Genomic DNA, 72,089 nt, shown 5'->3' on the forward strand with positions numbered 1-72,089 from the left:
ATACGCTCATTTATGCGTGTTATAGTAATTATCCCCCATTAAATTGTTGATCAATAGCTATTTATTCTGAAGTCATTCATTCCAGAAATATAATCAAATCTCAGCCTAGAAATATAGTGCGAATTCATTTTCGGTTATGTCAGTTATGAGCAAAAAAAAAGTCACGCCATATCCACGAAATGAATGACGTTCGAGGAGCTTGCTCGGAGATGATCGGGTAACTCGTGCATCCTCCGTACAAATTCTTCTATCGTCACAGCCGTTCCAACGTTTCGAGAAGTCTGTCCCAGTGCAGTTCCGCGACAGAAAGCGTCAAGAACGCGTGGGACTTACCCAACGGACGAATCATAGCGAAGAGTTCTTTTCGATGGTCTTGCCAGTATTGAACGTGTTGGGTATGCCCCGCATGAACGCCAGGTCTCAGTTGAGTACGTTGTCGAGTAACTCGCGTCCACCTGTCTCGAACTGCTACCGCGTGAACGCACTGGTGGCGGCGTTGGTTTTGAACGTCATGGTCTTCTCGGAAACGTTGTGCCTCATTACTTTCATCGCCATGTAGACCACGTGCTGCGGTCTCACTCCACGGCGATCGGTCCGGCGGATCTCGCTGCTCGCCTTGGTGAATGGTGTTCGTCAATGCCTGGTGGTTTGACGAGGTACGTCCAAGTACATTTGTCGGAAGGACAGTTCTTCGGCGTACTCATCAAAGAGCAGCGAGATTGGCATTTGACAATCACCGGGTGCCAGATGGAGACTGTGAGTGCCTGTAATTACCCCCACGGTTGGTTGGTTGGTTGGTTGGTTGATCCTTGGCAACCTGGCGCAACACACCGCGGAGGATCAGCCATGAAACTGGCGGCACCTTATTTTAGAGATAAAATTGCTTTACATTTCGAATATGTTTAGGAAAAGAATATGGAAAGAAAAAGTCAATCTAATAGTCAAGGCTAACAATTTTTTGAAGCCAATATGAATGAAAAATAAAGTGAAATTAAAAACCAAACAATGAATTCGCTTTGTCTCCCGTAGAAAATCGCATACGGCTACCAGACCTTCCTGTGGCTGTGGCCCAATTCGATTGCACCAAAGGAAAGAACCACCGGAAGGGATAAATTTAAGCCCATCCTTCGGAGGGGTTCCTCTAACAGGCTTTTACCCTGACTTTTGAACGATCTGCGTGTTATAAGGAAATGGTGTAGAGATTTGCTGTCGTTGCAGTGGAGGCACAAATGTGACTGTGACAGACCAGACCCACACAGTTGTTCTTCGTCGGCGCCGAGAGCACGCGCCGAGTGTGCATCGGCATGTGCCTATAGCGGAAGCGGCGAGATCTAGAGTATAGGCTTCCCAAGCAACGCTTAGCGGCGCTGCTGCTCTTGACAGGCAGCCATCTCTGGCAGAAAAAGAGAAACTGGGGTGTAAGCAGTGAGCGTTTTTCATTCTCTCCACCGCGTTGCCGCTCGCTTCTGTGCACGTGCAGAGCTCTCGCGGTGCACTTGCGGCGTCTCACAATGTATCGCGTGCAGTGCGGCTTCAAAAGGATCTTCAAGCTTGACTGGTACTTTCGAAAAGTGAACTTGATAAAAGGAGAAAGGCTCGTCAATCACCTTAACGGTGAAGAGCAGACGATCGACGACAACGACGCCCGACTCAAAGCGAAATGCATTTCCCAAGTCGCGATTACACCGTGTAGGACGTATACCTCGAGGTAAGTCTCATTCTGTCATGTTAACGACGAATAATGGTCCACATGCACTCCGAAATGAAGCCGTACACGCTATCGATGTTCTGCGGTGTGGACTACGAATCATATGATTCTTGTTTTGATATGGCATGCTTAATAGTAGCAGCCGTGTACTGTCGTGAACAAACGTTTGCGGCGTGCCAAAAAAAAGAAATTACACGGCCATGGGCCTGTTTCCTGAGAAGGTTAGAGTCAAGTCCTCCGTGCCGCTGGAGAATCACCCGCTGATTAAGACGCGAGGCAGCTAGCTGAGCTCTGACCACTGTGAATCAATATGAACTGCTCGCCTCGTTTTTTCGGCTATCGTGTCATGCTTGCAGTCTCTTTTTATGATATCGACTTGACAGGCGTATAAAACCTGTTGCGCGAACGCGGCTACAAAATCGCACAGTCAGAAGGTGACAGAAGTTTACTTCAAGGTTGCAATTGCAAAGCATGTATTAAGTGCGAGTTGTATTTAGCGGCTTAAATATATATCACACTAATAAAGTGACACAAACAAAGCAAACCTGCAGAACGATGTCAAAGCATACTGAAAATGCACGGACGTCCGTTCCGGCGTGATAAAGCAGCCTTCCCGACGCGTGAATTGCAGGCGCCGAACTTCTGACAATGTGCCGAGTTCAGTTGAATTCAACCAACCGCGCAACGCTAACGGTATAGCGCGAGTGTGAACGTTCAACAACGACGGGTAGGTCTCACGAACACGGGGAATCAAAACACAAAGTTGTTTCACGTACGACCGCAACTGGACTTTCACAATGCGAGAAGACAGCGTGTAATCATTACTGTAGTCGCTGCGTGCATGCGCCGCGTTACTTACCTATTCAGGTAGTCGAAACGAACGAAAGCGATGAACTCAGACAACCAAAATGGAAGGCGAGACAGCGCTGTCAGCTATCCACGCTTGCCGCCTTTATTTCTCGTGCGACGCGACCGGGAAACAATACAGTTTCACACGTAAATCGCGTGCCTTGGTGTTGTCTGCACTGTTGTGGTAGCCCACGACACAGCAATACTTCCGACCTCACGTCCACTTCAGTGGGGTCGCTTCTGCCATCGCGGAAATGCGCAGCTTCGCACAGCAAGCCTCTCGGTTCAACGTGCCGAGCTGATGGCCCCCCATTTACCCGCACCGGCAGAAGGACGCGTGCGCACGTGCGCTACCGCTACCGTGAAATTGGCTGAGTCGGCCGCGCTAAGGCTCAGAGCTTTCCGACAGAGCCGCAGCGCGGCTGGCGCGGCGCTGTCGTCGCGCCGCAAACTTGATCTTGGGTTCCCTATACCGCTCGATGGACAAGGCGCGAGCATAAGAAGCTTGGCGAGCAAGCTCCTAAAATTATACTTTACACATGGCTCGTGGGAAACAGCGCGTCGAACGACTCGTCGAACGTGGTAGTGCCCTCAGCAAAGTATTGATACGCAACGGTACACTGCAAAATGAAGTTACATGAAGACAAGTTTATTATGCAGGAAGTTCCCAGCTCAATGTATCTCGCACTTTATTGGCCACTAGCCGACACAACTAACGAAAAAATTGGGCACATGCCACGTACCACGGGAATCGATGTAATGCGAATCATGCGGCGGGAAAGTGACTGTTGCGTAATTTTCTACATTGATCAAGACGTTACGAAACGACGCTAAAGATAGGCGCGAATGGTATAAACACACAGATATGTTCAAGAGTCGCGCATGTGTTGTATCACCAGTTGTTTACAGTTACGGAACGATGCCAACAGCAACATAGGTATAACCAACACCAGACGCGGTAAGCCGTTATGTGGTGCTTGTATGTACTTGTCCGTTGTGAAGACCAACGCACGCACGTTTCTCAAACCGGTGTGCGTGTGTGGAAGGGGTTCTTCACAGTTCTCACTTAGATGGCAGCGAGCGCAATGTCTTTCTTATTGTGATTTGTGTGCACAACGCAGACCTCGCTGATTCCGCGGCTTGTCTGTGTGTGTTCGGTGTCTGGCGGCCGGCGAAGTGGGATTCGGCTAACGTTGAAGTTGCGCATCGCCGTGTTATTATATGTACGCACACCTCCGCAGCTGCAATGAAGCCACGTTTTGTGAACGATGTAGTGGGCTCATCGCTCAGGATTCAGAAACTGCCAACACGCCCATTTCTGTGAGCAGAGCGTCTTTTTCGAGCTCGTGCACGTACGCATGCACAGACGTCAACCTGACATGGTGCATGTATCGTGGGAGTACATATGTAATGTTCATTGCTTTGTAATAAAGTTACATAGCTTGCACCGTAACCACAACTGACGTTGAACCGACACTAGGCCTGCATTAGGTGTTTTTGCAAAGTAGCCTCTAGACCTGGCGTGGCTCTGAGGTAGAATACTTGACTACCACTCAGAATGCTTATGTGTGATTCTGCTGAGATTCTAATTTTTATTCTTTGCATTCGTTGGACCAACGCAGCCGATGTCGGTTTTTCTTAATGCTCCCCAATTTCAGTTACCAGTGCCTGTTCTAAGCGTTCCTGGGTAGACATAAACTCGTAATCAGCTGTGGCTCATAACAGTATACTACGGCCCGTGGTGAACGGTTATGTGCCACACGTGTCTGAAGGAGAGGGTTTGACGACGTACTCGACGCGATTTTCAGGTTAATCACGTCACGACCAGACGGTCCCATTCGTCAAATCTTCTCTCCTCCCACGCCAATTTTGGTCTACACCAAGTTAAGGAGACGACTAGGAGAGCGCCCAGACGTAGGCGGCTAGACAGACAGACAGACAGACAGACAGACAGATAGATAGATAGATAGATAGATAGATAGATAGATAGATAGATAGATAGATAGATAGATAGATAGATAGATAGATAGATAGATAGATAGATAGATAGATAGATAGATAGATAGATAGATAGATAGATAGATAGATAGAAACGGCCAAAGTGCCTGAGGTTCGCTAAGAAATGCTTCGCTTTAACAAGTGGTGTACACGATTCTGTATATAGCATGTCAAAAGGATAACTCGTGCGGTGTGGCGACGTTTTATAGTCTTCTTATTACCGCATTATTTTGGTATACCTGATAGCAGACAGTTCTTATAAGTAAGGTAGATCCAGACGACATATTTGCCTTGCATTCGGAGATGTTACAATAAACGATGTGATGAACGAAAAGGAATACTTTGATATATGCTATTTATTAGGTGGACACACGTGATGTAAGCTAGTCAGGTAGATAGAAGCTGTAGATTACAACAGAGCGTGCACGGTGGCTCTTCACTTTAGCATACGTGAGTCTGTCACGCATTACGTGGCTGCATTGGCGATGGGGTGTTCGATGTTGTTCAAGTGACGGCGTGCAGCTCTCCCAAATTAATGCCGTTAATTGTATCCGTTCTATCCTGAACACAGATCGCCGAAGCCAACGTGAGGCTATACATCGTTAGTGAATACTGCCACGCCCGCTTCTTGTTTTATCTTGATGTATTCGGGTTTGACCAGCAAGGACGGTTATGAACGTTCGACGCTGACCGCACCGCAGTATTCGAGAAGCTTCAGTAGTAGATCGCTTTGTTAAGATTGCGCGCTGGACGCGAATAGTCAATATCGTTCCAGAGCTTGCATGACCACCAGCGATAAAACTGGAATGTTCGATGCGTGATGTATAAAAAACGGCGCGTCCCAGCCATGAGGAGTTTCTCGACGGCAGACGCTTTGTTCGCCGCTATCAGGATACAGTGTGTATTGCTGTAGTTCGAGTTTTCACTTCCCGGCCACAAGTTCGGCCAAATAAACAGTTTCATCTTGAAGACGCGGACTGCTGTCTTCGTCGACGTCACTACCACGTGGCATCTGGTGGAGGTGCTGCTCCTTCATGTTCCGACGCCCCCGTCAAGCCGTGAACCCAGCGAACCTCGCGAAGAAAACACCGACACCATCAGCGACAGTCGAGCCAGCGGCAGACTGAGAGGACTACCCCTCAATACCGACCCCTACCGGACAAACCAAGAGCCACGGCGACGAAGACAACAAGCACAATGACTGCCACAGTGTCCCCTGCAGCGATAGTGATGCAGCGATATGCGTGCCCAGGGTTCCCCATTAGGGGGGGCTAAGGGTCGTCGCAGCGCCCCCCCACCCTCCTAAGTCAATGTATGGGGCAGATTTTGCGCCCCCCCTCTTAGGTGACTAGAAGGGTCAATGTACGGGGCAGATTTTGCGCCCCCCTCTTAGGTGATTAGGGGGGGGCGGCCGCCCCCCCTGCCCCTCCTGTGCGCAGGCCTATGGATGCAGCAACCCAGGGAGTCGCCGCCATTCCGTGGTTCACCATTTGAAGACCCCGAGACCTGGCTCGAGCAGTTTGAAAGGGTCTCGACATTTACCAACTGGAACTCGGACGACAACCGGCGCCACGCGCACTTTTACCTGCAAGATGCAGCAACGACCTGGTACGGGAGTCAGGAGTCCGCACTCCGTACCTGGGAGCTCTTTCGCGGCAATTTGTTGGCGACGTTCACGAGAGTCGTCCGAAAAGAAAGGACAGCGGCCTTGTTGGAGACACGGGCGCCACACCCGAACGAAAACGTGGCCATCCTCACAGAATAAATGAACCGACTGTTCCGCCACGCTGACCCCGATATGCTCGAGGAGAAGAAAGTCCGCTTCCTCATGCGAGGAGTGAAAATGAACTCTTCGCTGGGCTGATACGTAACCCAACCAATACCGTCCAGGAATTCCTGACAGAGGCAGCAGCGATCGAGAAGATGCTGGAAATCCGTACGAGGCAGTAGAACCGCCAAATTCCTACGACGACCTACAGGAGGTTCAGGCGCTGCAATATGATGACCAGCGTGACACCATCAGACCCATCGTGCGGGAGGTTCTGCGTAAATTGTTGCCCTCCTCCCAGCCTCAAGTGGACCCGATGGCCCACGTCGTACGCCAGGAAATCCAGCAATTTCTGGGAGCACCTGAACCAGCACAGCCTGGGCCACAAGCTATTAGCTACGCAGCCGCAGCCCGCCGTGATGAGCCCCCTCACCGCCGACGTCAAGACGCCGCACCGCCGCAATGCTGCCGCCAGACACCACCGCCGCCACCACCAACGTCATACCGCCAGCCACCCGGTCAGCGATACACGCCAAGGAAGACCGACGTTTGGCGCGCCCCCGACCACCGCCCACTCTGCTACCATTGCGGAGAAGCTGGCTACGCCTACCAGTACCAACAGATGGGATTGCGTGGGTTCGCCATTGACGCGCCGCGTGAACGACCACGCGACATCGCCGACTACCTCACAGGAGCGCACTGGACCCCCCGGCAACCTTCCCGTTCGCCGTCGCCAGGCCTCACCGTCTCTCCCCAACGCCGCCCATACACTGGCCCAACTCGGGGCCGGTCACCTAGCCTGCATCCAGAAAACTAAGGGCAGCAACCGATGGAGGTGCGGTTGCTCTACGACGAAATACCAAAGATCCTCCGCCACCGACAACGACGCCACGACGAAACCTTGAGGACACGACGTGAACTAGAGAGCCCTGACAACGAAACCTCGCGACGGAGGTAGACTTGACCACGCAACGGGAAAGCAGCGGAACCAACCGACGTAGCCGGGACCCGACGCCACGACCTAACTCTAACGCGAGACGACGAACTTAGCGACCTCGACGTTCTCAACGACGGCCACAGCGTCACAGCTCTCGTCGACACCGCAGGTGACTATTCTGTCATCAGTGGACCGTTCGCCACGAAGCTGAGGACAGTTGAGGACAGTAGTCGGCAGCAGCGGCGGCACAGCGAACGTACGACTGATTGCAACTGTGCTTTTTCGCAGATATGAAGAAACCCGGTGCCTGGTTGAAATATTTCAAAGCTTTTCAAGCTGTGCAGAAACTACGTTGGATCGCTGATTGCTCATCGACTTGTGTTTCTGCGGGGCGCTGCAAACCATTCTGAGAAACGGATATAACCTGGACACTTCGTGCATCCTCGTAATCGGCAGCAGCGGCGGCACAGCGAACGTACGACTGATTGCAACTGTGCTTTTTCGCAGGTTGGTAGTTCACTTCAGAGCGTTTCTCTTAAATTTGTGCCACTGCTGTTGCTGCTGCTGCTGCCACCATTGCAATTGTTGCCTTTGTTGTCGCGACGCGTTTCGTCAGACTGTGCAGTAATGTCTCTGAAAGATGTTTGTCTCTCTTGTAAAAACGGTTTTGACTCACCAGATCTGGCAGTTCAATGCGCGGAATGTTCTGCTTCTTACCATTTCGGAGCCTGCTCGAGCCTCACAGAAAAACAATACAGAAGTAAAAGCATTGCAGCTAGACAGAAGTGGGCGTGTCCTACGTGTAAGACTGCAAAACTAAACGAAGCGGCTCCGACGAATACGGCTGCGGTGAATGAAATGGCTGAGATCAAACTACTTTTGTGTAACATAAACCAGAAACTTGATGGCTTGCTGCCATTGAAGGAGACTGTATCAAACATCGAAAGGGCGGTTCAGATGATGTCGGAAAAGTATGATGAGCTTCTAGAGCGATTGGAAAAGCAGGAAACGCAGACTAAGGGCATTAAAAAGCGAATCGACGCCATTGAAACGCAATGTAAAAAAAATTCAGATGAGAAGAACGTGCTGCAAACGGAACTGAGTGACCTTGAGTGGCGAAACAGAAAGCTAAATTTGGAATTTCACGGAATCCAGGTAACTGAAAGTGAGAACCTACTGCAGAAGGTGAACAACTTGGCTGACGTGATGAGCCTGCCAAAACTCTCAGAACTAGAAGTTGCTGCTATCCATCGCTTGCAAGCGAGACCAGGAAAAATACCAGGCATAATCCTGAGGTACACCAGACAAGCAGTTAGGGACCAGTGGCTGGAAAACCGGCACAAATTGAGAGACAGTTGCTTAATGTCGCGAAAGAATGGGCAAAAGACAATGGCTTTCAGTATGCGTGGCACAGGAACGGAAAGGTCCTCGTGCGCAGGGTCAATGGCGAGCGCGCTATCCTTCTTCGAAACGCGAACGACTTTCCCGCATAATGTTGTTCTGGTCAACTGCGAACAGTTGCAAATCTTCTCGTGATGGATGAAACAAATAATCCTGTATTTCTTTCGCAAGAACTAAATGTTATCGGCTGCACTGAACACAAAAATCTTTGAAATGTTTGCATTTAAATGTTCGTTCTCTTAAAAATATACTAGACGACCTTCAAATTTTCACCCACGCATTTTCATTCTTGTTCGACGCCATACTACTTACTGAAACGTGGCGCAAAGATAAGGATGAGGCGCTCCTTTTCACTTGTTATCAGTCTTTTTGTTTAAATCGCCCAACGCGTTGTGGGGGCGGTGTCATGTTGCTGTTGAAGGAAGGCACGCAATGTGAACTGCTTCCTGAATTTTGTGTTACATGTGATGATTTTGCAATGCTTACAGTTCGATCCGGTAAATATCTTTTTTCCGTGTGTTATAGGCCACCAGACAGAAAGTTTGACGGCTTCTTTTGTTTCTATGAGAAGCTTTTACGTTTTTCTTCAGACAATGCGTATTTTTTTGGTATCGGGAGGGGACTTTAACATTGATATGTTATGCAACTCTGCACCACAACAAACTATAAATGCAATTATTGTATCAAATGGCTTTAAAAATGCTATTAGTTCACCGACCAGGATTAGAGAAAGCAGTGCAACTTTACTAGATATGTTCATTACAAATGTCAACGATAATAACATCTTTGCAGGCGTTTTGTCTGAGGATAGCAGCGATCATCTTCCTATCATCCTCTTTATTAAAAAAAGCACCTTGCGAGAACGTAAAATACAGACGGTAACTATCCAAGATATCTCTGAATCTAGCCTAGAAGCTTTTAGAAATGAATTGCTTAGTAGTAGCCTTACTGAGATCCCTTCGATAAAAAACGTAGAGCAAGCCTACATTACATTCTTAGACAAAATCTTAGATATTTACAAACGCTGTTTCCCCGAAAAACAAGTTCGTTTGAATAAGAAAACCCGTAAGCCATGGATGACCAGGGACTTGCTTAACAAAATTAAACATAAAAATGAACTTTATCACAAGTTTCTTGTAAATAGAAATTCTGATATTTTAAAAGAGTATAAGGTCTACAGAAATCGGTTAAATAAGGAAATTAGCAAGCGCAGATCGCACTACATACATACTGAAATAGAAGCCAGCGCAGATAAGACTCGCGCCTTATGGACAAAGCTGAACTTATTTCTGAACCGGGGTACAACACGGGCAAGTGTAGGGAATCTGACTATCAACGGGCGCAACGTATCAGGAGCTAAAATCGCAAATATATTCAATGACTACTTAGTCAATAATACACATATTGATGTGTCTAGTGATTTTATTCAATTTCTACCTGATCAGAACTCATCCTCGATATTTTGTGAGCCTGTAGTGGACGAAGATGTTTATTCCGTTTTTTCGCAACTTAGAAACACTTCATCTCGTGATGTTGATGGTATGCAGATTAGACCCATTAAATATGCCCTAGATATCCTTGTCCCTTTTATCACTTACATATTCAATCTATGTTTGTCAAGTGCAGTGTTTCCCGAAAGAATGCAGATAGCAAAAGTTAGTGTTTTGTTTAAAAAAGGCGACAAAAATGATATTCGAAACTACAGACCCATATCTATTCTGCCAGTATTTTCGAAAGGGTTAGAAAAACTTATGTATCGTCAACTGTACCAATTCTTAGAAAAACACAACGTGATCAGAGCATGGTACTAGGTCGCACGTAGATGCATTGCTTAAGGAAGTTAAAGAGCTTAGAGACGAGGTACGCCGCCTCAAAACCGTCAAGGCAAACCCCAAGCCTTGCGAAATAAGAGGTGAGCAACCAGTCGCCAGAGGTAGTCGAACAGGTACCCCGCGTAGGTCTTACTAAAGCAAAGCGTAAGGCGCCTCTACCTGAAGAGGAGAGCGACTCGGAAGCATTTGAGGGAGATGCTCAGCAAAGAAAGATGTTGGAGAAACTACTCAAGATAAGTAGAGAAAATCAGGAAAGTGTAAAGCTTTTGTTGTAAAGAGTGACGGTACTCGAGGAAAAGGCGGCGATTAGGGCCAAAGCCAAGGTCCGAGCGCAGAGCAAGACAACGAATCACTCCGAGGATGCTCCGTGTGCGGAGCAAGGCATGGTAATGTAGCATCATGGAGGGCGATCACAAAGAGCTGGTAATCTGGCAGTGGAAGTGCGCTAGTTTTCAAAGGCGCAAGGCTCCACTGCGGCAATTGTTCGAGATTCAGGCGGAAAAGCCGCAGTTATTGTCATTACAGGAGACACTATGTGATGTCCCTACCCTCCCTGGCTTTAAAACTGTGTCGGTCAGGAACGAGGGAGGACGAGGACTAGCCACGATGATCAGCAAAATTTAGCCTATATTGAACACCAAATCCAATCCGGACGGGGTAAGATGGAGGCCCTTTTCGTGGAGGTTATACCGCACGGACGGCTCAAGCTGAGCGTCTTTGTACTTAATGTGTATAGCCCGCCGTCGGACCATAGACAGACGTTTAACTGCCTGCTTAGGAAGGCGACGTCGATAGCCAAGCGCTATCGGCTGATAGTTGCCGGGGCCTTTAACGCCCCTCATAATGCCTGGGGCTATGCAAGACAGACGGTAAACGGAGAGAATCTGGTGAGGATCCTGGATGATCTCGCGTTTAGGGTAATCACGGACCCAGGGTTCCCCACTAGGCTGGGCACGTTGGTTGCTCGAGACACAACGCATGACATGGCATATGTGAGGAACGTAGGTAACGTGACGTGGGGCAATAAACAGGAGAACCTGGGCAGTGACCACTTCATAGCAGCGGTAACTTTACAGGTCGACGCCAAACCAACAAGGGTATTTCGAGTCACGGACTGGGACCAGTTTAGGACAATTATGAAGGAGTGCACGGACACATATTCCTCGTTCAGCTAGGTTATCGCCTCGCTCAAAGAGGATGTAGAGAGGGCTACTAAGGTAGTACAAACGGAAGCGGAAGTCCCAAGGATGGACCCGCACCTAGCGCACCCGTTGGAGGCCAAATCCTCGATTCTGAAGAGGTGGAAAACACAACGGCTAAACCGCAGGCTAAGAAAAAAGGTTGCGGAGCTTAATAGAGAGATAGAGAGATATTGCGTGGAGCTCAGTAGGCTACAGTAGGACGAGGTATGCGCGGCAGTAGACGGGTCCATGCGCACAGGAGGGAAGTGGAACCTCTTAAAGCACCTCCTGGGTGACGCGCAGACTAAGGAGAATCAAAGGCAAACACTCACTAAAATCATCCACAGGCACAAGCAGGAGGGAGGTACTGAACAAGCTTTTTTGTATGCGGTCGTGGATAAATACCTCCCCATAGGGCCGACGCAGGATCGAGTGCTCAACGGTAGAGGATCTGGACGCGCCCTTCACGGAATCGGAGATAAGGGTGGTGCTGCACAATTTAAACAGCAGATCGGCTCCGGGGACGGATAAGGTTTCTAACAGACTATTACGGAACTTGGATGATAAGGTAGTGGAACTACTAATTGAGGAGGTCAACAGATTATGGGACGAAGGAGATGTGCCCGACAAATGGAAAGCGGCCTCGGTGATACTGATTCCAAAACCTGGAAAACCCCTTGGTTTGGACAACATGAGACCGATATCGCTAACTTCGTGCATAGGCAAGGTTGCAGAACACGCAATTTTGAACAGCGTTTCCGGGTATGCAGAGCGTATGGGCCTCTTTCCACATAATATGATGGGTTTCCGGCCCGGGCTATCTACGCAAGATGTTATGCTAATGCTGAAGAAGCAAATCTTTGATAGCGGCGCTCGGGACGTGAGGGGGATTCTAGCCCTGGATCTCACTAAGGCGTTTGACACAGTGTTCCATCGATACATACTGCAGGCCACGGCGGGCATGGGCCTGGGAGTCAAATTCCAGGCCAGAACTGCTACTATGCAAGCGGAGAACTGCTACTATGCAAGCGGAGCAGATTCGGTCGAGCGAATACAAATTGGGACCTCGGGGTACCCCCCAGGGTTCAGTTATCTCACAGCTGCTCTTCAACAAAGTCATGAAGGGTCTTTCAGAGAGGCTGGGTGGCCTCCGGGGCATATGCCACGCACTTTACGCGGATGACATCACGATTTAATGCCCAGGGGGTTCTCTAGCGGAAATCGAGGAAGCTTTACAAGCGGCCTTGGACGAGACGGAGGCCTACCTCGCGGACACGGGTCTCAAGCTGTCTCTGAGTAAGTCGGAGCTGTTACTTTACAGACCGGCAAGGCTAGGAGTTAGAGCTGTAACACCTTTAAACCAGCTCCCCGTGGCAATATATGCGAGTGGACAGAAAATTTCTAGAGTCGACTCAGTCAAAATCCTAGGCCTGCTCATAGACGCGAGGGGCTGTAATGCCAAAACAATTACCCACGTTACAGCCAAGACAGAAAATATGCTAAGGTTAATCGCTAGGGTGTCCAACCGAAAGAAGGGGTTAAGTGACGACAACCTCCTTAGGATGTACCACGCGTTTCTCATGAGCCGTATTAACTATGTGGCGTCAGCTCTGATATGGACTAAAACAGAGAAAAGGAAGCTAAATACGCTCATGCGCTAGAGCATCAAGAAAGTCCTAGGCTTGCCTATTTTCACGAGCTCCGGCAGGCAAGATCAACTCGGGATGCACAATAACATCGAAGAGATAATAGAGGTGCAGGTCACTGCCCAGGTGGTTAGGCTATCGTCGACAAAGGCTGGCAGGAGAATCCTTGCCGAAGTTGCCATGGCTTCTAGGATCATGGAGGAACGGCGGACAGCACTGAGTCGGGAAACGAGGGCGACCTACATGGTGGGGCCCTTCCCGCGAAACGTACATCCGCAGTATAACGAGGGTAGACGTAAAGCCCGTGCACGAGCCATCTTGAGGAGAGTTAAAGATGACATGGACTCCACCGTCTTTGTCGATGCAGCGCAGTACGGGAACAGGATAATGTTCGCGTTGTCGGTTATAGACGGGTGGGGGGAGGTTCGCTCCTCCGCCTCGGTAAGGGCGGCCACCCCGGGTATGGCGGAGCAAACTGCGGCAGCGCTGGCCTTGTCTGACCCAGAGCGTTCCTACATTTACACTGACTCGAGGGAGGCAATCAGAGCTTTCGAATCGGGCAACCTCGCTCGAGAGGCGGCCTCCATTCTAGAGAAGAGGGCTTGTCCCGGCTCTCATTTTATCACTTGGTTCCCTGCACACATGGGGAAGAACGTTCTCGAGGGCTTCCCAAACCTCAACCAGCTGGCCCACGATCCTGCGCGAGAACTCACGCGCCGCGACGGTCTGGAGGCTCCGGAGGGGCAGGAAGGGTCTCAGCAGCATTTAATGAGGTCACTAAGCATTACCAACTTGGCAGGAGACTCTATCCTTCTCCTCACCCGAAGCTCAACAGAGCTCAGTCAGCTATTCTGAGAATGTTGCAGACGGGGTCTTTCCCGTCGCACGGCATTCTCAGTAAGATGTACTCGGACATGACCCTGGTCACCCCGACTGCAGTGAAACATTTTGCTCCCTGGATCACATGCTCTGGCGATGTCCGGCGTTGCCTAAAACCCTTCGCTCCAGCGAAGCCGAACGGAAGGAGGCCATCAGAAGCACGGCACTCCGAAAGCAAGCCCAGGCTATCTAGAGGGCCCAGGAAAGGGCGGAGCGTCATGGCGTTCTGTCCTCTACGTGGGCGCGGCCAGCGGTTCCAACGGCCTCCCGTTAGGGGATCCTCTTAGTAACTCCTCAAGATCCAATAAAGTTCGTTGTCTGTCTGTCTGTCTGTCTGTCTGTCTGTCTGTCTGTCTGTCTGTCTGTCTGTCAGTCCGAGAAACATTCTTCGAATTTCAAGAAAAATAAACTCCGAAAACTCGGAGCCCTACATAAAAGCACGCCAGTGCTTGAATCTAGAAATAACCCTTTAGAAGCGTCATGTGTGGCGAGGAAACAGACGTAACATTGCGTGGCAGTAGAGTAGAATCACACCAGGGGTCAAACAATGCGAATAGCGTAAGTAGCGGATTGTTTGAAGCTGCACACCTATTACAAACGGCTCAGCCGTAATTCATCATCAGCCAAAGGATCAAAAACGTGTGCAAGCAGCTACGTAGGTGCGCGCATTGCTTGACATTCGCACAGTGGGTGCTTCGCAACTGTAATTGCAGTAGGCGCCCAAGGGGAGTTCACAACGGTCAACTCCTTCGAGGAGTAACAGGCACAAGTGCACAGAAAAGTGGGTACACTCGCACGGCCCAATGATTTCACACTCGCAGCAGCGGTGGCGGTCCTCGGCGGCGGAGAGGTGAGCAATAGAGCTTCCACGCCCTGCGGATTGGGCGTCGTTACAGACGTAGACGTTTAATGTAGCCCAAACTTGGACAACGCTAGCAATGCCAATACAGGTATGATGTGACAATTTGTACAACGACAACGTATGAACAGTCTTGAAGTGCATGAGCGTTCTGACCGACGAATGAAACGAAAGGCACTGCACATCGAGCATAGGCAAGCACGCTGACACATGTATAAACTCGCATTCATTTCCAAGATGAGTAGGTAAATCCTGCGAGTGTGCAGCAAGATGCGAACATGAATGACTACCTGAGTCCGAGAGCCCGCGAGTAGCCTACTAGGCGATTGAGCCTTTATGTGATTATGAGTGTGGTTGTGAGACGTGGGTATATGAACAAGATCGAGTACTGTTGTCACCCAGCTGTCTTTCTCCGGAACTCATGACCTCTTAAGTTCCCGGATGCCATGCATGTGAATACACTCTGATGGGTGCGCGTTTTGGGGGTTCTCGTGTGAGGACAACCATAAGCACGCAGCGATGTCGTTCTCCTGATTGCATAGAACGGCCTATCATCGGTCATTATCATGTTAGCGCGCACATCGAGAAACACGTCCACTTTAAAACGTTTTCGATCATTGCGCTGCACTAGCACGCAACAGTATAACTTAATAATAACTGCTGGGGTGTTACGTCCCAAAACCACAACATGATTATGAGGGACGCCGTAGTGGAGGCCTCTGGAAATTTCGACCGTCCGGTGCTCTTTAACGTGTACCTAAATCTATGTACACAAAACCGAAATAGCCCAACGTAAACCGTACGTTACTGCTGTAGCTCTCTAATGCTGGTTTTGAGTTTTAGCGGGGCGTACGGGCTTTATGCTTGGACCCTCAGCAACAAAAACATCGCTCAGCCATTTAAACAATGATTACGCCGCAACTGCACATGCACAACCAAGACATACGTTGTACAGGGCACGCGCCAACAAAAGCCCCCCGCCGTGTTTTCGACTTCCACCGTAGGTTACGTGAGGGTGAAGCCAGAAACATTTTTACGGGAGGAGTTCAACCGTGCTTTAGGTATGTTGGTACGTGCGTTTGTATATGTGCGTGTATATATACACAAATGCAAAATTGAAAAAAAAAGACTGCGGGAGAGAGGTTCAAACCCGCCTGACGCTGCTACGACAGAGCGGTTCAAGAAAGACACTGGCGGCAGGGCGCCCCGCAAGCCCAGCGCTACTAACGCGACGACATTTCCGCCGTCGCCCCCATATAAGAATGGAACCGCCCGAGCGCGACGCGCGCATCGAGCTTTCAAGACCACGGCCTGTCTGGATCACGCGTCTCGCCGCGAAAGGTGTACGTCTGCGTCGCCTGACGAGCCTTACCGTCGCCCCCTGCGCTCGCGGCAAGTGCGGCTGGATTCAGTTCAATTTTCACACAAACTGCGGCGCTCTCGTGCAAGCATTTCTGAGGCAAGGCAGGTACGTACGTCGACATCTTCATTTTTCGTTGCATGCTGTCGCAGTAGCCCGGATATATACTATTAAATATGTCACGGAAAGGCGAAATGCGCGGAAGTTTTCCGTTACCGTAAAACTGTTCTATGTCTCTCGATTAACGCAACGGGTTCGTTATTTCCCCGTGACCTTCCTGCGAATTGAATACGGTATTTTCTTCTAGAAACGGTGCTTATTTTCTGTTATTTGAGGGCGCTTCTTTTCTAATATGGTTACTGAGAGTAATTATAGCCAGGCGGAAAGTGTAAAACACTCCCAAGGACGCATACGTCGAATTCGAAAACCGCCATGGATCTTTCCAGAAGAAAGGACGTGCCCACTCTGGCAGAGGCGTGGCCGGCAAGGAGCACTGGTCTGGTCGCCAGAGTCTGGGCTGTTAGCTTTGGCTAGAATGTACAATATCTACGTTCACGCAAGCGATTTGACGCACTGCGTAGCGGCTTTTATCCACCTGTCTGAATCTTTTCGTCATAGCACGTAGCAGGGGGAATGCTTTGCGTTTGGGAAGTCTCGCCTCGGTCATCTGACGCTGTTCGCAATGCCACCTCGAAACCGTTTATGCTCTTTTCTCTCGTTATTCGTGCTCGTAGAATTCTTTGCTTTTCTCCCATTTACTGGCGTTTCTTATACCTTAAACGCCTGCCCCGTTATTCTAGCCTTTTTAAGCGAAGTTCGTTATAACTACTTTGGTGGCGGCGTCGTACGCGAAAATATCAAAGCCCCTTTCTAAAAGAAAGATAGTTGAACGGCAGTCCTACTTCCTTGCAGACTCAGACAAAGCCAATGTGCAAAGCCAATGACCACGCACCGAACCCAAGAACTGTTGAGCGAGGCAATGCGATGCTTATGTGATGTGATTGCTTGTTTAGGATAGTATTTTGTGAACGTTGTAGTTTAATGACGACACATTTCGTTAAGTTACATAGGCTTTACTTTTAGATCACGTACACGCCTTGGGATTGCTGTGGTAATGGTCAGTGGCTCTGCCATCGTCACGTGACACAGCATGCTTGCAAACGCGAGATCAATGCAACAGCAATGATGCGTCGTGGGCCTGTGCAGCGTCAGTTTCAACGAGCATGATCTAGCTGCGGGCACGATAGCACTCGTGATTACTTTCGCGTGCGGCACCCTCCTCTACCGAGCGCTGCGCCCACGCTCTAGCCATTGTGACGGCCGGGAATGCATTGGGTGACGCGCGTAATGCATTGCACTTATACCGGGTGCCAAGCTATCTTTAGCCAAGGGTTAAAAAATATACAATATTAGAAGCAGGCGAGTGAAATCAGTTGAAAATTGCTGACCTTGCGCAGCTCGGACAATTTTTGTTGTTTTTATTTACTTATGTGTTAATTAGGATTATTTAACTAAATTACTAAATATTGAGTTTAGGCAACAAATGCGACTTGCAAAGTTCGAGATCGTCTTCAGAAACCCCCATTGCATTATTTGCGAGAAAGTCTCAAGTATACCATTTTTTCCAAGGTGCAAAAGAAGCCCGCGAAATACAAAAAAAAAAACATGGCTGATCCCTCCGTCATAGGAATCGGTATAACACGAAAGTGAAACGTGTCTTCACAGAAGTAGTGCTTATTGTGTAGTGATATATGAGACCTTGTTCAATGTCTATTCGTGTTTGGCAGCTATAGAACCGTTTGACGGGGATGCGCCCATGTTGACAGCATGTCTCTATCGCGGCGACTAACGCCCATGATTATGATTAAACCGTTGTGGTAGCTGACGGTGTGAACATATATTTGGACACAGCGAATCGTGAATCCCGCGTAAGGATGATATCAACAAGCTCATAATCAACACTGGTGCCCGGTATGCACTTCTTCAAAGCCTCGTCAATTAAGGAGAGAAACGGCACGGTGTGCGCTTTCTAGTAATGTGTAGCCGACGCCTGTGCTCATGCATACACTAACACACACTGCGCTTCAGCAACGCGGGAGATAGAGGTTCGTAGCCTGAGCCGCAAACGCGTGCGTCCCGCTGGTTTCTGTCTCGCAGGCGCTGCTCTCGCTCCACCAAGGCACGACATTCGCCCGTCGAAATCGCGTCCTTTCTGCAACGTGTATTGCAGCAGTTTTGTTAGTCGGTGCTGTCACCATTGAAGCAGTCGGCGGCGGAGAAATCCCGTTGGTGCACGTGGAAGCTGCACTACTCCGATGAGCCGACGCACGCTAACACGAAGCGAAAGGCAAAGAAAGACCATAACCAACGTAACTTCGTCAAGGGTGCCCCAGCGACGCCAGCGCGGCCAGTCTACCTCTCTGGTATCGAGACGCTGTAACCATGACCTCTGATATCGCGTGCAATCTCGGAGTAAGCGCTAGTAAGTGTCGATCGTGAAGCATTATTTCTTTTCACATCTCCAAGACGGCGGCACCGCCCCGCTGCGCCCGCCGCGAAAGAGAATGTGTGAAGGATATCAGGCGCGTTCGCACCGTGTCTCGCATCTCCCGAATTAGCTTAGTCGGTAGGGCGCCGGGCGCTTGCCGTCGCGGCCGCAAGGTCGTGGGTTCGATTCCCAGCTGGGTATCTTTTAAGTGCGAATGCATTTCTTAGTCTGGCTACGTGAGGCATCCGGCGTTGTCCGCGCGCCTCTCCGCTCCCACTCCCTCTCGCATAGCAACAGCTGCGGGCCCGCGCGCTTATCCTCGCCCCTAGCAACCGGAGCAAGTGGTGCGGGCGGAGTAGTGGAGAGTGAGTGGAGAGGAGGAACGCGCTCTGGCGTGTGAGGCCGCTCGCATCGCGGGAGCTCGGCGAGACCCGCGTGTGTGGAGAGAGGGTAGGTGCAGTGCTTCGCCACTCCTTCTCTCGCCGTTCGCTCTCTCTCCTCCCTGCGCCACCGCCTCAATGCAGTGCGTTTGAAACGCGTTTGTGCTGCCTTGGCACAGCCTGAAAACAGCGCGTTCTAAACGCGTTTGTGCTGCATTGAAGGCGGTGGCAACATCCCTGAGGTGATTACGAACGCACATAGGAAGCGTTCGTTGAAAGAGGCGCCCAAAAGGGAGACACTTGAGCGCGTCGATTTGTCCAGCTTTACGCCATTAAAATTACTACGCCGTGTACTCTCGCCTAGCATCACAACGGGGGAGTGGCGTGAACTCCTCACAAGTTCCAGCCTCGACGCTCAGCTCACGGCCGTCCGGCGGGCCCGCGGGGTGGCGGATAGGCTGAACCTGTCTGCCCCAACGTGGGACTAAGCCGGGTGCGCGACTTCGTCGCGCCCTGCTGGACCTAATAAAAGTTGTTTTCATTCATTCATTCATTCGGCGCAAGAAATGCCTTCGCATTTCCTCACGGTTCCGTTCGGGGAGGTGGGGGCACTTTTTTCTTGTTTTTTTTTTCTTTCTCACGCGTTGGCGTCCATTTATCAACGTCATATTCGTGACGGATGTACTTGGTGGACCGCGCCATAAAACACTTTCGTGTTAAAAAAATCACGTGACTAGCGCGTTCGCGCGCAACTAACATGCTGCTCTCAGCCGTGGTTTGAGCGAACGAATTCAGCTGCGGCCGCGACTCGCCGGCTTCGTTGCAGTGGCACGTAAGCCGTTAAGTTAACGGTGGTTTTTTCGCCCCCACCAGCCAGTTGGCACGCGTGAAGGTGCAAGTTGTAGCGAGCGCGGGTTAAGAAGCCACCGCCGACTTATCGGCCTAGCGCTGCGACGGAGCCGGCGAGTCCCGGCCGCAGCTGATTTCATTCGCTCGAACCTGTGGTGTCTGTGCTGCGCAAATTATCTGTTCTGCGCAATGTGGCTGTCACCAATTTGCAACTGATTTGACTCGCCTGCGTCAAATATTGTATTTTTTAACCCTCGCCTAAAGATAGCTGGAACACCCGGTATATGCACCGCTCGTCTAGGTAGCGTGGCGTTGCACTTCTCATTGTTCTTATCGGTACAACAGCGCACGTATTCTGTAGTCTTCTACGATACGTATGTCGAGTGGCAATAATTGTTCTATTCTTTGCACAGATAGTGCCAATGTGTAAGTTGGCTTTCCTGCAGTACGTAGTCGGTGCTCACGGACGAATCAGTGAGACACAGAAAGCTTGGCTTTAAAGGCCGGCGGCGGCGAGCGTAGAGAACATGTGGGCCTCGAAGGGCACACCGTTCACATTTGTATTTGTATGCGCCGTTTCCCAATGATTGATGCTCTCTCGATCAGGGGCTTGTCGGCGAGCAGCCGCCTTCGACATGGCAGTGGGATATTTTTATCCAGGCGACTATTCATTTCACGTCGCCACATCTAATACTTGCCTGGATTAGAATGCATGACCGTCGTTGTTGCCTGTAGCAACTACCCGGCATGAACGGAGCAAACATACTCGTATGGGAGTCATTCTTGGTGATATGGTGGCTAGCGATTGCATGCCGCAACTTGGACCGTGTTAGCGAAAGCGCGTGTACCCATCATTCGAGTGCTTCTGTGCCTGCCTAAATATCTCTTGTTGCTTGCTGTAGTCGTTTTCTGTAGTATCTAGAGTATGAATGCGCAAGGATGGAGCAGCAGACCTGAGGGGAATTCCATGCAACACGTCGCCGAATCTTCTGGGGTGCAGCTAATTATCGGGCAGCCTAACGAGGGAAGATTCTGCTCGATTTTTGCTTACGTGGCTCATATTTGTTTATCACAAACAAGATAAAAAACGTACCAAGATACACTTGCTTTAATCTTTTTCTTTAGTTTAGAGGGATGCTGCAGTTTGAAACAAAAACTGTAGATTGTTTTGGGACGATGAGGCTGTTCCGATAAACAGTTTATTTCACATGTTTTTGAAGAGCTGCCTGTCTTGCTGGAGGATTCTGAGATCGCGGCGGCTGCACGCCAGCGCGCGGAGCTGCGCATCGACGTCCGTGACGTCAAGCGTCCCCGCAGCGGAAGAAGGAGTTTGTTTGCTTTCCTGTCCTGCTACTTCCCTTTCTCCACGTCTCCTTTACATCCCACTTTTTACAAAGTCACTGAGGGATGCCCCACCCGGGAGCATTGTTGGCTGCGGGTGCCGTTCGTACTGGTTTAGAAACCGTAGTGGGCGCGGAGCGGGTTGAGAGTGTGGGAATCGAGCGCGCCCACCCCTTTGGCGCCTCGTTCCCCAGCTAGCACGTGTGTAGGGCTCGCGCGGCTAGAGCGCTGGGGACCGCCGTTAATCGGCGGTATGGCGACCGCGGCGGCAGCGCCAGCCGTGCGTCAGCTTCCCGGCGCGCGGGCACGCGTCCGGGCATGCCTCGACATGCTCACGCCACCAAGCTAGCTTACGTCACTGTGCAACGCCGTTCCTCATTGGCCGCCAGTGACAACCCCCTTCCCCCTTGAGCTCGCTTCTGTCTGGCGCGGGCTTGCCCGCGTCAGATGCTCTCAGGCTAGCACGAGAGGTTGACGCGCTGCTCTAGCAGGCGGCTTCTCGTTCGTGTGCTCGACCGCTGCCCTTTTGTGTGGTAGTCCTAGCGCCGCTGGCAAGCGTACTCGTTCGGTCTTGCGGAGTTCCCCTTACGGCCTGCAAGCCTGTGAGTGTCGTACTGTGCTGCATCTTGGGTTAATAAACCCGTTGTTGTTGTTACCCTGCCTCGTGCGTGGTTTCTGCGCCGTGCCGGAGAATCGACGAACCCGGCCGTAGCGTCTTTGTTCGCTGCGGCAGTGGAGAACGTCGCGTCCCTACACGGTCGCGCTCGTAGGTAAGCCTAGTGCAAACCTATCTCCACAAGAGACGCGGGCGACGGCTGCCATGGCTGGCACGCCCATTTCCGCTGAGGTTACACATCACCCCCTCTTGTTCGCCGCGCGGCCGACAGACGCTGCAATTTTGGAAAAACGCACTAAATTCATTATTTTCCTCCAGTTTACGGTTGAAAACAAGGTTGTGTTAACCAGTTTCAGTACACAAACTTTCAATTGGGCTGGAAATCTCGACAGCAAACGTTTTGTTCAGTATCCCTTCAAGACATCGCTTACTGACGTCGAACTATGATAGGTGATTTATGTGCTATTTTGTTACAGGCATCCAGCCATGCCCAAAGCCAAAAGACAGACGTCTCAACGACCTTCCAGCCCTGTCCAAAGCGCTCAAAGAACAATCTGCGGGAATCGGAGGCAAGATTCCGCCGCATCGACCGGAGACAAAGGGTTAGTAATCTGTGTGCGTCACATGTTTCTGAATTGTTATCAGAATTTCCTACGGCTCTTTGTTCAATCCAGGTCATTTCGCATTTATAAAAATTGTTGCTTTCTATGGCGCGTTTTTTCTTCGTGGTTTACTAAACTTCATATTAGCATCAACAATTGCAGTTTAATAATGTACAACATAATACTTATTGCAGAAGTTGCGAGGTTATTATGTGGTCCCTTGTTTTTTGTTACGAGGGTAATAACTTATTGAGCTAACCTGCACTGACAGTTGCAGATGCGTCTAGAAATGTACAGGATCTGAGAACCGTGTCTGAACCGGAGCTTTAGTCGGAACTAAAGCAGAACCAACATTCTTAGAACGTTGCGGAACCCGAACTTATCCTCAGCGGAAAAAAGATAATAGTGGTCACTAGTTCAGCTTAGAAATTATTCAAGGATATAGAGCAAGCAGGCAAGCGCGACAACATATAGCGTAGGGTTGCGCGAAAGAACAAGGACGAAGGTAAGTGGACAGGACGGGATTTGCGCCCGTCCTGTCCACTTACCTTCGTCCTTGTTCTTTCGCGCAACCCTACGCTATGTGTTCACCTGTGCACCAACTAGCCCAAATGAGAGCTTTACTGCGACAACATATACCACCATTCTTCCTCGGCTTCTCCCACTAGGAGATTGGTACGGCTAACGAGTACAGCAGTCTTCGTGAATGCCAATTCACTGTAGACATAAGGGCTCAAAGTTTATTTATTTATTTATTTAAAGTACCTGCAGCGCCCGAAGGCATTATTGCAGGGGGGAATACACAGGGTAACATATGCTTACATAAACGGATAACTATGAAAACAAGATCAACAACAAAAAAGGAAAAAAAAAGAGAAGAAAACTATGAGCGTAACAGTATATCTCTGAACGAAGTTTCAGTGCGACAGTCAACAATTTCCTGTGGAAGCTGATTCCACTGGGAGATTGTGTGCGGAAAAAACGAGTATTGGTATACGTTTGTTCTGCAAAAACTTTCTCTTATTTTTAGAGGGTGATCACTTCTGTGAGACAAGAAATGGGGTGGTAAAATGTAAGATTCTTTATCTATTTTGACCAAGCCATGAAAGATTTTGAAAAGCATTTCTAATCTAATGTTTTTTCTACGTGTACTTATAGTTCCCACCCCAACCTATCCTTTATTGTAGTAACACTAAACGTGAAGTCATAGTTAGAACTGACAAAACGGATATGCAGGCCTAGACGCTTACGCTTCTGTACTAAGCCATACCACTAGCTCTGCGCAGTCGAAACATTGCTGAAGGAGCTTCGCATGATTTCCAGGCTCGCATTATGGCCTATCTAATATCTCTCTACTATCTAAGTCATCTCACTACAGCGAACTGACAGTACTGCATGTCAAGGTCTGTTTAGGTAATGGTGGCCTATTAGCGACAGCACAAAGACAGCGTAATTGTTAATAACAATAATAAAATTACTGAAAGTCTTGTTCCTCTTACGACTTCCGGTTAAGCAATTCCGGTGTTCCGATTATTCAGAAAAAGTCTTCTTAAAGTATAACTGCTATGAAATCGATGGTTTTGGTTCAAGTTATAGTTAAATTGGATACATTGGATGTCGGATAATAAGGTTTAAATTAGTCAGGATAATTAAGGAATATTATTAGAATGAGTTCATTGAAAGAGCACACGCGTTTATTGTTAGCAGCTGGCAGAGCAAATCTAAACCACGAAAAATGAGAGAAGGTGTCCATGATGATGAGGATGAAGATGGTGAAGAAACGAAACCTTGAATGTCCAAAAGCTATTCACAATCTTTTGTCGAGTTCTGCCTCGCGCAAAAACTTGTTCAGAGATTTGAAAATATTGCGCTGATGATGACCTGTATGTCCCAAAAGAACTTTTTCCGATACTTATTGCTTGACAGAATTCTACAAAAAGGTGGCCATCGATTTTCTTTGTATGCTATATCGCGGAAAGACGCACAAGAGGTGTTGAATATTCTCTGGAGTGCCGCAAGCCTCGCACTTTCGGACTGTTTGCACTGCCGATGCGGTGCAGAAAGCGAAGAGTGAACGCCACAGCTAGGCGTAATCTGTGCGCTACGTTCGAACTGCACCTTGTCATGGTTGACTGTATTTCAACTTGCCTGTCTGGGTCTAGTTCGTGAAGACGGCGGTGACGATGACTTGGTAAAGAGGAATATGGTAATCAGCATCACTAAAGAGAGTATACACAACCGCGTTAGTGTCGGGCCGCCGTGAAAATGGAATGGACAATATTGTGGCGTAAACGTGGGCCATCTTTGCCTCCGCATCGGCTTGCTCGTTTCCATGTAGGCCGCAGTGCCCTGGAATCCACTGATATATCATACGATGGCCTGTTTTCAGGGCTACATCGTGTGATTCGGCCACTTCTTGAGCAAGCAGATAATATGGCCCTCGTTTAAGCGCGGAATCTATTACTTGAAGCGCTGGTTTACAGTCACAGAATATAGTTCTGCTGTGAGGCGGCTGCGTCGATATTAGTTGCCTAATTTGACACAGCTAACGCTCTCCTGCGCGGATGGCGCTTCTGGAATGTGAAAGGCTTTTGGTGTAGCACGAAACGAAACATGGACACGAGAAGGGACACAGGAACACCACACAGCGCTGTGTGGTGTTCCAATGTCCCTTCTCGTGTCCGTGTTTCCTTTCGCGCTGCACCAAAAGCTTTTCTTGCGATAGCAATTAGGCTGGATTTTGCCGTCGCCGTCGCCGCCGTCATGCACCGTATATGTATAAGTATGTATCTATATATATATATATATATGTATATATATATATATATATATATATATATATATATATATATATAAAAGCCCCAAAGAAAAATAATTCAGAAAATGCTTCCGAAGCGCGGAATCGAACCAGGGACCTCTTGCTCCGCAGCGAGTGGCGCTATCCACTACGCCACGAAACGCCGATCCTCCACGTAGCTAACGGCGAGCGTTACATACACACCCTTTACCGCTGGACGGACTCAGAGACGGCAGGCGACAATAAGCGTTTCGTGATTACCAGCGAGATGGCGCTAGGAGCCCGACGGGCACATTTAAAAGTCGTCGGCGAGCTCGCTCGCTTCTTCTTATATTTGCGCATGGGAGAACCTTGACCTTCCGCTGTCTGCTCGCGCGGTTTTCTCGTGGTGAGGGGAAGAGGAATGCTTCAAGCTTTCACCGTGATGTCCGCGCTCATGTTACGGCGCGTACGAATGTCAATCGAGCTCAAGGGACGCCGCTAAACGAACAAACAGAACATGAGCGCGAACTATCAAGTGTCACAGCTCGACACTTGAAGCACGCTAGTTTCCTTCGCTGCTTCGGCCGCCTTTGCAACAGGAGCGCCGTTCAAACTGAGATTATCCATTGGCGAGCCTCACTTCGTATAGCATTATTTCTTGCTATCGCATTCATTGCTTCGCCCTTGCGGCGAAACTGTGGCTTTTTTCATTTGAGTAACCAACAAGCCCATGTTGCAACCCTGGAATGTGAGTCTTTGCGTTAATTCTGGGGGTGGTCAGTCTGGCAACAGAGCATATCTCGCAAGACCTCGCTTTTACCCACTCTCAAAGGAAATGGCCTCATTCACTGCATTTATCGAGCCAGCTAATGCAGGTGGGAATAGCTGTATGCTTTGGGTGCTGGCATTGTTTTCATAAATTAGAGAATAATGAGCTCTTACCTTTCCTAAGATGTCTCTACGAATGCGTCCAGTAATTAATTAGCTAAGATGTCTCTACAAATGCGTCCAGTAATTATTTAGGTCAAGGAAAAGATAGGGGACAATAGTTGTTGGCCTTAACTGTAGCGTAGTGATGATAACGTAAATGGAAACGAATTTAAGTGAAAAAATAACCCTTTATCGTCGGTGATATCTGAACCCGCAACCTTAGAATTACTTATCCGATGATTTACTGATTGAGCAGCTGGCGCTTCCCCGTCACTTCAATTCATTTCTGCTTATACGGTGATTACTACACTACCGCATAAACAAAATTTAATGTCCCTTATACTTTCCTTGGTCTAATTATCTGTTGGGTTAATTTGCTAGTGTCTAACAAAGCGAAGAACCCCTCGAAAGAAATACCCCTGATTTTGTTCTAAGATGCCCGTAATGCTCTTTGTGTATCAATCAGGACTCATGGCAATAGACCGCAGACCGTTCGGTATAAAGAAAGTACTGGGCCCGTGGCCAACCAGAGCCTTACGGGCGCTTTAAAAGCGTTAAAACGCTTTCTTGAAGACTGTGGCATTACTCACTATTATTAAGACATCTATGTTCCTATAACTTTAAAAACACCTATTATGTGTATCTCCTAGTAATGACGTGTTCACCGCTATTGTTGCCCAAATGCAGGGATTCAGTTTCATGATGACGAAATATATTATCAGGGACTTTACTAATTGCATTTCGGATATCTTCTTTTACGTAAAGATGTTATTTGACATGCGTCTATTTTTCACCGGCCATGGTGCTCTAGCGGTTATGGTGCTCTACTGTTGACCCGAAGGTCGCGGGATCGAACCCCGGACGCGGCAGCCACATTTCGATGGGGGTGCAATGCTAGCTGCGTGTGTGCTTAGATTTAGACGTACGTTAATAACACCAGAATATCATAATTTCCGGAGCCCTCTACGACAGCGTCACTCATAATTTTACCGTGGTTTTGGGACGTAAAAGCCCAGCTATTATTCTATTATAGACATATGTGCGTTTTATTTCTTCCATATCGTAACGTTTGTGTGTTTATTTGTTGTCTTGCATGCTCGATCCGTTCAAGAGCTAACAAAGGAGCCGGCGCTTTATTTGTGTGCCAGCTTCTTCACATCATGTATTAAAAAAATTTCAATCGCAGGTCCCCTGACGAAGTGAGTGTATCCCAACCAGGAAAAGGCGGCAAGACTAAAGCCACGAGGTCCTTGCAGTGCGGAGTATGTGACAAAGTTTTCAACCGCAAGGCGCAACTGCGAACACACTTGTTCGCTCACGTAGGCGAAAAACAGTACGCCTGCGACGTGTGCGACAGGAAATTCACACAGAAGCGTGACCTCGTGATCCACAGTCGCGGGCACACGGGCGAGAAGCCCTTCGAGTGTTCGTTATGCCCGGCTACGTTCGCCAGCAGCCAGTATCGGAAAAAGCACATGTTGACTCACACCGGCGACCGACTGCACGAGTGCAGCGTCTGCGGACGGAGATTGGCCACGGAAACTATCCTCGCGCGCCACGCCCTGACTCATTCGGGCAAGAAGGCGTTCGCCTGCCACGTGTGCGGCCGAAAATTTTCCCGGACAGACGCACTGAGGGTGCATGCCCGCACGCACACCGGGGAGAAGCTGTACACCTGCCACCTGTGCCCCGCTTCGTTCGCGCACTTAGTCACGCTGAAAAACCACGTCGCAAGCCACACCGGTGAGCGACCTCACAGGTGCGACGTATGCGGGAAGACGTTTACTGCAAGATACACCCTTTCCCGGCACAAGAATATTCACTCAAGTGTAAAGAAATTTAGCTGTCAGTTCTGTAGCCGCGGATATAGTTCTAAACAAGCACTTACAAAGCACACGCCCAAGCATACTGGCGAGAAGCCGTACCTCTGCCACCTGTGTCCAGCTACATTCGCGCATAGCGGCACGCTGAAAGCGCACGTTCTCAACCACACCGGCGAGCGACCTCATAGGTGCGACATATGCGGCAAGACATTTGCACTAAGGGCGTATCTCTCGCGCCATGAGCGTACTCACTCATCGAGCAGCTGAGCTTCACCGTCACATCTGTAGCGGTTTTAATTACTAGGAAAGCAGAGCTCAATTCTCATATCCACATCTACGAAAACCTCAACGGCTGCACCTCGAACTGCAGGATATCTTCGGAGCATTGTATGCTTAGGAAGGGCATGCTGCTACCACTTTTAAACACCACACAGAGCAAGTAGGCAGCAAAACGTATTCTTTAGAGCTCATATTGCCCCACCCACGCAGCAGGCAGACGCTGTAGGAGCCGCGGCTACCGTATCACAGTTTACATTAGAGGACACATGTGGACAATGCCAAGTAGGCAAGACCCTTGGCCTGAGTATGTTTTTTTTTTCATTTGTGCGTATCTGCGCGATTTTTCTTGTAGAGGTGTGCCTAGGGGCTACCAGATGCCATGAAATATGTACCATGAAAGTATCCAAGGAATGTGACATCTATTGTTGGTGCTTTTGAAAGCATGTTGTTTTTACGTTGTCTCAGACAATACAATAAATATAGCCTTTATTTACAGTGTACTCTTTCGTACGTGGTGCCCAAGTTTTTCTGGCACGTATGTGCACGTGGACCGAAGTGTTCTATATCAAAGAGAAAATAACTATAAATACAGAACTTTTGGTCTAGTGCAGAGTCGAGATCTGTTGGTCTACAAAGAAAATCCCAGTTCATCTGGCCCAATGTGATTCAGTGCCTTCTTTACGGCGGTTGAATCTTCACTATGACGTACCACTCGCTTCTAGCGTGAATGTGCCAACTTAAACTTCAGCAGGTGTTTCTGACAGTCAACCCATCATGCCTTTTATTGTATCTACAACATTGCACAAAACTTCCCGCACTCAGTTCATAGTCACCGAATGTGAACGTTAGATGTTTTTCAATTATTCACTCGGAACCTTTATGATTAGAAGCGTATGTATTCAGAGAAGAAATGTGTACATACAGCAGCCACCATGAATTCATAATCTGCAGATTTCTAGCCTTCAAGGATGCACTACTTGAGCGTTTTCCCTGAGGCTCCGTCCTTGGCATTTTCTAGCCCAACTTCGAGAGCAAATCCTGAAGAGAGGGGGACAGAGGATGTGTAGAGCTAAGTGGGTGAGAGGAAAGCCTAGTTCAGCCTGGTAGACAAAGGGCCCCGAAGTGGAGAGGGTGAAGCTGGGTGGAGAGGAGGAGAGCGATGGTGAAGACATGGCGGGAGCCGAGCAGCTGGCGTGAAGAATAGGAGAGAGCAGGAGCGCGATTGGCTGTGCCGGTGAAAGGAGTCGACCGATCGAGTGCGCGCTCGAGCAAAGCTGGTACTGGTCTAGTACTGGTGAGAGAGGAGGAAGAGCTCGCCGACCGTTGGCGAAAGAGTAGGGAACTCTGACTCCCTTCTCCCATTACATTTGATGTAACAAGAGCGCTAGCGTTGTGATGTCGCGACGGTGCAGTGAACGCCATCATTGGTTTAAAAGGATGCGTATTGATATATTAGCAAATCTTTGAATATCCGCTTACAACTTTCTGATCCTCTTTTGCGAATTGTTTTGTTTATCATTTTCAAAGTATTGTCTTACTGATTTACACAACTGCCATTTCTCTTGCAATTGACATGTAAAACAGCTAGTAGGACCAAAAACACTGACAGCACCGGCCGATCGAGAGAGCTGAAAAGTTTTGATATTTTGCTAGTTTGTTGACGTACTAGTAGAGAATATCCAGCGCTGACAAACGAAATTTGCATTCAGGGTAAGGGCCATGAGCAATCGATTACTTCACAGCAATAGAATAATTCAGACTGCTCAGGTGCAGTTTTTATTTCAGGTGCCTCCTGAAATTTTGCACGAGAAAACTACATTGAAGCAAAGGATGACATAAACAAAGTGAAATGAAAAATGCTTGGTGAAACGTGGTTGCAAACGACACTTTTAGAGCCCCAGCTTATGGAAACACGCTGCCTTACAACCATGCGCATCAGCATCATTAGAAAGGATTCAAGTAGTCTACCGTAGTCCGGATACCGCGGCACGCATAACAATACTCTTGCTTTCGCACTTGCTCTGTGCTGCGTTAAGTGCGGTCTGAGAAGCATCTCTCCGGACTGAAATTTGCATTCGTACTCTCAAGAACATACGAACGACTTCTGGCAATATGATATGGCAAGAAGGGAAAAATGTTTGCACGCAAACACTCTGAAGTTTCATCGCTTTAACTGCGGATAAACTCACTTGGTTGAATCGCAGCGCCTCTTTGTTTGCACGGAAAAAATCACAGCACATCTACGTGGTGAATGATGATGAGTGGGGCAAAGCGAACTCGCGCTGCAGCACGGCGATGGCATTGGCGCGAGCGTGGTCGTTCTTGATGGAAGATATTGTGAGTAGATTGTTTGAGAACCACAATCTGTTGCACACACCGCAACTATGGCCGAAACTGTTATCAAGGAAGTCTTGCTGGAAGCGCGCGTCGGCGCCTTCGGGCAGAGCCCGCCTGATGCGTTTTGCAGCCACTTCACGTGCTCCCACAGCCTCGGGCTCTGCCTGCCGATACGCGCGCTTTCTCGCCGCTTCACGGTCCTTCACATTTTGAAGATCCGATTCGTGCCGCAGCCGTGCAGCTTCGGCCTCGCGGGCTCGAACGGCGGGGTCATCTCTCCGCAGCCCTGCAGCTTGTCGAACAGCTTCGGCCTTGCGGGCTCGAACGGAGGGGCGTTCTCGCCGCAGCCGTGCAGCTTGTCGAGCAGCTGCGGCTTCGCGGGCTCGAACGGCGGAATCTGCTTCGCGGCGTCGACGTGCAGCTTCGGCCTCGCGGGCTCTCACCTCAGGATTCTGTCTGCGAGCGCGCGCTGCCGCCGCCTTCCGTGCCCTCCGTTCCGCAGCCTTGTCTTCCATCTGGCGACTCCGAGCTAAAGAGAAAGCGTGCCAAGAGGGAGCCTCATGGCGCGTTACTTCTGAAATGCTGTCTTCGGGTGTCGCTGAAAACACGAGACGTAGTAAAGAAGAAAGAAAGCCACACATGCGAACACGCACGAGAGTGTCATTCGTCAACGTCGTATTCTTCTACTGCATACCAGAACGCGCGCAGTAAAGAAAGAATGCCACACAGGCGAACAAGCACGAGTCTCACTCGTCAACGTCGTCTTCTTCTACTGCATACCAAAACGCGCGCTCCTCACGAGCTAGAGGTGGCTACTACAACGCTACAAACAAACGGAGCATGGACAGACCCACGGCATAAGGAGCTTCGCCCCTAAAAGTTCTCTGAAACTTTTGTGACTTCGATCACACCTGCAGAAGGGCTGGTGAGCGACAGGTGCGACGTAGAAAAGTTCTTCCTCTGAATTAGCCTGCAGTTAGATGGACTAGCGGCTAGAGAAGCCTTGCAGTGTTCGCAGTTGAGTCTCTTTGTTACTTTCGGTACAACGTACCCTGCTAGGTAGACAAGAGACTCTTCTCCTTCCGTATCTAGAATGTCAGAAGGAGCAGTAACACTGCCCCCTCCACTCTGTTCATTTCCGACACTCAAGCCTACGAGCAAGAAGACTTCGTCGTCTGAGTAAGTACTATGAGTACTTGGCTTTAGAAATTGCGCTAATGTCTCGCTCGTAAGGATGCACTTGAATTCATAGAGGCGTGTAATTTGGTTTTTCGCACGCAATGTTGAAGACAAGTTCTCAAGTACATCTTGACTAAACCTACTTATTGAAACATACTGGAACTCGTATTTATTGAGTAGCATCTCTTGCACCTCGAGAGCAGAGAGTGTCGACACAATTATGCCTGTTTGAACAGGCTTCCATATCGGCTTTGTCTGCGCACCAACAGAAATTTTAGAAAACAACTCCACTGTCTCATTCAGAAATGATACACTGTCTTCATAGGCTCCTTCAACTGCGCTGCTAAACGCGAGATTGGTAGTCCTTGTTGTAAGTAAGCGAAACCAGCGAAACATCGCTGCGACAAACTAAGCCGTCGAAAGCGCATTCTTCGATATGAGGCCCTTCTCTACCAAAAAGTGCCAACCAGCTGATGTGTCGTTGTGAAAAAAAAACTATAGGCCATGCTGAATTTCATTTTCTCATAGTGACTATAATCTAAACATGCCAAATTTAGGTGAGGGGCCAGTTTCAGCTCAGATTTAGCATCACGTTGGACAAGAATCTTTACAAATTCAAGATTTACAATATTTGTCGGTAAGTCATTTTTCTTGACTACATCATCCGGAAGATAAATTAGCTAACCTTTAGTAAAGTGATTCCTCAAACTCTTGAGCAAATGCGGCACATCAGCAAAAAACCACAGTGTCCGTTCAGACCCACAGGGGGTGAACACAACTTGTGTGTGGCCTGCTGTGCCTTCCCACGTGAATACTGAAAAGCTTCCAGAGTGCCAGGTTGCGACCCCCCATGTCTGAAGTCACTGCATGAATTTTCAACCCAAGTGACTCGCAGGCCGTTATGGCGTGAATGATCTCTTACTTCATAGCTTGAGCACTGAATGAATTGCCCGTTAAATGATACGCAATAGTTTGCCTCCATATCGTTGACAGTCCACCCACTATGAACACTAAGCCGTGAGTAGCTAAGCTATCTTCCGGCAGAGAACCATCAGCTAGAGGCAGTGTAGGAGGGCCGAGAACACACCGGCATGAATGATCGTAAACAAGCCCTGGTGTATGTTGAATTTCGTCCACCATTAATGTGTCGTGGCTTTAATGAGGCTTCATGAGGTTAACCTAGGGAAAAAACGTAATCAATCCTGAGAATAGCTACAAAATCTGCCATAAACACATCTATATATACATACATAAGTAGTACTAACATCATTTTTGGGAAACGGAGGAAAGAGCACAACGCCGTAGACGCTAGGACAAGAGCACGAACGGAAACGCTGATATCCTCCTTGTGTCTACTCTATGTGGACTTTGTGTTGATTCATCAAACTTACGGACGATTAACGAGCCTAGCAGCTAACGTTGGTAACGGTTAGTGCTAATCACCAAATCAGAAATATTTATGCATTATGCGTACTCTGAAATGAATGAAAGTAACGTAGCATAATGACAAGGAGTAGCTTTAGGGTGCAGAAGCTCATATTGTCATTGACGGAAGGATTATCGCTATTACCTATTCATAGCACCTTACTCATTCCTGCAATGTTTCTTTAGGTATCAAAAACCTTCTTTAGCGCACCTTTTCCCTTAGAGGTTCGAGTATGTCTTCAAGAAGCCCAGGTCGAAACTTTAGGCTCTATAGATGGCGCTGGAGTGTACGCTTGGCCGGAAACGGAAAACCACTATCTCGCAGTAAAGAGTACCCTTGAGAACCGCAGGACAGACGAAGCTTGCATGCTTTTATCAGTGTGTTGGCCTCCCAGCGCATTGAAAACCGCTCTAGGGACCTCATTTGGTCGTCACCGAAGATATGTTTAATTTTCGACTGCAGCTGTTCCTTTTCTTGCTCACTTTTAAGGTAGCTCTTCTTGTTAACAGCTAGCTTTCTCTTCGATTCTTGTTGAAGGCGCTGCAGCTCGGATATGCGCTCTAACAGGGCGTGATATATATATATATATATATATATATATATATATATAAACGCGCAGCAACACACCCGCACGTGCAAGATCCGACGCCGGAGCCCCTGAAGTCGCCATACTGCTTACAGCTGGTTGCGTGGCTGTTGGCCGACCTGCACGAAAGTATCCATCAACGTCAACAAAGATATCTTAGAAAACGTAATATTTACCTCCAGGATAGGGTGGCTGCTCCGCTGAGTCTTAAACCTTAGGCTCTTATATGGTGGGGACTGCAAAGGGGAAGGCACGCACTGCCTAAATGACGAGCTCGTGATCCGCTGTATCTGTACCACTGCAAGCATTTTAAGTGGCTAGCTACCAATGGGTGGACCACCTTGAACATTAACGCCATGCTTGCGCAGGAGTGCAAGGTCCCTTACGAGCAAGTTCAGGAGACACGAAAGAATGTGTTGAAAGCATAATGCTGCCCGCATCGAAATGTGTGGTTTTCATAATACCTGCGTGAAAAGTATGACATCAAGCAGTGCAAAGACATGCGGCGCTCCGATGCTATCCTCACCACCAGAGGTGCACTGATGGACACTAGTATCATTAATGCAGGTGTCTTCTTCGATTGCCACTGAAATGCAACATCCAAGGGGTCCTGAAATCTGATGCACCGAGCACTGCGCATGCATGTGGTGTGCGAAAGTTCAACTTACGTTCAATGATGCACTGCTCACCACTGGTATTATGACTTGAGGTGCCTTCTATGGGCACTGAAATACAAAACCCACACTCGTGAAAGCCTGCAGCACTTGTTTAGGTATGTGCGGAAAAGCTATGGCTCAAAAGAGCACTAGAGGGTGGCTTGGCAGGCACGGAGCGCGGCTAAGTGTACTGTAAGAAAAAAAAAGTCACAGTTTCGCCGCATGGGCGAAGCAATGAATGCGATAGCAAGGAACTAATGCTATACGAAGTGAGGCTCGCCAATGGATACTCTCAGTTTGAACAGCGCTTCTGTTGCAAAGGCGGCCGAAGCAGCGAAGGAAACTAGCGTGCTTCAAGTGTCGAGCTGTGACACTTGATAGTTCGCGCTCATCTTCTGTTTGTTCGTTTGGCGGCGTCCCTGAGCTCGAGTGACATTCGTACGCGCCGTAACATGAGCGCGGACATCACGGTGAAAGCGTGAAACATTCCTCTACCCCTCGCCACGAGAAAACCGCGCGAGCAGACAGCGGAACGGCAAGCTTCTCCCATGCGCAAATATAAGAAGAAGCGAGCGAGCTCGCCGACGACTTTTAAATGCGCCCGTCGGGCTCCTAGCGCCACCTCGCTGGTAATGAAGAAACGCTTATTATCGCCTGCTGTCTCCGAGTCCGTCCTGCGCTAAATGGTGTGTATATAACGCTCGCCGTTAGCTACGTGGAGGATCTGCGTTTCGTGGCGTAGTGGATAGCGCCGCTCGCTGCGGAGCAACAGGTCCTTGGTTCGATTCCGCGCTTCGGAAGCATTTTTTCTGAGTTATTTTTCTTTGGGGCCTTTATATATATATACATACGTATACATATACGGTGCATGACGGCGGCGACGGCGACGGCGACGGCAAAATCCAGCCGAGACTGTCCATATAATTGCTATCGCAATAAAAAACATGATGCATGGGCAACGTGGAAAAACGTCATCCTTCAAAATCGCAGTGGGTAATTACTACACAGCCGGCTCTTTATTCATGATCTGTACCGAGAGTAAATGTTTTAAATAGTGTTTTGTGTTCATTCTACTAAAAATTCAAGACATGTCACTCACCACTTATGTTTGGGAGTAGCATCTTTTTGACAAGAGGCTTTTTACGATTAGGTGCTCTCCTGTGAGAAAAAAATGGTCCGAACCGCATTAGGCTTCAATTCAGTCTTCCCGTAATGTTTGAGTATCAGTGGCTCGAAATTATCTGTAGCAAAATGCAGCTGCGATAACAAACAATATCATTGGGCGCACATGTGGCCAGCCATATAATTTAAGCGAAAAATTGACCAGATAATCGCCCATGTTTCCCGCAATATCTACCAATAGCTGTGAGGATAATAATATTCCACGATTTTTCGAGGCAGAGGGAGGTCGTTTTCATATCTGTTTTTCTAGAATGTTACACTGTGGGGGTGCATCACCCCTGTAGGGTCGCTTGCGCCGCTTGGCGCGTCTCGCGCGGGTTCGCCGCCGACGAGAGGATGACGCTATGTTCGCGCGATGGAGGTGACGTAGGCTTGGCGCTGGTGGCGCCGCGCATCGGTGAGGTTAGATGGGTGCACAGGGACCCGGGACGACACCACCGAGAGACCCCACAACACCTTCGTCGGTATTCGTCGGTAATCATCCATCCCTACCATTCCGATTTATCCTCAAGTTTAACTGGGTCAGCCTCCGTCACACTCACTGTTTTGTCGAGACATTTACTACTTTCCTAATTGTGCTTAGTTCTTTTTAGCCATTCTCAATTTCGCCTGGGTGGTATTTTCAGTAATTTTCTCTTTGGAGGAAGGTATCATTCATTCTGGCTGGCTAAGTCATTGCTAATTACTACGAATTTTACTTATTGATTCCTAATCACAGTCGACTTCTATCGCTCATCTTCAGTCACAGTAATTATTACATGGCCAATTTACATACAGTTATTTTTAATATTAAATATTCTCCTACTCGAGTTACACTAAACTCCTAATAATATTGTTATCCTCTACCATGCAACTTATATATTTGCCACACCTCCACGCTTGACACAAACTTTCGGGGGTTTGCGCCTTTACGAGGGGCGTTCAATAAAGATTTCCCCTGACCTACTTCCTGTGGACGGAGAGCAACGAAACTTTGCAGATTTATTAGTCCCTCTCTACATAGGTGACACCCCGGGACACACACTTCTCCCATCTTTTTATGCAACTGTAAACACCTCGCTTGTAGAAGTCGACAGGTTTCTGCAAAATCTATGTTGTAACTTCAGAAATCAGAGTCTCATGATCTGTAAAATGCTTGCTCTTCAAATATGACTTCAATGTTGGAACGAGGTGGAAGTCCGCTGGTGCGAGGTCGGGTGAATAAAGGGAATGCGGTAGAATTTCAAAGCCGCAGGAGCGTGCTTCCGTCTGGGCAACATGTGAGTTGTGAACTGGGGTATTGTCTCGCAGAAGGCGGACGCCTTTGGTGAGCATGCCACGTCTTTTGTTTTTGATGGTCTCTCGCAATTTCCGCAGCAGTGAAGCATAGTATGCCCCAGTATTCGTGGCACCCTTTACTAGGAAATCCATCAAGACCAATCCGTGCTGGTCCCAAAAGACTGTGAGCATGACCTTGCCCGCCGAGGGCTGGGTGCGTGCCTCCTTTGGAGGCGGTGAGTCCAAGTGCTTCAATTGCATCGACTGGACTTTAGTCTCCGGATCATAGTGATGGACCCAGCATTCATCCTGTGTAATCAGTCTGTTGAAAAAGTCCTGCTGGTTTCCATGGCACATGGTCAAAAGAGCCTGGGAGCATTCGACTCGTTCCTGCTTTTGGAAAGGTGTGAGCAGCCGGTGAACCCAGCGATCGGATACCTTACGCATACGAAGATGGTCCTGACTGATTTTTTCCATGGACCCCACACTAATCTTGACATGTTGGGCTAGGTCTCGAACGCTAACGCGGCGATTTTCCAAAATGGCGACCTCCACTTGCTGGATGGTGTGTTCATCGACAGCGGAGTGGGGTCGCCCTGCCATTGGAGCCGCTTCCACGGAAATCAGACCGTATTTGAATTGGCGATGCCAGTTATTCACTACATCATATGATAGGGAATCCTACCCATAAACCTCTTTTATCTCATCGAACGTCTCCCTTGGAGTGCGGCCTTTCAAGTACGGGAACTTGACGGCTGCTCTGTCTTCCACTGCATCCATTATCACACCTCACACCACTTCAGCACCTCTAAAAGAAAGACCGTTATTAGTTTATAGTTGCAAATTGGCACGTGACCTACAGTGACTTATGTCATTACACATGCGCAGTTTCAGCATCCTGCAATAAATGGAAGTCAGTCAGGGGAAATCTTTATTGAACGCCCCTCGTATGACCCTTCTTCTTCTTGTTGCATGAAAAGCCACGTTTGTTATTCTCCTCCAGGCCAAAAAACCTCACACAGCATAGTATTCTCGGTCGGGACGATGTCCCCTCGGCCGATGTTGAGAATCCACTTTTTTTCTTCCTGCGACATCCATTTTTCCTCGCGGGATGTTGAACAACGTGAAGCCATATTCCCGCCGGCTGGAGCACTGATACACGCAGCATCCTGGCATGGCGAACGCCCCATCAATAAATAGCACACCTTCGAGTGTCAGAGCGCACGGGTACCAAAATTCTAATGAAACACGACACGTCGCAATATCGTTCTGAGAAAAACTGAGTATTTGGGGAGCATTTCTTGCACACATCTATCCCGCGTGCCCCTCGTATCACTACCTCTGTGCGCCCGGTATAATTCCAAGTCATAAACACGCGTTCGTTCTCAGTGTGACATGGCATTCTTGATAAGATAGTGCCGAGAGCCGGGTTCGGCGAAAAATGAAAACATAAGAAAAAAAGAAAGAGGTTCGCGCGCGTTTCCCGGGCGACGGCCCGTGAAGCGGGCAGGTGGAAGTCGGGATAGGAAAATGCTCGGCGTGGCGGCTCGGTTAAAAGAAAGACGGTACTTTCCCAAAAATATCCAGTGGCTTTTGTTTTCCGTCGCTCCGCTACGCGCTGCAGATCCCGCAAACTCTTGCGGCTGACAGTACAATATATCTCATGCCGTGTTTATTAATGCTTATAAACATGTTATTTTCAACTAATCTGTAACAAAAATATGTAAAACCACGCCTTACGTAACGCCTATGTTGGGTTTTTAAAATAATCAAATGAATTGAAATGGCTTCAACATGGTAAACAGCGCGGGCCAACGGGACAAGGCAGATAGGTCTGTCTCTTTTAGATGTGAAGTCTCTTAAGGCGGAGCTCAATCCGGTGGTGGTGGTGGTGGTGTGCGGCGTGACCACCCTTACTGCGCATGCGCATACCCTCTGCACACACATTCTCTCCACTCACCCTCGCCTTCCCCTCTCCACTTTCCCTCTCCCCTCCCCTTCTCCCATACCCCTCTCCCCTCCCCCTTTCCACTCTTCCTCTGAAACGCGGGCTAGACATGCCGAAATTCTCTCCTGCGCAACGCCGCGGTGAGCTCGAGCGCATGCGCGTCCCCTCCCCTTCTCTCTCCTCTCCTAGCTGCCCCCCTCTCGACCGCCTGTCGACCGCGTTCCCCGCTTTCCCTGTGAGAATTAACGGCCAGGCTAGGTGGAAGATACGACGCGCGTAGCGTCCCTCTTCGCGTTCCACGACGCGAGGTCGGTAGCATGCCCAACGATCGCCAACGGAACGCGATCGTGCAAGTGCTCCGGCTTCGCATCGCCTCATGGTCCCCTTTAGCGGGAGATGGTGTAATGTTTCTTTCACTTATGTTTGCATACACTTTCCAACTCTGCTTTGCTAGGCTTTCACTCTCGCCTACGCTTGGATTATGTCTTCCCTCTCGCTATTCGCTTGCCCCCTCTCCCGGCTTGACTACGCTGCGAACGATGCTGCGGATTGACCGAGCTCGGCTATGAGGCTGTGCTGTAAAAAGATGCGGACGGTTTGCTCGCCAATTTGTGCTCTGCTACGAATGCGAAAAAATTTGTTGGATGTGGTTAAGAGCGGTTCACATGTTATTGACGGCATGCAGTAAGAAACATTGAACGAAGACGTCCACTGCGTGTTTAGAACAAAATTCGAATGATTTCGTGTACCGTTTGTACTCTACGGCTGGAAAGCATAGCCTCGAGTCGAGTGTACTGGAATATTTCGAGTGGGTCGACGGAAGCCGGCGCGCCTTGCAAACCGGGGTCCCCTCTTTTGAAGAGGGGACACCAAATACGCATAATTTTGAACACGGCCGGGCTAGAGGAGGGACGCGATACACGTATACGAAGGAACGCGCGCGTCTTCCCTCTAGCCCGACCGTGTTGAGGAATGTGGGCATGCTCCGACTTTCTTGCATTCCCGTCTACGTGTTCTGCCGCGCATCAGTGTCTAAAATAATTACAAAACAGCGCATAAATCACTGCTACGCGCCCGGATACAATTCTATGTGTACGCCTGCATAAACCAAGGCCGCAAGATATCGCATGTTAAAGCTCGAAATTAGTGTGCCTCGATGCGCCAAGAAATCGCGCATCAAGGCGCCCTACTCCGATTGATAAAGAGCGACAACTTGTGTGGGAAAGAAATTAGTGCCAACTTCACAAGCCCCTCGGTGCTGATTGCGCTGTGTGTGAATATCAGCCTCTCTTGATAGAGATAGACTACGTGCACGCAATTAACGGAGCTGCAGTTCCAGTGCAGAGAAAACCGTCTGTTTGACCAGAGCCGGTGCCGACAGTTTTACCGCTGCCGACAGAAGCCTGCTGCCATAAGCTATCACGCCATTCTGCCTACGTTGTCGCTGGGCCAACACAGCGCCGATTCCGTAACCACTGGCGTCAGTGCGGACTTCGGTTGGCGCTGAAGGGTCGAAGTGGGCCAGAAGGAAGGAAGACAGGGGCGTAGCCAAGGGGGGGGGGTGGGGGGGTTCAAACCCCCCCCCCCGAAATTTTTCAGTTTTGCTTGCGTATATATACACGCACACATACAAACGCACGCACGAACATACATAAAGTATGTTCGTGCGTGAACGGAGAAACCGCTTGCATCGTTCTTTATAAAACTGCGTACCAAGAAGGAATGCAAATTTGCCCATGCTATTTCCTTCTCGCGTCAACCGCGACTATTTTGATGCAAACCTACACGAAATAAGTTGCACGCTGGTCACATTGCTCGCATTTCTTGCAGCAAAAATATGTTTTTTTGTGTGTTAACAGCGAAAGCTGTTATGAGTATATTTCAACGGCCCTTTTTGGCGCCGTAGTTGTCCGCCGCCGCCGCCGGTGTCCGTAACCACTATCGCAAGAAATAGGAAAAAAAACGCCAGGCCTGCGCGGAAAGCGCAGCACAGTCACAGCGAAAGCTAGAAGAGCGGCGTTTCTAGAGCCCGTTATAAACTCTCTTGTGGCTACTAATACAAGTACATTAGCAACGTACCCACTACGCCACAAATCATAATTTTTGGGAGGTTGCGAAGCACCCACCACGACATTACTCGTCATTCTGCGGAGAAGCGAGCTATCATCTGCAAGGCATCATGTGCACTTACTTGATGCGACGGTTGATGACGATGAAGAATTATGCCTGAGCCCTTTGTAATGGGTTAGAAGCTTTAAAAGACCCACTACGTAATTCGCATTGCGTGACGCCCGGTCGTTATTGAACTCTCCCGCCACGCTAGAACATACGTTAAGGTGAGACATAGAGAGAGAGAGCGAATTAACTTCATTGAGACCCTGAGGAAATGGATCATGGGAGTCTTATGGGCTTTCTTGGCAACCAATAGAAGTGCACTTGCGAGGAACCCACTAGGCTATAAATGATCATAATTTTTTGAATTAGGGAAGCAGCCACTATTTCATTTTTCCTCATCCTGCGGAGAATCGTGGTACCAGCTAAACACCTTTAAGGCATTATGTCCACTTTGTTGATGCTGTGGCTGATGACGATAAAGTATTATGGGAGAGCCCTTTGTAATGTGTTGGAAGCAATCAATAACCCACTTGTTGCGCAATTCGCATTGTGTGACGCGTGGTTACAAAATTCGCGTTGTGTGACGCTTGCTTCTTATTTCTTATTTCGAGCGATAGTGGTTACGGACACCGGCGGCGGCGGCGGACAACTCCGGCGCCAAAAACGGCCCTTGTTGTGATCTCATAACAGCTGTCGCTGTAAAAAAAAGGAAATTAGAAAAAATTCCGAAAATGGAACGAGGTTCGAACCTGGGTCCTTTGCGGGGGATCCCAGTGTTCTACCTCAGGGCCATGCCGGTGCTTGAAGGTGCGTTGCAAAAAGACCCTATACAGGCTTCATGTCGTGAAGGAACCACATTAACATATGTAATGTAGTGTGGTAGAAGAGTAAAATAACAACCAGGCGTCACACAAACGCGAATTTTGTAACCGGGCGTCAAACAATGCGAATTGCGCAACGACTGGGTTGTTGAATGCTTCCAACCCATTACAAAGCGATAAATCTTCATCGTCATCAGCTACAGCATCAACAAAGTGCACATAATGCCTTACAGGTGTTTAGCGAGTACCACGGTTCTCCGCAGAATGACAAAAAATTGCATAGTGGCTGCTTCCTTACTTCACAAAAATTATATGATAATTTATAGCGTAGTGGGTTCCTCGCAAGTGCACTTCTATTGGTTGCCAAGGGAGCCCATAAGGCTCTCATGATTTATTTCCTCAGGCTCTCAATAAAGTTAATTCCCTCTCTCTCTCTCGCTCTCCGTTTCTCCTGTTAACGTATGTTATAAAGCGTGGTGGGGCAGTTAAATAACGACCGGGCTTCACACAATATGAATTGCGTAACTAGTGGGTCGTTTAAAGCTTCCAAACCATTACAAACGGCTCAGCCATAACTCTTCATCGTCATCAACTGTCCCATCAACAAAATGCACATAATGCCTTACAGGCGTTATGCTTCCCAACTTCCCAAAAATTATGATTTGTGGCGTAGTGGGTACGTTGCTAACTTGTATTAGTAGCCACAAGCGTGTTAATAACGGGCTCTATAAATGCCGTTCTTCCAGCTTTCCCTGTGACTGTACTGCGCTTTCCGCGCAGGCCTGGCGTTTTTTTTGCCTCGAGCACGCGATTCATGCCCAATAGATGCTTAGTTTGTATTCGACACCAAATGGTACTTCACCTTTTACAAATGCAGCGTTTCTATATGGCTTCCATATCTGTGGCCGTAGCAGACGACGCCGGCTGTGAAGGTGGTGTCTTAAGTCGTTTTCAGGAACGTGTAATTTTTTCGGAGGAATTCATTAGCATTTAGTAGAGTCAGCGACTAATCTGGAGTTGCCATCCTTAGCCTCGCTGCGTAACCAGGGGCGGCTGTATCTTTTCCATAGCATATATGATCACCCTCTTTCACGACACGAACTCCTTTGGGCACCATAATATACAGAGTGTTCAATCAAATGCGTTCGAAATCCTCAACAATTAGGCAACGGCGATATTTCTTCAATGCCTTCACAAGTGCTTCTTCTGTAGCCTCAGGCGTATAATGATGACTAAAAGATCATGTGAGGCAGTAATAAAAAAATAATTATTTATTTAATTGTGGAGTTAGGCGGTTATTACAAATCGGAGAAGTGAAGTCATTGTTGCAAAGTTGCCGTTGATTTTTAAAAAAGTAATAATAATTGCGAAGTAATGAAATTCACCCAAGATCAGCGGCGAAACCGAAATGTGAAAGAGCGCTACTGCCATCTTCTGCTGAAAGGTCCCGAGTGAGTGAGCGTCTTGCACCTCTATAATCGCTGTCTTGAACAGTGACGTCATCCTGGTCGTCTGCTTGTTGCACTCATCGGTGCTTCGGTTTGGGTTTGGCCGTTGAATTTTATTACGCCACAATAATTACTACAGGCCGCCTTTTCTATATCTCAAAGCTGCGATGGGTTCTTCGCATAAAGAACTTCAATTCTCGCTTTTCACATAGCCGCCTAACTCGACTATATATTATAATTAAAAATCTATGTATTTAACTTCCCAAATTATTGTCCCAAGTGATATCTTTAACCATATTAAAATATTTCCATGTACAATGCTGGTCGCTTGTGCTTGTAATTGTACTTGTACTAGTACTTTACAATGCTGGTCACTGCCGCGCGGAAATTGTTATCACCAATAGACGCAACATCAGCGGGAAGAAGGTTGTTACACTGAATTGATTGACGCGGTGGCAAAGGCAAGGAAAATGCTTTCGTTTTACAAACTGGAATGTACAATCCGTTTCAGATGAAACCCAAACAGTGCCAAGCATTCGCAGTGGCATAGCGCGCACCGTCCGGTTATCACCATGAATGGGCGCGCGCATCCCGTTGGGCCACACTGTGCATATATGAGTTCCTGACCATAGTGATAACCGGACGGCACGCACCATACCACTGCGAATGCTTGCCGCTGTTCGGGTTTCGTTTGACGCCGAGAATACATGCTTATAGCGATGGTCATTGTGATGGCAACATATATTGCGGTGATGAAACACACGTGCCATGAAGAACTCTACGTTATTTCATTTTGTAAACAAAGCTCAAGCGGCAAGAATTTCTATCCGCTGTCAAAAACGGAAGGCAGATGCTGGATATCATGGCTGTATTCTAGCAGTGCAACTGTGGTTAGAAAAAATAAAACCAGCCGAGGTATTGTGATGAAGTTCTAGGACATCGACTACATTGACATGCATAGGATCACGCTCTCAAGCAACCTACGTATTGCGTCGCATTCAAGTTTTGCAATGCATTACTTTAACTAACGCACTAACGGGGGAAAAAATTGAGACGTATGCACCTATGTATATGGTTGCCATAGTTAATAATGTTTAAGGCAAACACCTTCGATGTCTGATCAAACGCTAAAGTTGACCGCCTTAGAACACCAGCTTCGACAACGACGGTGATACTCCCCGCCCCACTTTCGGCTAGGTGTTAAAGAAGCGCCTGAGTGGCGTCGCCTGCAGACAAATACATATCCGCACTTGCGTGTAAAACATGCCACCCACCCAACCGCATACGCGGGTGCTTGCCCGTGGTGTGGAGGGCAGCCAACTCTTTCTCACACTACGTGGGAATGTGAATTAAGGCCCCCCAAAATAATTCGCCTCAGATTTGGGCGCAAAAATTCAGGACGCAGCTGTGGGAGGCCTTGCTTGCCAGCGAGGAAAAGGAGGCTCAAGTGGCTCTCCTGGACCAGACGGGGCGGGCTGCTAAGTCCCGCGCAGCAATACAATTTTACATAACATAAAGATTGATTGACTAATCCATGTGCAACAAATTTTGTGAAGTTGCATATTATTGAACCATAGGTGAACATTGAATATCTTCATGTACTCACTTGCACGTGGTTAGGTATATTGTGCCTGCGTTGCACTGACTGTCTCTGTATGTCTGAAAGCTGCTGTAGTTCAACAGCGCTAGACATAAGGCCTGACTCTTTTAGGCTTACTCTTAAAACGAGCAGCACAAATGCATGCAAGGATTATAAATACATGATTATTGCAACTGCGCAAAAAACCGACGGAAACACGAAGGGCGAGAAAAGGACAAACAAGCGCAGACTATCAACTGAAGTTTTATTACAAGAACGAGGCAATATAAAGGGCAGGAAAAAGCGAGAGAGGGCAAAAAAAAGAAGGAGACAAAAGGCACGAGGGACCAAATAAAAAACTTTGGCCACATCAGGTATGGCACACCCGTCATACAAAACCAAGATAGCTTAACTCTTTATCGTGTATGGCGACAGAGGGAACACTGACGCAGGACTCAGAATTCTTGTGAATATGCGCAGCCTCAATTAGTTCTCGCGCTCTTTGGTTCTTATGCCTGAACAACACAGAGGTATCACCAAAGAGCGGAGTGCAGCCGCATTTCTTACAGTGGGCTGCTAGATGAAGACCGGAGTGACCTTTCAGAGAATTAAAATGTTCTCGAAGTCTAACATTAAGGCAGCGGCCTGTTTGTCCCACGTAAACACGTTTGCATGACAAGGGTATGGAATAAACAACACCAGTGATACAGGATACATAATTATTGACATGACTAACATTAATCGGGTCACACAAAACTTGTAAAAAATGCCATTGCACTTTCATGTTTTACCTCTGCACTGAAGAAAACCTGCACGCATTTGGTTGAAAGCAGTTTTTCTGCGCAGGTGAAAAAACTGCAACAGGCAGGCTTTCCACGGGACGTATTATTAAAGGTCTGCGAGAAGTTGATTAAGAAAATAAAGAGAGGTCCTGGTGATGGATGCGACTTGGATGAGAAGGCGGAGCATAAGAAATTTGTTGTTCTGCCATATGTTCATGGTTTTACCCACCGCCTAAAAAAGGTTGCGTCAAGATATGACGTCCAAGTGGTTATATCTGCCAGGAACAAGTTGTCCACTTTATGCGCTAAAGTAGACAAACGAATCGCAAATCAGCAAAATCTTCGGCAAGATACATGTAATGTTAGTCATGTCAATAATTATGTATCCTGTATCACTGGTGTTGTTTATTCCATACCCTTGTCATGCAAACGTGTTTACGTGGGACAAACAGGCCGCTGCCTTAATGTTAGACTTCGAGAACATTTTAATTCTCTGAAAGGTCACTCCGGTCTTCATCTAGCAGCCCACTGTAAGAAATGCGGCTGCACTCCGCTCTTTGGTGATACCTCTGTGTTGTTCAGGCATAAGAACCAAAGAGCGCGAGAACTAATTGAGGCTGCGCATATTCACAAGAATTCTGAGTCCTGCGTCAGTGTTCCCTCTGTCGCCATACACGATAAAGAGTTAAGCTATCTTGGTTTTGTATGACGGGTGTGCCATACCTGATGTGGCCAAAGTTTTTTATTTGGTCCCTCGTGCCTTTTGTCTCCTTCTTTTTTTTGCCCTCTCTCGCTTTTTCCTGCCCTTTATATTGCCTCGTTCTTGTAATAAAACATCAGTTGATAGTCTGCGCTTGTTTGTCCTTTTCTCGCCCTTCGTGTTTCCGTCCGTTTTTTGCGCAGTTGCAATAATCATGGATCATTACCAACTAGCCCAACTTACCACTCTTCTGATTATAAATATGCTATTTCAGAGCTGCCATCTATGTTCATGCATCCTTTCATTACTTCTGAATTAAATGCCTCATCTTTGGTCTTCCGAGTTCTTTCATTCACCTAGTTTACATGTAATGTTCAAAATAATTTATTTCAGAGCTGTGCATCAAAATAATTTTTTTCAGAGCGGTGAATCAAGGTTGTGCACAGTCATGGCAGATTTGGCCACTGGCTGGCATGCGCAAAAATGCCCCGTGCATGTGGGAACGATGCCTTGTTTACAGAAATAGTAAAATACTAAAATTGTCTGCGAAGTTCGATTGCGTAGTAGGAAATTAACGGTTTTCATTGAGAAACCCTTACACAAAACGTTTTGCTCCATACAGTCTTAAGCCATTCAGAGGAGCAATATTCCTTTGCACGACCGTGTAAAATAGCAGTACTTCTTAGAAGCACCGAAGCGTTCTGCGACAACGTGCCTGTTACCTGCATGCACGCGCACGTATTGCTACGAGAAGAAACCTTTTCGACAGTACGACCATGAAAGCAAAGGCGAGCAGCTAACGGCGAAACACGACCACGTCATGTGCGATCACATAACGCGCATATGTGCGAGAAATCTCCAGTGAAATGGCCGCGAAGGCTTACGGCATTGCACTCACGATGTTCAAAATGACAACCTTCATGCTTTCGAGAGTGCATTATGTTAGCTCTGCGCGCTAACCAAAAAACCTTTCACCGGCATGTATCACGGCCGCCGACCAGCAAGTGAGAATCAAAATGGCGTCCCGCCAAATTTAGCGGCGACTAAAGATGACAACTAGGTTGCCTGCAAAATCTGGCGGCTACTAGCGGCCGCACTTTTGTAGATGTCTCCACCTTAAAACCGGGCGGGAGACGTTTGTGTATGAAGGCTCCCTAGTAGCGGCAGGGTAACAGCGACACCAAGGTGGTGCGAATGGAGATGGAAACAGCTGCATTGCGAAGGCCGGGAGATGGAACTCCCGCGTGCCTCTCTAGTCAGACCGGGGTGACGATACCTCAGGAGGAAGCGGAAGGCATTGCCGCGTTGACGGCTCCAGTACGCGCACTGCCTCTCGCGTTCCCGAGTATTGTCTGGTATATGCAAATTAACAGACGTAGGTTATCCTATTACTGGGGAGCGCACAACTTGGCGTTCCTCTCGTCAAACGACGACGCTTTGAAAGTGTGCGTATTGAGTGTAAGCGTTCATTAGGTGCTCGTTGATGACATGTTTGCGCAGCATTCACCATATGTTGTGCCCAGGTGTATGCCTACTTCAGCATGTAGATAGGTAATCACCATGGACGTTAGTCGTCGGGATCAAACCACGTCAAACGGTTCTATAGCTGCCATATATCTATCGACATTATGCAAGCTCTGCCTTCGGGCGTTCTCAGGGACGCGGGCGGCACCTGATCGCCTGCCAAAATGTGATATTCTAACGATGGCTTTCCGAACAACCACGTACACACTCTCGAATATGATGCAATTTATGTTTCGCTTTTCTGCCATGTCTTCTTGGGGAGAGGGGGGTCGCACTGAGAGCCAAATAATGCTTTCGAATTACTATAAAAAGACTATTACAGTACTATTTGCCACATCATTGTAGTACTATCATGTTCCGTGGAACTTCGTAGACGATTCCGGGAGACTCATTAGGGCGAAAGCCTTAGATGCCTCAGAGCTGCTCCGGAGGTATCAACAAGAGTGATGCAAGAAATCTTCGCGTGATAGTGTCACCATATGGCCTCATCATGACGTCACAGTTTTCAAAAGTATAGCATGTCACTATGACACCACATGCTGACATCATCACAGTCAATCGGCGCTTGACAAAGGTGGGCCGATCACTCAGGCAATGGTGGTGCGGCGTCGCGCCGCTACGAAAGCTTTCTGCCCCAAATATGGTTCTCCGCGGCCTCCAGGATCACAGGCCCGTCACCTGGTTTTGCACCGAGTCCGAGGTCGGCCCGCCTTTGGCAAAGCTACGATGTTATATAATAACGGCATTCTGTGACAATAGGTCTCTTCGATTTGGATTGCACTGCCTGCACTAGTTCTAGAAAGTGCCGTGGCGGTGCGAAGCGGTGCTGTGAGCGCGCAGCGCTGGTTCAGCAAGTGCCGGTGCAGCCGCGACACCGGCACGCCATCCAGGAACCACCACGCGGCTGCTACCACCAAAACGAAGATGCAAGTGCAGGCCGCGTTGGTCGAACAGCCGACGCGGCGTGTATCGCCGGTGTTGTTTACTAAAACACTGCGGCGGCGGCAGTCTTCGTAGCTGCCGTACGGAGCTGCTTGGCTCTGCAGCGACGACGATTCCGACAACGGCGACCCTCAGAGTGACTCCGAGGAGGAGTGACGATGTATGTGTGTAGGTCGCCTGCATGTTGGTACGTGAAGATGTAACTCCTGTTCCCGGGTATGAGAACGTCGTCGGCAGGTTCCATGAGTGTGATTGTAAGATACTGTTCAGACTATCTAGAGAGACGTTTTTTTCGTTCAGCGGAAAATCTCGCTGATTTCAAGCTTCAATGAAAGGGCGTGCGAGGCCATACAACAAGAAAAAAGAACAAAAATACCTGGAGTCCTTTGAACGACGCTAAGACGACTTGACGCGAAAGTCCGGTTATCTAGGAAAGTGTATGCTCGCAAGTTTGTGTTCTAAGGGTTTTACTTACGTCGCCACTTTTCTTCACGCCAAACTAGAGAACGAATGTGACAATTCTTGTAAACCATTAAGACGCATGTATACGCAGGCTCGCATGATCAATACCTTTTTGAACTCAGAAGTTTTTCTAGAAGACTTCCTATCGCCTCGGCTTCACGATTTCGCAAAGGCGAACTGAGAGCGCAGCTCGCGAGTCGCGCCTTATTTTCATTACTTTTTTTGTACCATTCGTATTGCCGTCAACTACGCTGAATTTTTCTGCTCACGAGACACGTAAAGAGATCCGCCTTAATTGCTGCCGAAAAGACGTGGCTAAAATTACCCGTCGGAGTCAGCAGTTTAACTTGCGTTTGCACGCCCTGAAGAACAACACGAAGCGTCGTCCGCTCTAAGCTTGGGAGGAGGAAGGAGCGCACGCCATGCTGCACTTCTTTGCACCTCGTCTTGAGCAAGTGCAGGCCAGCAGAGAACTCGCGCAGAACTACGCTTGCACCTTGACAAAACGAGGGAACTGGTGCAGAGGGCAAGCGCAGCACCAGCAAAACGAGGACGGTGCTGCACCCGTTGAACTGGTGCCGCCGGTGCAGCCAAATCGAAGAGACCATATGCGTCACCTGATGCCTGAAATGTTGTTAATCTGTTGCGTCATCACGTGATGATTACTTCCTATTTCATGGAATGCACGTGTTGTCCCCGATGCCCGGTACGCCAACGGTCAATTTTCGCGTTTGACGAGGCATAAACCCTTTTCACTTAAGCGAAATTTCGCGTTCGAGCCGCTACCCTTTCAGTTATTAATGAGTCGGCTATCCCTCACCATTTGTACACCTGTGTAGTAAAAGAAGCTGACGACTGCCATCATTCACACCCACGAACTGTCGATGGTGCCAGGTATACAACGGCGCACTTAGCCTATGTCAACCTGAAGAGCCACCGTGCTCGATCTCGTTGTGGGGCAGAATTCTGCTGTCTTTCCAAATAACATTACTCATAGCATACACTGGAAACAGTTACATAAAAAAAGTAGTCAAGTTTCCATTTCATCGTTTAATCAAACTACCGCAATGGCCACAATAATAATGCTAAAAATGCGTGGACTAGTGCCGTTCAAACGTCTTCTACGAATTCTTCACCGAGCAAGCGCCGCAAGTTCCACCAAGACGAGCACTCTCAAGGAACTATCTATATGCTGTTATTCATAGCAATGAATGAATGAATGAATGAATGAATGAATGAATGAATGAATGAATGCAAAGCAGTTATAATGTATACACGTGCGGTGGCCGAAAAATGTGTTATATGCTCCCAAGCGTTGGCGTGCGCACGGGGGGCTGGGGAGAGGGGCGGTCGGGGCGGTCACCCTTTCCCCCTTGTTTATCGAACGGCGGCCGCGACTTCTCCCGATAATTTTACTCTCTAGGACAATTCACGTCATTTTTAATGTGCAGGGTTACGGCCACGCATGTTTTTATGATAATGGCGGCCGACGACCCGTGATCTTGCCTTCAAACTGTTCACTTCTCACATTTACCCCAGAAAAGCCGAGGATCGATACCAGACCGTTATGAGAAGCACGTCATTGCTTGATTTTGATTTTAGGGGCGAAGCTCCTTAAGGCGGCACCCGTTCGTCCCTCGTCGTGCTCGTAGTAGTGAGTAACAAGTCTTACCCTTTGACCTCCAAGGTGGTGCCGGTGGGAGATTTCTCCTGTGCGTTGTTGAACAATAAAAAATTCGCAGCGTGCGCGTTAACTAAAAGCCGAATTCTTCTGTCTCTGTAGAAGTGTAAGTGTTAGCTAAAAGCCGACTTCTTCTGTCTCTCATTCCCATTAGCAGCCATTGTTTACCTCCAAGGTAGTGCCTGGTGAGATTTCTCCTGTGCGTGATTAAACAATAAAAATTTTGTTCAAAACGCCGTTGATTGATGAAATAAACCAACGAAAGACGCCAGATGTTTTGTAAAAACAAAACGAAAGAACGCCAGATGTTTCTAAAGCAAAACGAAAAAGACGCCAGCTGCTTAACGAAAGACGCAAGGTGTTTTCTAAAGCAATGGTTTTCTAAACAATGAAAATTCACAGCGTACATGTAAAATTAAAGTGAGCTGCAAGTCGTCATAACTCATCGAACCTTTAGTATAAACGCGCCCGATCTCACGTCGGTGATGATGCACTGGGCAGAATTCACGGAAGATTCACGGTTTACCGATGAACCTCCGCAGCTTCGCCCACTCATCATCATTCACTCCGTGGATATGCTGTGATTTTATGGTCCCTGTCCTGGACAGCCCTAAGTGCAAATAAATGATATCGCGTATTTTTTTTTGCAACCATCGGGCAGCTTGTATGCTTTAGTACTCAACTAACCAAAGGGTGGGTGTGTGGGGTGGGGGGGGGGGGGCGAAGCGGTGAGACTAGGCCTCTCGTAATGTAGAACACTGCGCACGCGTATGCTCCCAAATGAGTCGTGACGGGGGAGGCCAAGCCTAAAATATGCTACGCCGCAATGCGCTTCGGAAACCGCATGTCCATAAGTGCTGTGCCGTGGCTATTGTCTTCGAGGACATATCATGGCGCCATCTGCCACAATGTCTCCGTGACGTAAAAATCAACATCACGTGACACCGGCTGCTACGTTTTCAACATTTCCTATGGTTCAGTTCGCTCATGTACGGTCGTATTCGTGTTGCGAGTTCCAAACGATGTGTTTGTGTGCCTTAGCTGTAAAACAACCTGATGTGCATGTCTGATTGTTTTCTGTGAACCAAAGGGCGGCATCGCCGCGTCGTCCACTCTTCTTAGTGCTTGCGCTCGTGGCACTGTCGACGACAGAAGTGAAGAGGCCTCTCGAGTAAAAGGTGCCCTATCATGAGATTTACTCATTCAGCTATAACTGGAAGTACTCACATATCTGTAGACATACACCTCGAAAACTAAAGGAGTGCCCGAAACAGACTTTGAGGGAGTTTTCGCTTGTCCCACATGGCACTTCTTTTTCCAGGGTGAAAGAACTCTCTCTAGACAGTGTTACCCAATGCCTCCTCATGGAGTACAGTCCTACTTCTGCAGTAGAGTAAAGACACTCCTCCGCGGGAGTAAAATTATCGTATTAAAACAGTTTTCGTTTAAAATAATCGACCGCAAAAAAACGGCACTTCCCATGCGCTTACATCCATGTATTCACACAAACAAAACGCTGAGAGCGCTCGCGACTAAAATACGTACATTGAACCAGATCCTTACCATTCTATTACGCAGATATGTGTACAAAGGTGTGGTTTTTGGGAGCGCTGGGAATGTTCCAGTACACTGTTAGTGGAATGCTCTCTAGAATACACGCCAATAGGCAGGCAATCCGTCCAAATTACGGCCGCTCCAAATCAATGCATCATGCGGCTCTGTAGGCGGCGACCAGAAAAGATACAAAAATAGCCTCGGCATAGGTTATTTAGGATTTTATGCCAAACTTTTACGATTTTAGGTCCAAATTTATTTACATGCAAATAGCACATCAACATACAAATTGCACAAGACACAGCAATTGAACTCATGACCCCAAGTGCCCGCAGCAGGCACTATAACTATACCACGCTAAGAGCCACCGCATGCTAAATTAGGTTGTCACAGGCTTATATCTTCACACAGTGGTTTGCAAAGAGTCTGTGGAGCTTGCAAATTCTGTTGTATCATCGGTGTGTGTTTCCGCATACACTACGTCAGTAAATAGTTTGCCCCGCGTCATTAACTCACAAACACAACCGTAGACACCTTCGCATCCGACTTGGCTTTCTCGTGCGTCGCGCCGCTAGAAAAATGATAGACGTGTGTGCTTTTGAGTTCTCCACAGTACATTGCGGATGTTCCGCTGTCCGAAAATTTACAGATATCAGCATGACAACTGTCTTCAGGTGGCGAAACTTACGTATTTGTTTTCTATGAGCGTCTGCTACTAAATAATATTGGTTATTTTTACCGCGAGCTGCATGTGTCTGCATTGGCAGCAGCACGTTCTCAGGTGTGCGAAGACAGTCTGCTTCTGCATGTTAACGCTATGTACGTAGATGTCAGAAGTACAGGGGTATTTTAAAGTGCATCTACAGAAACATGTGAATTTATTGTGCGTGTACGTACTGTCGCGAGCTGCACGCAGAGGCAGCGGTGCCATCTGTCCACTTAGTCATTTCCTCAATAAGAACATATGTGCACTAAGTACGACGCACAGTGCTTGTAAATTAGTCATAGTCAGTATTTCTTGCTTTTATACTCGTCGACCAGCTACTCTCTGTCAGAATAGCCAATACTCTTCAGTATCACGCCGTCGTTAAAGACAATGCCGAAGACGTGTATCTAGATGAAACGCAATGCCCAATAAATAGCGAGTGAGCTGCCCTAGTTCCTAGAAACAGGAATTAGGGCACCTTGGCACTGTTGGTGCCAAACATGAAGAAACGGCGGGGCTGGGCGACCTTACTTAGCCTACCAGCCAAGTCTAAGTTAAAGGAGTACTGACACGATTTTGAGACATCGCAAAAGGGACATTTTTCGTTTCCTTGGTATACAGTGCCAACGTTCTCCGCGCACCTGAGTCGAAGAACACGTATCAAATATCTGAATTTGACTTTGATCTTTTCGTGGCTGAGCATCTGCAAGCCAGCCCCACAGCAATGGACATTATCCTGACGAGTCAACACAGTTCCACCGAGTTTGTTAGCTCTGCGTCCTGCATGCAGCCTAAATCACAGAAATCACTGTCAGGTTCCTGGACGACAATTCACTCATCGTTGTTTACGTGCACTACGAGCAGATGACGGATTTGCCGCTAGTACGTCGCGAGTTTCTGTATCCCCATGACGTCACACTGCTATGAAACCTCACTGAGAAGCCACCCCCTCGATATAGAAACCGAAAGTGTCTTTATAAGGTAGCGGTGATTAAAATATATTCGATGCATTCCCAGGTACCACAATACTCGTTTTAGGTTTCTCGATTTTTATTTTTATTTAGAGCAACAATCTGAAATCTTTTAAAATTGGTGTCAGTACTCCTTTAAAGATAGCCATATCAACATATAGAGAGTCAGTGAAGCTAAGGAAAGCCAAGTTCAGCCTCTCTCTCTATTTCGTTCTGTCTTTGTATCTGTTTTTTTCTCTCCATCTTCTTCTATTTCTTTCTATCTCTTTCCATCTGTCTGTTTCTCCCTCGTTCTTTCCGTATTTCTTTCTATTTTTCTGTTTTTTTGTTTCTCTCGCCCATAGCAACTCAATGATATGGTTCCCTAAATACTTCTACTACCGTGCCTAGATAGCCGATTGATTACGTAGGTCGCCTTTGAACCATGGGTACGCGGTTTCGAATCCGACCTCGCAAGAAATGTTGACTCGTTTTATTGATTTCTATTCTACCTCGCAACTTCGCCGAGCACATTTTTCTTTTAACGCTCACCTCGCTGCTCCTTCCCGGCTGCTTGTCTCAGCGCTCATCGTTTTGAACTACGGGTAAACATCGCTACAAAGGGAGTAAGAAGGAACAGGACCAACCGCAGACTGAGAACGACGAATTTCTTTTTATTTCGCCGCAGCAGAATATCTACGTTCGGAAAAAGAATAAAATGAAAAAAAAAAGATATGATGACACCCCGCCACGGTGGTCTAGTGGTTATGGCGCTCGACTGCTGACCCGAAGGTCGCGGGATCGAGTCCCGGCCGCGGCGGCTGCATTTTCGATGGAGGCGAAAATGTTGGAGGCCCGTGTACTTAGATTTAGGTGCACGTTAAAGAACCCCAGGTGGTCGAAATTTCCGGAGCCCTCCACTACGGCGTCTCTCGTAATCATATCGTGGTTTTGGGACGTTAAACACGAGATATTATTATTATAAAGATATGATCCGCTTACTAGTACATGCGCGAAGATTACATTCAATGGTCTACATAATCATGCTCTTTCTTGAGCAGGTCTATAGAAGCCATGCTAACAGATGATTCATTGCGCGTGTGAATCACGTGGGCCTCATAGATTTCTCTGGATTTGTCTATGACATACCACTATCTTGTGCAAAATCATACACTGGGCAAATGGGCCGTTGCCTAAACTATCGGTTGCGAGAGCATGCATGCACACTGAAAAAGAGACGGGCAGCAGTCTTGATTTACATTGCTGAATATGTGGGTGCAAGCTGACCAGCGATGTCAGTTACTGACATCGCTGACCAGCGATGTCAGTAACTGTGATTTTGAACGCAGGCATACCGCATACTTTTTTTATTGCCGTTAGTTCCAGTCCTTTTAAGGAAAGCCACGGAAGCTGCGTAAAGAGAGTGTCATTTCTGCAACAGCGCGGACACTTCTTCCTGCACAATGTGATTGCATAGGTCAAGAATTTGTAATTGAATCATAGCAATTCTGATAACGAAATGTTCCTGTTTTACATGTTTATATTATCGCAGAAAGGCTTTCGTTTTAGTCTTTTAAATAAAACGCCAGGCCTGAGCGGAAAGCGCAGCACAGTCGCGGCGAAAGCTGGAACAGCGGCATTTCTAGAGCCCGTTATAAACTCTGTTGTGGCTACTAATACAAGTAAATTCGCAACGTACCCACTACGCCACAAATCATAATTTTCGGGAAGTTGGGAAGCACCCACAACGACATTATTCGTTAATCTGCGGAGAAGCGAGGTACCATCTCTAAGGCATTATGTTCATTTTGTTGATGCGACGGTTGATGACGATGAAGAATTATGGCTGAGCCTTTTGTAATCGGTTGGAAGCATTAAACGATACACTAGGTGTGTAATTCATATTGTGTCACGCCCGGTCGTTATTTAACTGTCCCACCACGCTTTATAACATACGTTAACCGGAGAAACGGAGAGCGAGAGACAGAGAGAGAGGGAATTAACTTTATTGAGACCCTGAGGAAATGGATCATGCGAGCCTTATGGGCTTCCTTGGCAACCAATAGAAGTGCACTTGTGAGGAACCCACTACGCTATAAATCATAATTTTTGTGAAGTAGGGAAGGAGTTGCTATGTAATTTTTCGTCATTCTGCGGAGAACCGTGGTACTCGCTAAACACCTGTAAGGCAGTATGTGCACTTTGTTGATGCTGTGGCTGATGACGATCAAGAATTATCGGAGAGGCCTTTGTAATGGGTTAGAAGCATTTAACAACCCACTCGTTGCGCAATTCGCATTGTGCGACGCCCACTTACAGAATTCGCATTTGTGTGACGTCTGGTTGTTATTTTACTCTTCTACCACACTACATTACATATGTTAATGTCGTTCCTTCGCGACATGAAGCCTGTATAGGGTCCTTTTGCAACGCAGATCCAAGCACAGGTATGGATCACAGGTAGAACACTGGGCTCCCACGCAGAGGGCCCAGGTCCGAACCTCGTTCCATCCTGGAAATTTTTTTCATTTCCTTTTTTTCGTGCGATAGCGGTTACGGACACCGGCGGCGGTGGCGGCGGCGGACAACTACGGCGCCAAAAACGGCCGTTGAAATGATCTCATAACAGCTTACGCTGTAAGAAACGTTTTCACACGCCCATGGCTACCTTTGGTTGCTTTCGCTGCCCTTGGTTCAAGTTGGCTACTTGTTGGCTAGATTTTTTTTCAATTTTCTTGTTACTTTTTGTTTTTTCGACCTGGAAACCCTGTACTTCATTTTTACGATTATCTGTGTCACGGCGATTGGTGCGAGAATGCGGCGCTGCTTCCTGCATTTTCTTTTACTGCGAAGATGGCTAGGCGAAACGAAAATCTGTCTGTCCTCATTTTGCTAGAAACTTCTCCATTGGCTGTGCCGTCAGTGACGTCGCTCTTTACGGAGCACCTAAGCGCGCGCGATTGACTGTGCCGTCAGTGACGTCGTTCATTCTGTCGCAGCCGTGCCGCCGAGCTCCCGCGCGGCGCTTTCAAATTACACGTTCAACATGGGTAGGCTACGGACACAGATTGTACAAACTCCCGAATAGCAGACAACTTTCGAAGAACAGCGCCGACAGCAGAACAGTGAGAGAACTCGTGTTCGCTGTGCCTATGCTACAGTCCGTGCACAAGTACAGACCAGGGTGGCCAAGCGCAAGCAGCAACTGCGCACCGAGGACCCGGCACCTTGCGAAGCCATTCTAAATCGCCAAGGGGAACGCAAGCGCCACTGCGGGGCGGATGCCGCTAACCACGACGCCGAGCCACGGCCGGACTGGAAAGTCGGGCGAGATTTCCGTCTCACGGCCTTCGCTGTCGAGTTGAAAGCTATGGCGACGTATCTCCGCGCTTAGCGCCACTGCTCACCGCGAGGGGCGCAGAGACTTTGCCCTAGTAACTAGCCGTTGTTATAGGCGTTCTTGCTTGCTGTTTGCCGAGAACATGGAGGGGAAAAAACGCGAGCACACGCTCGCCTTTAGATTGCCATGAACCGCAGTCGCGAACGCAACGACTAGGGAGCCTACATGAACGACCGTTCTCTCGAGCAACGGCAGCGTCGCAGCGGCCGCACGGGGGTGCGGCGGGAGGGGGAAACAGACGCATTGCGAGGGCCGTAAGACGGAACACTCGTGCGCCATTCCGTCCGGCCGTGGCCGAGCTAACTCGAGAAATCGAATGCAAGCGACGACGGCGAGCCGAAGAGGCACCGGTGCGGGCGAAGCAGCGTCAACGTGGCAATGGCGGGAACGCGTTCGCCAAGGGATTATCCCATTGATAAATACCGAGGCTGCACGTTTCAGCTTCGCTGGCTAACCATCTGTACCAATCATATTCTCGGCGCAATAGTTATTCTTTTGATATTCTGATATGGTAATGGGCTCTAAATGTACTAAGACCAGAAAATCGATTTCCTCTTTAATGTCCCTTAAACATGGGAGAAGGTCACTGTAATGAAATGATACAGTAGCGAATTGCTGCACGTTCTATATACACAGATAACAAATTCAGGAAGATTGCAAAAGGTACGGTATGCTATTCTCTCTTGTACTGGGATAATAGAAAAAGATGGTTGGTTGATCCCTCTGTCATAGGAATCGGTATAACACGAAAGTGAAACGTCTCGTCACAGAAGTAGTTTATTGTTTATAGTGCATTGGTATATGAGAGCTTGTACAATGTCTACTGTTGTTTGTACTCACTTTGACGCCTAGTGGCATATCTCCGTACGGACGACAAACGCCCATGATCATGATTTAACCCTAGCGGTAGCTGAACAAAGATTGCATCAACAAGTACATAATAAACACTGATACTCGATATGCAATCCTTCAAAGCGTCGTGAAATGCGAAGAGAAACACTACGCGCGTCGTGTCTTCCCTAGCGTGGCCGTTACTTCTCACAGCGCGAGCAGGGAACGCGCTGCGACAGCCAGGCGAGCGTCGGAGAGCTATTTGTCGATATGAATGGATGCTATGAGTGAGGCTTGCGCTAAAACCACCACCTCTCTGTGTGTTGCAGCGTTGATGAAATTAAACTTGTATTGGAAACGCGGCGAATGGGACGCTCGTTGCAACGGCGCGTTTTTGTTGTTTGTTTTTTCGAGCCTGGTGGCACGGATGTCATCGCCCCGTTATAAAGGGGACGCTCATGCATCCATCCATTCAAGAGCACTGTGAGAGGCAAGTGTGAAAGATAAAAGGCGCGTTCATGTCGCCTCCCTAATGTGTTTGGAGGTAGCTCAGTCGGCTAAACGCCCGCCAGCCATCGTCGCGGACCGAGAGGTCATGGGTTCGGTTCCCGTCAACGGAACGTTTTCTTATAGTTTTTTTCTTTGCCATCTGATGGCATTCATTTTGCTGACGTACTTCCGTGACGGAAATACGTCATGAAAGTATTGGTGGGCCCCGGCATAAAGCACTTTCGTGTCAAAAAATAGAAAGCTATTACCAAAATAATTTCAACGCTAACTATTCAGAAATTATCGCAATGTCTTGTTCCTGTTCGATAGCCACACACATTGGTGATTCCACAGGAAGTCCAATACGTAGACTTCATACTTCCAGGCAACCTTGTGTAACATATTCATGCTTATATTTATGCTGAACACACAGGCAATAATGGCGAGAAAGTGTTTCCGATGCGCGAACTGTGCAGCCCGTGAGCGTCGGAGCTAAATATTTTTCGACAACGCAGAGCAATGGAACTCCTTCGCGGCATTTTCCTGGCTTCATTACTGCCGAAGTATCCACCATGGTGGCCTAGTGGTTACGATGCTCGACTGCTGACCCGAAGGTCGCGGGATGACATCCGTGCTGTGGCGGCCGCATTCGATAGATGCGAACATGGTTGAGACCCGTGCGCTTAGATTTAGGCGCAGGTTTAATAACACCAGTTCATCAAATATTTACGGAGCACCCCGCTCTCATCAACGTTCTTAGAACCAATACAGTTTCGCAGCTCCGCTCGCGTGCCGGCACAGGCGGCCGACGCGTGACCTTACAGCGCTGCTGCTCCATTTTGCTTTACTTGCCGTGGCCCCCGGGACCGGATACTCAACGCACCGTTGCTCTCAATGGCGCGTTGGCGAAGCCAAACGCGGAGGCGACGCACCTGCCGCAGCGATCTCGGTCCCGCGAGGAGTAGCCGCTTGCGACGCGTTGCGCGTTTCTCTGTGCTCGCTTCCTCTGTACTCCATACGTGATCGTTTACGAACGGTGAACGCTTGGGAAGAAGTGCTTTCGATTTAGCACGTGTGAAAGGGACAAGGCTGAAGAATGTCATCTTGATGCGCGTGTTGCACGAGCGGCTCGGAAGCGAACACTGCTCATCACTTCTCCGTACCAGGGCAGGGACTTGCAAGAAATATCGTCTGAACGCCAATCCCACCAGAATCGTGAAGACTAAATTCGCTACAAGTCGCCTAACCGAGCTCAGGGAATACAATGAGGTACCTTAATCAACCATAGTTCGCGTTGTACGCCTTTCTCATGAAATCAGATTTAATTCGCCCGAAAATTAACAACGGTCCTCTGTTTTACGACTTGCTTAGTATGACAAATCTAAGTACATAAGCCAGTGTCATTTTCGGCTCCACAGAAAAAAAGCGACCGCCGTAGTCGTGATCGATCCCGCAACCTTCGGGTCAGCATCCGAGCACCGTAACCACTGTTCCACCGTGGCGGCTAAACACAGGATGACGGCAATGGAACATTCGTGCGAGAGGACAGCTAGACGTGTGAGATTGTACCATTATTATAGGTCAGGTTTGATTATCTTTGGTATTCCTGGAGCTTAGTTTGTGAAATAATCGCTTTTTAAAACAGTCGAGGTTATTGAAAAAGTTTAAATCTCGAAATCTCGGCTGTCACGGCCGCCGATAGCTGCTGCGACGATAGGTCACATGGGTGTTGTAGCAGACGACGTGTGAGGCATGATGCAAGATGGAACTGCAGCGCCGCTAGTTCTTGCGTCGGCCGTTGCGTCCACTTCGGAGAGCAAGCGTCTATAGGGAGCTGCGAAACTGACCTGGTTCTAGAAACGTTGATACTGTATGTGGCTTAACGTAGACGACTCTTAAAAAGAGTCACGAAGTGATCGAACTGGGGACAGACACACCTGACAATGGAGCCAAATGTCTAAGAGGCCATCTAGCTTAAGTCATCCCTAAAAGCCGCCGTGCTTGATCTCGTTATTGTGCGAAATTCTGACGCCTTTCCAAATAACTTTACTAATAACCTACATTTTAACAATGACTGCAAGCAAGAACTTTAAATTTCCGTTTGATCACTTATCCAAACGACTTCAAGGTAGTGAAAATCTTTGGAATGTTGCCGTTTCAATGGCTGCCACGAGTGCCTCACTAATCAATGGGCAGGTTCAACCAAAATATCCACTGAAATGACTAATATAACCAAAACAATGAATGAATGAATGAATGACTGAATGAATGAATGAATGAATGAATGGAAATCCGGCAGGTCCTACTCAATGTGGGAATCAGTTTCATGAGATGCAGTCAGGCGGTAGCTGCCATTACCGGATTTCACCTTGAGCCAAGCATTACGAGGTGTTTCGACGTCTTCGTGAGTGTCTTTACGGATATAGTGGGACTTACCAGGCACGCCGTGTACACTGGCTGCAAAGTGTAGGTCATGCTTCAAGATAACGTCGAAACTCACGTTAGAGCAGACACGTAAGTTCCACCGCCACGAAGTGCACTCTGTGGGGCGATGACTTGCATATCATACGTAGCAGTCGTAAGCGCATTGACACTACGCTTCACTGTAGCTTGCGAAGCCAGATAAGTAATATTAGTTACATCGGTATAAAAGCAGATAGCCGACACTGCCAGCCCAGTTGGCGTCGTCCTAACTTGGTCCTTGTATACTGTCTTTTCCCGCAACAGTTTGAAGCACCGGTGTGGCATAGCTGTATGCGTCCGGCTGGTACGATAGTTCTGGAGCCAATGGACGACGTACAGCGTCACCGTAGGTATATGCGTTGGGCTGGTACGACGCATCAGGGTATTGCTCGGGAGAGGCAAACGCTTGCCGAAGTTCCTGGCGTACGACTTCAGCGACGGATGCAACCGTAAACTCCTGCTGCTGCGGCGATTGCGACGGCGATGTGCACCTTGCGTTCTCCTTTGCAATCTCCTCGCGCACGATCTGTCGAATGAGTAAGCGTAGAGAACACTCATCGGTCGCAGTGAGTGCTGCGGCACCTGCAGGTGCACCGGTGGCTCGGCGATCGCATTGATGGTACCGTTGCTGCAGCGCCCGCTCTATTGCGGTGGCTTCCCTGATAAACTCGTCGACTGTTGTCGGCGGATTGCGCCCGAGACCAACAAACAGCTGTTCTCTGACGCCTCTCATGAGACGGCTTAGCTTCTTAGCCTCGGACATGTTGGGGTCAGCGCGGTGGAACAAACGCACCATATCCTCGGCAAACATGGCGACGCCTTCATGTAGTTGGATGCGTGACTCAAGAAGGCGTTGTGCGTTTTCACCTCGGTCTGTGTTGCCGAAGGTATCGCGTAACCGACGGCAAAACTCGTCCCATGTTGTCAGTGTTGCCTCGCGGTTTATGAACCACGTCTTCGCACCGTCTTCAAGGGCAAAGTATACGTGGAAGAGCTTCTCGTCGGGGCTCCAGTGGTTCGACTTCGCAACCCGTTCAAACTCCTCAAGCCAGTCTTCCGCATCTTCGTTCGGGCGGCCGTGAAATGGTGCGGGAATCCGAAGATTTTGGAGCGTTACCTGCGTAGGGCTCCTTGAAAACGCCATTTCTTGAGCAAGGGTGGCTGTCGGCAGTGGGGGTCCTTGTAAAAGGCCAAATTCTGGTCTCAGACCTTGCAGGCGACGGCTTGAGCGGTGTACAGGCGTCTCCACGCGTGGCGGTCTCGTGGGGCTGGATGCAGGGCTGCTCACAGGAGTACCGATCATGAGGCGATGGTACCCAGCACCTCCACCAGTGTCGCGGGTTATAAAACACCGGGGCTTTCTTTAGAAAGGCGTACGGCGTGTCGTACTCCAAGATAGCGCTGAAGGCGTGCAGCCGCCAAGAACGTCTTCTTCTTCAGTCTTTTCCGCTGCGCCTCTCGAGCGCACCGGTTGTCTTCCTTGTCGTCACCAGCGTATAGACAGACACAAATATGGACGCGGCAATATCAACCTCCAATTTGTTATCGGGGTCACTCACCACTGCACGTTGGCACATTTCACTGTTGCCTTCATTTGCTGCAGTTCAATGTTTCACGCAAGAACGTCGTTGTTGCTTGTAGCAACAGAAGTGCTGCGCTGCTAAGAGCGTGGGTGAAGGTCCAATTCCCGGCCAGGAGAAAACTTAGGAGGGAGTATTCCTCAATGCGATAGAAAGAAAAAAAACGGTAGGTCAGGCACGCACACGCCATGCTTCTCTGGCCCCCACTTTCCTAAGTGGGGAAAGGCAACTATTTTTTCATTACAAGCGTTATCTAGCTCATTATTAGCCAAGTCACGTGGATAAGTCTCTTATTTGACAGTGCACGCCCTAATCATTCTCATCAATTTCGAGCAATAATAAACATTGATAAGCAAGTCCCAGATCAGAAATACCACAGAATATGCAAAAGAAGAAATTCTGACGTTTTGTGATATTTTGGGGCATGGCATACTGTTATGTTTTCGTATGTCACCAAGCTGTGCAGGGGGTCTATAGTACCAGCAGGTTTTTGTAGAGATATATCAGATTTGTCGCGTTAGATCAGGGACATATCTGTCGTGACAATTCGGTGCCTGCTGAGAGAACGCATTTTTTTGTGCGGTACTGCAAACTTTTCTTGCCCCTATCGCAACAACATGCTCGTGACCGAATTCCCTCCTGTATTCGCGACGGCGAATGTTTGTTTACAACAGGCTGTTGTAGTAACTACAGAGAAATGTTGCTGCAACAAGAGCAATTTCTTTTGTCGCCATGGCAAATTTTCGGTTGTCATTCCATCTGGGAATGAGAAGTTCTATTAGCATAGGATAAGCGACGGAATTTACTTCTGATGTCTCGACAGCGAATGTTTGCTCTACATCAGGATGTTGTAGTGAATACACAAAAATCTTGTTGTGGCAAAAGCAATTTCTCTGGTTCACATGAAAAGTTCTGCTGCCATTTCAACTGGAAACGAGAAGTCCTAATACCCGAGTATTTGCCGAGTTTAATCGAACGACTAATTGTTTAGAAGTGTAACTATATTGGTCTACTATTTTGTAGCATCGTTGCGATGATCTGGCCTAAGTATATTATCATTCTGTTAGCCCTTACTCATATCACTGCATACCAATGGAACACAATGAATGTCCGATCAGTTTTTATCAAACCAACGAGTTCAAGTTATTTGCGACACTACGATCGTACATCTTTCCAACGTGTCCTTCAAGATCGGATAGTTTTGACGTACGCTGTGTGCCGACGACCTTTGTTAGGTCTTCTAGACACCAGTAAAGAACTTGGCTTAGTGAATCTGTTGGAAAATGCGCTGAAAATCTCTTGGAAGTTCGTGAGGTGCATTGCCTGAACTTACTAGCTGTACGCATTTCCGCTGTACGGATATTCATTGCTAGCTGTATGCATTTCCGACGCGATTGGCTCGATGCATTGGGACGCGTGCTGGCCACTTTCACCAGTATAGAAGTGTTGCATTTAGACTATGACGCGAGTTTAAGTGGGAAACATACAGAGGAATGTCAAGAAACCCGAACTGGGCGGTGCGCTGTTTTAATCACGCTCTGACCTTTGCGGCAACAAAAAGGTGCTAGATGGTTCTTGATTGTATCATGAATGACCAGTGGCTTTTTATGGCCATTCAGGCTACAACCGCTTCAAAATAAATAGATAACAGCAGAGAAAGTAGATGCCGCATATTCACGATTTTTTCCTTCCCCACTGTATGTACGCCGACTAAACATGCCCCTAAACAATACTGAGGTCAAAATGTAGTTGCAGTGTTGCAGTTGCACGTGAGTCGACAAGGAACACGTGGCCGCGAGATTTCTCTAAATGCTGCCGTAACAGCGGAGTTATACGCGTTTGATGATCGAAGTGCGGCTCTGGCTCGTTTCGCTCTTCGCTACGCATCGTTCGTTGGCTTGTCTCTGCTCTTGGCCTAGTGTTCATCCTCGCCGCGAGTAAGAAAAGCAAGGAGGGCGCGTACTTGAAGGCAGACAAGCAGATTCTTGCTGCTACTGACAAGACCATATTCCCTTGGTAACGTCACAATGATCGCTCAGAATAACGAAAGGCCCGAAAGGGAGCACGGGGTTATTTTAGATGCGAAGTATCTTATGGCGGAGTTCAATCCGGTGGTGGTGGTGGTTGTGGTGGTGGTGGTGTGCGGCGTGACCACCCTTACTGCGCATGCGCATACCCTCCCCCTCTCCACTTCACCCCTCTCACATTTCCCTCTCCCATCCCCATCACCCCTTCCCACTTTTACTCTGAAACGCGGGCTAGACATGCCGAAATTCTCTCCTGCGCAACGCCGCGATGGGCACCTCCCCCTCTCTCGCTCCTCTCCTACGCTGTCCCCCTCTCGCACGCCTGCCGACTGCGTTCGCCGCTCGCCCTGTGAGAATTAACGGCCAGGCTAGAGGGAAGACAAGACGCGCGTAGCGTTCCTCTTCGCGTTCCGCGACGCGAGGTCGGTAGCATGCCCAAAGAACGCCAACGGAACGCGATCGTGCAAGTGCTCCGGCTTCGCATTGCCTCATGGTCGCCTTCAGTGGGAAATGGTGTAATTTTTGTTTAGACTGTGGCGCACCCGCAGAGGGTAGCGCTGCTGCTTTCGGCACTGTTGATTGCGACGGCATTCTGAAGTCGATGCGCGTGTTTACTTCAAATATTAAAAAAAAAATATGACTGATCCATCCTTCATAGAAATCGGCACAACAAATATGAAACGTGTCTTCACAGAAGTAGTTGATTCTTTAGAGTTCATTGGTATATGAGAGCTTGTACAATGTCTACTGTTGCTCGGCAGATATAGCACCGTTTAACGTGGACGCATCACGTTGACGCCTAGTGGCACATCACCGTACCGGCGACTAACGCCTATGATCATTTTTAACCCCGGCGGTAGCTGAAGTTCCTGACGCAAAAAAGACGCACTCAAGAGGGCTCAAGAGAGAGGCTCGACTACATAAGCTGCCTAAACCAAGTGATAAACTTGTGAATAGGGTACTGCGCTTTTTGAAGGTTCTTATCTCGATCGCTTTAAATGACAGCACGTAGAAAGTAAAATAAAGATAGATAAAGCTTCTAGGTTAGACTGTTTCAGCTCCACTAACGTGTAACCTGTGGAAGGCCGAAGCATGAAGTGTGCGCCGGTGTTTTCCACAGCAAGGTCACTGCTAATGAGCAATGAGATACAGAGGAAAGATTAGATACAGAGAACGACAGTCCACTTTTAGTTAACGTGCATGCTGGTAATTTTTGTTGTGCAACTACGCAAAAGAGAAATCGCCGACCGGTACTACATTGCAGGTCAAGACCCAGTACATATATATACGGTGTGGCCGATGAACGGTTGTGTAACCGAGCAGTCGGTTCTTCAATCAAGAAACTCGCAAGTAGGCGCTGCCTGCGTCGGCGTTCTCTTCCGCGGGAAAGGAAAGGGCGCGTTCTCGTTCCTTGCGAGCTGGTAGTTCAGCGTTCATCGCAGAAAGAGCCTTTCCATAGTCAAAGCGCACCATTCGCTCGCTGTCGCCACATGGCGACCGCTGTGGCGGTGGCCATGCTCTTGTGCTGAAGAAAATGGACAGTCACGACAGCAGACGACGGAGCACGCCGCGGCCGTAAACGACGACGATGATGCACGCTTACACGCATAGTCCCGAAGGTGCTTCGTACCTAATACGTGGGCACTTCGGCTTTTTCGCTAGTAAACATGTCCTATTATTCACGTTACCAACTAGCCCAACTTTCCGCCTTAAAATGTTCGTGGCCACATTGATGCTCGTGGTCTCCTTGAGGCGCGACAGGGCGCTGCCAATCCTGTCGCGCAACATGGCGTCGACTGCCGTATAGGGTTCGTCCCGGAAGGGAAGTGGGGGCATGCCGAACTGCGCTGGCCCATGCACAGTTTGCGTTGAGAGCCCCCACTGCACAGGGAGCAAGGTGTCGTAATTTTAGCATATATGTTCATAATCGTACACTAGGGGGAAGCCTGGCGCTAGTTTCTACGGGAGTAGCAACGCATGGTGCTTCATCGAGCGTGGTAATGGTCAGTCATGCATCGATTCGCCTAAGCTTCGTTCTTTTGGCTACGTGTGGCCTGCAGCCGATTTGTCGCAAGACGAAGTTCGTCAAAGTTTCATCAGTTCCAATTCAGCACATTGATCATTTTGAGCCGACCAATTCAAATCGGCCCTCGAGGTTCACAAAAAGCCATTCTCTTGTCTGAAACAAAAGCGAAGACGCAACAGTAAGCAAGGCCACGAGTTCGTTCGAAATCGCGAGTATGAAGACTAGGAAATCTATGAATTAGTCACCTTACCCATGGTGGTTGAATGATCGAAGCGCCACAGTTCCCTCTAGTAAATATTGTAAGAAAACTGCAAGAAGGTTATTGAATAGATAGATAGATAGATAGATAGATAGATAGATAGATAGATAGATAGATAGATAGATAGATAGATAGATAGATAGATAGATAGATAGATAGATAGATAGATAGATAGATAGATAGATAGATAGATAGATAGATAGATAGATAGATAGATAGAGCGCAAGATCACAATGACATTCGTTTTGAGTGTCATTCCCAGCGAATGACATTACATGTGCCGTGTGACAGGGTTGTAACGCGACCTCCTTGTACCAAATATCATTACATCCTTGCCAGCAGTCCCGTGTGGGAGATACCCGTATATTGTGGACCATGATGTGCGGTTATGCGCCAAAGATATATCCTCGTCTTTATCAACCTAGACTTAATTGCCTGAATTCGACAGTGCGAAGAAGCCCGTGTCAGAGAAAATGCGGTGCCGGGGTAGGCGGTTTTGTCGATGGGTCGATGACTTGGAAGGAGATGGCGGCTGCTGTCTCAAACACCTGCAAACACTTACGACTGCGTTCAGGTGAAGACCTGACCAGGTTCGATAAGAACGTCTCAAACCGCGCCGTCCCACGCTGTCAAGACCGCGCAAAAAAGGGGTGTTTGTAGCGAAGCGATCGAACTTAGTAGTGGGTCGTCCTCTCGAACACCTTCTAGTGGGTCGCCCTCTCCGGCTCTTTTCGAAGAGAACGTAACTCGCGCTGAGAGTCGGCCCCGCCTTGACTGTCGCTGTTGAGTATCGTCGCCGCTAATAAACCTCTTTATAATTTGGCGGAGAGTGATGAGCCTTCACAACAACTTCGGCCCTCGTTCGATGCCCCTGGCTCTTCTATCCCGTACCCTGCCGCCTACCATGTCTCAGGACGCCTCCCAGCAAACTACCCCGCCCGCACCGACATGTCCCGGTGTCCCTCGTATTCGCGACCCTCCAGTCTTCACTGGCGCCGATGGTACCGACGTGGAGGACTGGCTCGCCATTTACGAGCACGTGAGTGTCCCCAATAAATAGGACGAGGCCGGAAAATTGACTAACCTGGTTTTCTACGTCGCGGGTGTGGCGGGCCTGTGGTACAACAACCACGCATCCGATTTTACGACGTGGTCCGACTTCAAGACCGCCATTATCAACGTGTTCGGCCGACCTGCCGTTCGTAAGCTCCAGGCCCAACAGCGCTTACGTGAACGCGCTCAGCAGACCGGTGAATCATTCACCAGTTACATTGAAGACGTCCTCGACTTCTGTAAGAAAGCCGACGCCACCATGTCCGATTCTGACAAGATCAGGCACATCATGAAAGGCATCGACGACGACGCCTTCACCATGCTGCTCGCCAAGAACCCCAGCACAGTGGCAGAGGTCATAACACTCTGCCAAAGCTATGAGGAGCTGCGCCGGTAGCGATCGATGACCCGTCGCTCTCCATCACGCGACGCCGAGCTTGCTGGCTTGTCGACCATACCCGACCACTCCGCATTGCTCGCAGAGATCAGGTCTCTCTGCTGGACTTTGCTCGCCCTCGGTACGCTCAACAGCCGTCGACCTCCCTTCTGCCTCCCCTCCGTCGAGCAATTGAGCAGCAAATCGCGGAGGTCATACCCGAGTACCACCAGCACCATCCGGCTCCTGCACCTTTGAGTTACGCCCAAGTTGTCGCAAGACCGCCCCCATCAATAGCTACGGCTGCCCCACACATTTACGACGAAGCCTCCACTCGACCTTACTCTTTCGAAGCTGATGTACCGGTAGCCTACGCCGACGTCACGCACAGGCCACGACAGCAGCCCACCATGCAGTCCTCTCAGTTGCCGCCCCGTCAATCCCGTCCTGCACCATGGGCGGGCCCTGCCCCAGCGAACCGATGGCGCACACCTGACAACCGCCCCATATGCTTCGCATGCGGTTACGCCGGCCACGTGGCGCGCTATTGCAATCGCGTGCAGCCGCCTAGAGGCGCGTCGCCTGCCAACAGCCAGTCGAACCGGCCGTATTACGACCCACCTACGCCTCCGTCGCCGCCCTCTCGCCCAGCTGCATCTACACGCCGTTCACCGTCACCACGACGCCGCTCGCTGTCACCGATGCGGCCACGTTCGGTCCCACGCGACCAGGAAAACTAGTTGTCGCAGTCCACGAGGCAAGGGCTGCGGCGCTATAGAACTGCGAAAGCCCTCAGCGAAGACCATCGAACGTGATAGATGTTTTTGTGGACGGTGTTCGCGCATCTGCCCTTATTTATTTATTTATTTATTTTACCCTCAGGGTCAACAGACATTACAGAGGGGAGTGGTAAAAATAATAACGAACAAGTTTGTAAGTACAAAGAGGCAATACAATGTTCCTGATTAAGCAACAGATTATGATAGGCAAAAGAATACAAAAATAGCAAATATAAAAATGGCAAAGAGGAAAATAGAAAATAGAAGGATACATTCTGGTAAAAAATAAGATGAATGTTTCTCAATATACAATAATCGCTCTCACAATTCAATACAACAGGTGACAATGCAATGTTCTTATTTATAGAGATACAAATATGGCATATGAGATGAAAACTACTACAAGGTATTAAAAGCAGTGGCGACGACGCCGGTATTCGTTGCTCTGATACTGAAGTCTTCTTTGCTGCAGATTGCCTCTGCGCAGCCGCAATTTCGCGCCACGTCAGCATCGGCCGAGGCTTAGTCATCTGACACGCTTCTCGGCACGCATCGACAACAGGTGGCGTGGCACTCATCGGCGGCGCTTGCTATCTGAGACGGAGGCCTGACGTCACCCTTGCTGAGGCTACAAAAGGAGCCTCGTTGTGCTTGCTGGTTTCACTTGGCAGTGGCGACGACGCCGGTATTCGTTGCTCTGATACTGAAGTCTTCTTTGCTGCAGATTGCCTCTGCGCAGCCGCAATTTCGCGCCACGTCAGCATCGGCCGAGGCTTAGTCATCTGACACGCTTCTCGGCACGCATTGACAACAGGTGGCGTGGCACTCATCGGCGGCGCTTGCTATCTGCGACGGAGGCCTGACGTCACCCTTGCTGAGGCTACAAAAGGAGCCTCGTTGTGCTTGCTGGTTTCACTTGGCAGTGGCGACGACGCCGGTATTCGTTGCTCTGATACTGAAGTCTTCTTTGCTGCAGGTTAGTCCTGGGCATCTTTTGCAATTTTTACATTTGTTTTATTTTTCGTCGCTGCTACCAAGTGAGTGCATCATCTTGTAACAATGTCAAAGGAACTTGCTCGAGTGAAAGACGAAATCTTTCAGAAATTAAAGGATGAACTCAAGTTAGAAATGAAATCGTCACGCGAAGTGTATGAAAGGGACCTGCGTAATGAAATTCGTGATCTGAAAAATGAGCAGCGGAACATGACAGAGAGCATCGAATTTGCGCACAGAGAAATTGACGATTTGAAAAAGAGACTTGACACTGAAATTGCAAGAAATACGCAGCTTTTGAAGGACAACCAGGAAGTCAACGCAAAGTGCGCTTCCCTGGAGCGAAAGAATGGCGAACTCGAGAACCAGATTGTTCATCTTGAGCAATATTCTCGAAATGCCAATCTCGAAATTCAGGGAGTCGTTAAGACTGAAAATGAGAGCATTATAGCCATTTTGTCAACTATCGGAAATGCTATTGATGAACCGATCAGCGAGTGTGACATCGAGGCTTGTCATCGCGTCCCCACACGTAATCCGGATAAAAACAAACATCATTGTGCAATTCAAGTCCCGGTCTAAGCGCGACAGGACACTAAGGAAAGCAAGGAAAGCCCGACTCACTAACAATAGCCTAGGACTTAATCATTCAAGTGCTATCTATATAAATGAACATCTTTGTCCTACACTAAAGAGGCTTCTCAGTATGGCTATCAGGCGTAAGAAAGATTGCCAGTGGAGATCCGTCTGGACCCACAATGGAAAGATTTTTGCCAGGCAGTCAGATACTTCTAACGCAATAGCCATCACTTGTGAAGACGACCTCACTAAGATACAATCGGTGTAGTCCGAACTTTTTATTTTTTTTGTTGTGTGTACAGTTCCATCTTTCAAAATGCGCTATCACGGTTTTGCATTGCCCCATGAAATTCTTCCGTATTCTGCTGCGCACAGTTCTGTTTTGCATATCAACGCACGCTCTGCCCTTTCTAAGTATGATAAGATTTCTTATTTCCTAGACCAATTTTCTTTTCGCTATGGTATTTTTATGCTTACGGAAACATGGTACTATGACGGCTGTGCGATGCTCCATCTTAATGGATACAAAAACTTCTTCATCAATCGCAGTAATCGTAGGGGTGGTGGTGTCGCTATTTACGCGAAAGCTTCTAGAGAATATGATGTAATATCAGATTACACTTGCAGCACCAATGATTACGAGATACTTACACTAAAGCAAAACTCCGACGTTGTGGCTGTTGTGTATCGCCCCCCAAATGGGAATTTTGGACAGTTTATGAACTTTTTTGAGAAATTTTTGCATTTCGTATCAACTAATAATCTCAAACTAGTTTGCGGTGGAGATTTTAACATTAATATTCTTGAAACCAACTCCTACGTCCAAGATTTCAACAACACTATATGTTCAGTAGGGTTTAAGAATATAATCACTACGCCGACACGCATTACCGA

At 48.5% G+C, this 72,089-nt stretch overlaps 1 protein-coding gene across 1 annotated transcript; it reads left to right on the top strand.

Moving 5' to 3' along the window:
* The first annotated feature begins 6,147 nt into the window (after positions 1 to 6,147).
* On the top strand, positions 6,148 to 57,734 carry LOC119398771 (zinc finger protein 771-like). The gene is made up of 6 exons (XM_037665589.1): positions 6,148 to 6,163; positions 6,446 to 6,601; positions 12,878 to 12,970; positions 22,569 to 22,694; positions 27,727 to 28,146; positions 57,502 to 57,734. The coding sequence occupies exons 1-6, from the start codon at positions 6,148 to 6,150 to the stop codon at positions 57,732 to 57,734; spliced, it is 1,044 nt and encodes a 347-aa protein (XP_037521517.1).
* Positions 57,735 to 72,089: the final 14,355 nt, after the last annotated feature.

Source organism: Rhipicephalus sanguineus, chromosome 7 (genome assembly GCF_013339695.2).
Source record: "Rhipicephalus sanguineus isolate Rsan-2018 chromosome 7, BIME_Rsan_1.4, whole genome shotgun sequence".
Classification (NCBI taxonomy): domain Eukaryota; kingdom Metazoa; phylum Arthropoda; class Arachnida; order Ixodida; family Ixodidae; genus Rhipicephalus; species Rhipicephalus sanguineus.

Bases quoted from the DNA above. Each gene is read 5' to 3' on its own strand.
- LOC119398771 (XM_037665589.1), top strand. The intron at 22,695-27,726 runs GTTAGTAATCTG...TCGCTCACGTAG, and splicing joins GCATCGACCGGAGACAAAGG to GCGAAAAACAGTACGCCTGC. The intron at 28,147-57,501 runs GTGAGCGACCTC...CCTATGCTACAG, and splicing joins CCACGTCGCAAGCCACACCG to TCCGTGCACAAGTACAGACC.